Genomic DNA, 72,089 nt, shown 5'->3' with positions numbered 1-72,089 from the left:
GTGATGTGACTTTTGGTTACAAAGGAGTAGGTCAAAGTTCAGCCTGATTAATGCTTAGTTGTAACTATATTTCTCTCCATAATTCCTGTTAACCCTGTGAGGATGGCTGTAGGCTGAGCCCCTCCTTCCTCCCAGCCTCTCTCTTCCTGTTCATCCCCACCCATCCCTTTACCCTTTACCCTTCCACCCCAACCCCCAACAAAGCAGCCCTACATATATTAATTAGTTAGGAGTCAACAAAAACCACATTGGAGGAGGTTGGGCAAAGTAAGTAACCACTCATTTCCAGAATTATAAAATATTAGAACAAGAGTCTCTGAGAGCATGTTTTGAAGGCCCTCATTTTACAGAGGACTATCAGGCCCGAGGAGGTCATGGACAAGGTCGCACAGTTAATGTGTAGAAGCCAGGACTAGCTGCCCAGATTCCTGATTTTATGCTAGTCGAGTAGACTCTGACATGCCTAATAAAAAAGCTGTTTTCACCCAAAACCGAGAATCCTGACTAAAACAGAGTAAATCTTCCCTGCTCTTATTTTCATTATGGTTCCCCATTCTGAGGAGAATCAGTTAGCAAAATGCGAGAATCAGATTATTCGCTCTAATGCCAGGGCAGAATGAATTGAAATTTATCTGAGGGGTGGCCAGAGCAAGAGCAGCCCTGTGAAATCTTTGTAGTTCCATAGAAAAAAAATCCCCTGAGGGCCGAGGTAAGAATTTTAGGAAATAAGATCACCAAGGGAGACAGGGGTAACGAAGTCAGTTGCTGGGATGCGGATGGGTGGGGAATCAAGCAGGGTTGCCCGTATGAAGTGAGAGGACCCTATGAAAGGGATTGTCAGAGAAGAACAATATAAAAATTCAAATGCTAAACCATAAAGCCAACTCAAGGAGATGGGGGGGGGGGTTGTTTATTTGTTTGTTTTGTTTGTGAGACAGAGTCTTGCTCTGTTACTCAGGCTGGAGTGCAATGACACAATCTCAGCTCACTGCAACCTCTGTATCCTAGGTTCAAGTGATTCCCATGCCTCAGCCTCCCAAGTAGCTGGGATTACAGGCACCTGCCACCATGTCCAGCTAATTTTTGTATTTTTAGTAGAGATGGGATTTCGCCACGTTGCCAGGGTGATCTCAAACTCCTGACCTCAAGTGATCCATTTGCCTCAGCCTCCCAAAGTGCTGGGATTACAGGTGCGAGCCACTGTACCTGTCTCCAAGGAGTTCTTGAAATTTATTTACAGAAACAGAAATAAGAAAAGGATTCACATTAGCAAGGAGAACTAGAAGAAAGAAGAGCAGTGCTTTTGTTTCCTTTAACTGGGAGGATGAACATGAATGTGATTTAAACAGGAAAGAGTTTAGAAGTGCAGGTGTGGGCAGGGCCAAAAGGGGGCTGGGGAGCCAATGGAAATGCAGGAGAGAATGTAGAAGCTTGTCCCCAGGGTCAGACACATGAAAAAGCATGTGCCAAAAAAAAAAAAAAAAAAAAAAAAAAAAAAAAAAAAAAAAAAAAAAAAAAAAAAAAAAAAAAAAAAAAATGGAACTCTTAAAATAACCGAAGCTCAAAGTATTTTCCTTACTTTTTAATTTTTAAAATTTAACTTCACTTTTTTGTTGTCTCGGTAAGGGGGAAAAAAGGTTGCCCTGGTGGTAAATATGTTATAAAAATTGGTGAATTTCATTCACTGGCGTCATACAGAGTCGGACCTTCTAGTGAGATCACAGACCCAGACAGCATTAGTTTGGTAACATTTTTGTTTTTGAAATCTTACTTGAGAATTTTTTTAATGCCTTTCTTTTCTCATCTGCTTTCATTTTCTTCTTCATTAGGTGGAAAGAGATAGAAAGAGAATATGTGCGTGTGTTTCTGTGTGTGAGCAATTCTCTCAAGTCCAATTTCCCCTCCAGGTACTCTCTGTTAAATACCAACCACGCCATCTTGTGGCTAATAGATATTTGCGCACCTGGCTTAAAGCTCACTTTGAAAAATGAACAAGTCTGAAAAATACCAGTATCATGATTTCTCATTAGCTTCAATCATTAAATAAAATATGAATTCTGATGCTGCGCATGTTAACTATACTGCAATGTGTTAATTAACTGGATGCTTGTTGTAAAATATTTATCATGAAATGAAGGACAATTAAAAATATAATCAATACAAAAAACCCTCCCTGGAATTTTATGCATAAACACGGGCTTGAGAATTTAGAAGGGTCTATGGGATTACAGCTGTGAAAGCTTTTGTTTTCCATTCGAAATAGAGGAGGGTTCCCTCATCCTTCTCTACTTCAGCCACTCATCATTTACTTCATACTATTTGTTACAACTTCCTGTTACTTTGTACCCCCAGCCCCTAGCTTTGTGTGTAGAATGCAGTGAGTATGACAAGATTAGGGACTGCCTTTGTGTTTTTCAGCATTGCATCCCCAATGCTTAGCATTGTTCGTAGCGTGGAGTAGACTCTCGATCAATATTTGTCAAATGAATTTAATTGATTAAAAATAAATAAAATAAGCCCTTCAATAAAAATAAGCACTTATAGGACTACATATAAATTAGAGAAATCTAATAGAGTGGATAAAGAAACTGTGGTATATATACGGCAGAATACTCCCTAGCCATAAACAGGAATGAATTAATGGCATTTGCAGCAACCTGGATGGGATTGGAGGTGATTATTCTAAGTGAAGTAACTCAGGAATGGAAAACCAAACATTGCATGTTCTCACTCAAGGGGCAGCTAAGCTATGAGTATGCAGAGGGCATGAGAATGACACAATGGACTTTGGAGACTCAGTGGGAAGAGGATGAGGGATAAAAGACTACAAATTGGGTTCAGTATATATTGCTCAGGTGATGGGTGCACCAAAATCTCACAAATCACCATTAAAGAACTTACTCATGTAACCAAACACCACCTGTTCCCCAAAAAACTGTGGAAATAAAAAATTAAAATACAAAAAATAAATTAGAAAAATTCCTGTAACCTAAGTGAAATGACATTTTTTTCAAGGCATTCAGTGGCACTGGTTTAGGTATGTATCTCTGTTATTTTCAGAAGCTGCAGTGTTTCTTGCCATGCTACTGAAAGCAAAACTGGTAGGAGAATGCCTCCATTATTCAGCGATATGCCGTTAGTAATGAAAAGCCCTCTTTAGAAGGCTGGAGTCTATTAGCAGTAAACTGGTGCCTTTCAGAATCAACAGTCAATTCAGAACAGCTGGGAAATTCATATGTTTTGCCAGATTTCACCAGGTTATTAGGTGACAGTTAGATAACTGAGTTAAGCCCCACCATTGGGAGCTTCATAATTCACTCAGCTTGTGGATTTCAGTGCAAGGGAGCAAAGGGCTAAGGTTCTGCCTTCTTGGATGTGAACTTAATCATGTCACACCAAACAATCATTTTAAATTATAGCACCACATTTGTATTTTGACTTCTGACAAATGCTGAGTATGTCCTGACACATATATTTTATTTTTGTCATGGTAAGGGCCTATTTGAAAACCAGAAGAGATGGTGAAAGGTAGAAAACTGAATTGCACACCGGTTTGAATTTGACTTTGTATCAATTTTGAGTATTTTCTTGTCTTCATTCAATTCAGAGAGCAAGTTGTGGGTTCCCAAATGTTCTCCAAGGGAGACTATTTACTCCACTGAAAGTCTGAGAACCTCCCAAAATACAATAAGGTGCAGAGGTGCCCTGGCTATATTTAGGGAAGGAGAGGTGCTCTGATTGGCTCTTCTTCCTCCCCTACCATTGTGGTTGCTAGGGGTCCCAGTGAACTAAGGAGGAGAGGGTAGAAACGAGAATCTACCAGCTGAATTGTTTTTATTTTTGGCAGTGAGGGCCAAAATCACCTAGGAAGCTTGTTAAGACGTGGACTTCCAGACCCACCCCCTTGTAACTCCATATAGGAACCAGGAATCTGGTACTTCTGATATAGGAGAGCAGTAGAACACACTTTGAGAAACCTTGATCTGCTACGTTCAACCAAACAAGTGCAGGGACTCTGTTTTGTTCAGGAATGCATCCCAAGTGCCCCTAACACATGATCTGGATGCAATGAGTAACTTGTATGTGTAGACAGTGGATGGATCAGTAGATAGATATGTATATTCGGGGATTTAAAGAGAGGATGAACAAGAGTAGAAAAGAGAACTGTAAAGTTTCTAGGGTTCCGGGATTCTTTAAACTTATTCTTAAATGTTTGATAGATGTGTTGCATTTGCCCCCGATTTTGTGCGGCCTTTATGTAAATACCATCTCCCCTTGGCAACAGAGTAATTTTGTCACTTGATGTTAAAAGTGATTTGTTTGTAAAATGACACACCATCTTGATATTTCATCTACAAACCACTTAACAAATTTCTGTTCTCATCCAAACCTGCTCTTCCAAGTACAATAGAGACTTCTAATAGCAATAGTTTCACAATGTCGGGAAAATAGAAGCAGTGGTTTTATAAAACAAAATACTTCTTTGTAGAGAGAGTCCAATCAGATGTACCCCAGGAAAGGTGGAAAGAGGACTAAGCTATGTGCCAGGAGAGCTAGATGCCAAGTGTATCTCCTTTGCTAACAAGTTCAGTGACCTTGATCAAGCCATGTGCCCGAATGAACACCAGTTTCCCTATGTGTGAAGTAAGAGATTTTACAAAATGGTCCCAAGGTCCTTTGAGCACCACATATTATTTAGCATCATTTTGAGGCTTTAGGTTTCCTCATATGTTTCATTTTTTGGTGTAAAAATTAGGCTTTCCTGAAGGCCTCCCTTAATTATATCGTGGTTGGTAGAATAATGGTTCCCCCAAAGATGCCCACATTTAAATCTCCGGAACTTGTGCATATGTTACCTTACGTGGCAAGAGGGACTTTGCAGGTGCGATTAGGTTAAGAACTTTGAAATGGGGAGAGTAGCCTGGATCCTACAGGTGGGCCTAATCTATTCACAAATGCTTAAAACCTGGGTTACACAGATGGGCCCAGTGTAAGCACAGTGCCTTAAAAGCAGAGAACCTTTTCCAGCTGGGGTCAGAGAGAGAAAGTGAGCTGTGAGGATGGAAGAAGGGTCAGAGAGATGTGGTATTGCTGCTTTGAAGACTGAAAAGAAGGCCACAAACCAAGGAATGTGGGCAGCCTCTAGACACTGGAAGGGCAAGGTAAGGGTTTCTTTCTTGGAATTCCCAGAAAGGAAAGCAGCCCTGCCGACACCTTGATTATAGCCCAGTGAGATGTGAGTTGGACTTCTGTCTTACACAACTGTGAGACTTTTGTATTGTTTAAACTTCCAAGTTTGTTGTAACTTATGATAATAGCAATAGAAAACTTATACATTCTAAGGATGCAAGCAATATTCAGGAGTCTAGCACTTTGGACAAGCTGACTCACTGTGCAAACCAGGGCTTCCGCTAGAATGGTCCACAAGGATCATTTATACTCATCACAGTCCTTGAACTTAGGCTTTGACACTTGTCTCCAAACAATTCCTTTGAAAACTATGTGTGTGTATAAAAGGCATGTGTGCACACACGCCTTTGTGCATACATCTATGCATAAATACACATATATTCAGTCACATATAGTCAGTGAAATTATTTTTTCAGCATCCCTAGAAACCCGCAGAATGATCTGAGGTCATAATCGATACCTCATAACAAATGCCACTCAGTTGAAGCCAGTTGCAGTGGGTGAGCCCAGTATAAATAGTAAAAGGACACTCTGAGGCAAGCAGCCTTTATCATGCAGCTCTGCATCAGAAAGCTAATCTGACTGGGTTTGATGAACTCTGGGGCTGAAAGTAGCACCTGGATACATGTAAAATTGTAATGCAGAAGGCAACAGTGGAAATTTCCCAGGCCTCCTTCTTCATGCCACAGATTGAGACTCAGAGGGTCAAAAACTATTCCAAAAGCCCACCTGAAGTGCTCTTTCAGCTACAGTGGAAATTCTTAAAAGGAAAACAGAATTGGAAAGCAAACTGATATCACCATATCCTAGAATCTGTATCACATGAGCCTATCTTGAAAGCCATATGGTGTGTCATGTTTTGATGGCTTGCTAACCAAACAGGGAAGATGAGCGTGCTTTAAGGAGGCAGCAGGTTTTGGAAAAGGGGCAGCTAGATTATAAGAACTGATGCTCATCTAGGCAGTCAAGGCACCCTGGTTAGTGATAGGCACACACAGCTCAAAGTCATAAGCATAACCTCTACTTTAAAGTGGCCTACAATCCATATTGGCCTAAATTATGTGGATAATTTCCATATCATCAAACATTAATTGAGCACTGTCTAGAATATTAGAGCTGGAAGAAACCTTAGGAGCATCTAGTTTACCCCAGTTATACAAATGCAAACAGGCCTAGTAGGTTAAGGGTTCCTCCTAGTGGCAGAGCCAGGATTTCAGCCCCATTAATTAATTTTCAGACACTTGATCTTTCTCTTCTGCTCACTAGAACTTGAATGATCCCTTTTTATGAAGATCCTGAAAGCATCTTGAAATGAGTTTTCAGTCTCAGTTCCATGTACCAGCATTGCCTAACTGTTACTCTCAAAGTGTGTCCCCTGGAGTCAAAGTTCATGTCCTCTGGTAGAAGGGAAAATGGACTCATAACGTAATCCCAACTCTTGGTGAATAAAAGGAAACATTGCACTTCTAGGCTGAAAACACAACTTCTTTAAGGAGATTTGAATGAAAAGTACGAATTACTTGCCAGCAATCTGATATTTGAATCACCCACAGTGTTTGCAATATGACAGACTTCTCACTTTTCTTTCATCCATTAAGTAATGCTACCTTAAAAGGCTGTCTGTGATTACCCACTCAGCACAATATATTTTAACATTAGATAAGTCCATCCAGAGCCATTAGAACAAACTCGAATTTGCTGTTAAACCTAATATGAAGGTATTATTCAAATATGTCCAACCTCAGGCCTTTGCTAGGGCAGTTTGTTAGATCTTTGCTCCTGATGTTTCTCAACTCACTCCCCAAATGAAGAGACCCATTAAACATCTCCCTGTCAAGTGCTACAGTTTGGGATAATTCATTTTACTGTTAATCCTTAAGGGACAGGGAATTTCAGAGTTGAGTCATCTGCATTCTATGGGGATACTTTGTATGTGTCCCTGTGCTCATTTTAAATCTCATCATAGAAATGAAATACATAGATAAGAAAAGTTGTGTTAAATGAGCACTGTACGTGGATTATCCGTTCGCAAAGACTGATAATGCAATAAAATACTCTTAACATTGAAGATGTAAGTAATAAAATGTAATCTTTCTTTGATTCTGAATGCACTTTAAGATTGTGCAGCGCCTTGGACTCTGGACTCATAGCAGAGAATATGACTTTTTATGGATCATAGGACCATAGAACTTTGGAATTGAAAGGGACATTTTGGATAATCCACTTAAGGGCTGACTACTAGGTTTTGCCTAGTTACAAATGACAATTGATTGTTATGGCTCTGGTGTGCTGTGCTGAGAATTCTGAGGCTACATTTGAACTCAGTGGAAAAATATAATGAGATTGATTAGCAATGTCTGCCTAGGGTGGGGAGGAAGAAAAAGTGGCTGGTTTGGCACTTATCTGCTGTCCTTAATGAGTCCAGCCTCTTCATTTTAACAATGAATGCCCTGATGTCAAATATAGAAAAAGGATTTGCCAGAGTTAACCAGCTGTCAAAGTTGTGGTGAAGCAGAACTAACCACGACCATGTCTTCTACAGGATGTTCGTTCTACAGTTTCAACTGGTGACTTCTAGAAAGTAGAAAACAAACTAACAATTTCTCGGGTGTCTAAAAACTTTGGTAGAAAAAAATAACCAAGTAAGCAGAAAATATGTCTGGATGATGATATAGTTTACCTAGGAAATCGATGACAATTCATTGAATAGTTTAAAAGAACTTGAAGTCAAATTTTTTGTGAGGTACCATGTAGTTTAAGCTATAATTATGCTTTTAGAATTCATCTTTATACTCTGAAATATGTTTGTTTTCTCTCTGCAAGTTACTGTATTAGAGTTGTGAGAATAGTAATGAAATATTTTAGGAAAAAATCCCCTAGCATTTAACAGATACTGAGCACTAGCTGGATTCAGACAATGTACTCAGTCCTGGAAATTCAATACCAAGTAGAACCCCTACATTAAAGGAGTTGTCAGCCTGGTTGGCAGTATCTGGCACCGTAACCAATGGTTAAAGCAACTTTGTTTTGTGTTTTAAATCAGTAGAGAAATTCAAGAAATGAGATAGAAGTCATGTCCTGAGGAAAGCTAAAGAAGAATAAGTGATAGCTGGGTGCTTTGGATCACACCTGTAATCCCAGAACTCTGGGAGGCTGTGGCAGGTGGATCACTTGAGGTCAAGAGTTCAAGACCAGCCTGGCCAATATGGTCTCTTTAGTAGAGATGGCAAACTCCATCTCTACTAAAAATACAAAAATTAGCCAGGCATGGTGACTGGTGCCCATAATGCCAGCTACTCAGGAGACTGAGGCAGGAGAATCACTTGAATCCAGGAGGCCGAGGTTGCAGTGAGCTGAGATTACGCCACTGCACTCCAGCCTGGGCAATAGAGAGAGACTCCATCTCAAAAAAAAAAAAAAAAAAAAAAAAAAAAAAAAAAAAAAAAAAAAAAAAAAAAAAAAAAAAAAGTTGGGGGAGAAGCTGACAAGCTGACTATTTTTTCAAAATAAATGCTCAATGAAGGTTGGAAACATCAAGGTTTTAAGTATTTTAAACCTTTTTACTGAAATATAGCACATGTACAATAAATCAAAATACATAGCTGAATGAATTATCACACAATGAACAGAGTGATCACAGCCATCAAATCATCATCCAAATCAAGAAACAGAACATCACCAACTTGGAAACTCCTTTAATCCTCCTCCCAAACTTTACCCCTTACATTAGCCCAAGGGTAATTACCATCCAGACTCCTAATACCAGAATTTATTTCTCCAATTTTTGAACTTTATGTTGATGAATCACATTATATTTCTTATTTTATATCTGGCTTCTTTTGCTTAACAGTATTTTGTCAGAGGTATCCATGTTCTGCAGAGCTCTAATTTATATTTATTACTATATAATATCACACTGTATAAAAATATTTTAGTTTTTTTATCCATTCTGTTATTGGAGGATATATATCCATGTTACTTCCAGACTGGAATTACTACAGATGATGTTTCTCTTTTTTTTTAGTGGAAGCAAGTTCATTAGGAAAGTAAAGGAGTAAAGAACAGCTACTCCATAGACAGAGCAGCCTACAGTTATGTTTCCACAAGCAGTCTCGTCCATGCCTTTAAATGCATGCATTTCAACTAGTGATATAATACTTAGGATTATAATTGTTGGGTCATTGGTTTAGATATGTTAACATAAATACTTCCAGTTTTCCAAAGTGGCTCTAACCAATTTATACTCATACTTGTAACACAGGAGAGTTTGCATCGTTCTACATCTTCATTAACTTTGGATATTTTCAATATTTTTAATATTAATCAGTCTAGTAGGTATTTCATTACAGTTTAAATTTGCATTTTCCTAATTACTAAGAAAGTTGAACATATTCTCATTTGCACATTTGGAGACTCTTTTATGAAGTACATGTTAAAGCCTCTTGTTCAATTTTCTTTCAGAGGGTCTATTTTTTTAATCTGTAGACGTTTAAGAAATTGGACTATATTCAAAGTAAGAACTTCAATTCATCAAAAAACATCACAAGAATTTGCATCAGTCAGGAATAAGTCAGGATTCATAAGCCATCCCAGTTATATGAAAAGAGAAAGCTTAACACAAAGGATTGCTAACTAAATATAGAATTGTAACCAGGTAACTAAAAAGGCAAAAAGAGAACATTAAGGTAACATAGAGGTAGTAATTGCAGGACTAGAGCAACACAGGGAAAGGTTGGCATTATTTAACTCAGGAGCAAGGGGCCTATAGAGCTGAAACTCAGTCCTTTGAGAAGGTGCTGCTCAGCTACAGCCAGGGCCTCTAACAGGTAGAAAGGCTGGTTCTGCAAATGGTGGAAAAATTACATACTGGATGTGATTGCTGCTACAGGAACACACTGACATTGGAGAAGTGAGATTAGCATGACGCTCCTAGGAGCAAGAAGCAGACAGGAAGGGGTGAGTCCCTTCCTCCTCCAGCCTTGTGGTTTCCCTCTAGTACCTCATAGGGCTCACAAAGCCAAATAGCTCCCTGGTAGGTTGGAGCTAAGAGACAGTAACTCAATTACTGGCAAGAGAACAAAAAGGCAAACCAATGAGTGGAAGAAGACAGGCAATGAGAAATGGACTTGGCTGTAGATTTCAGTGATATTTAGCAGGTAATAACAGTGTAACCAAAATGTAGGTTAGTTGCTCATCACCAGCAGAGTTCAATTAACAAGAGTGAGGTCTGGTATAAAGAAAGTGATTTATTTCTAAAGCTAGCTTAGGGGAAGAAGCACAGGCATGCCACCTTTCAATGTACTGCTTCACTTTTGGAGCAGAAAGTGAGCACTTTTAAAAGGCAGGGAGAAAGTGAGCAAGAGCAGAGGTCTTCATCCTAGCTTATCTACCAGGCAGTAGAGCTGGTGGCTGCTGGCATTTTCCTGGGCAAGCTGTGGTCTCTCAGGCAACTTCCCTGGAGGGTGAGAGTTCGCTAGCATGGATGCTGTGTCTTTGTAAACTAACTGTTAAGAGTTCTGTGTTAGAGCACACAGTTACATGAACTTGCCAGGTAGGGAATGTCTGAAGAAGTAAAAGTCTGTATTTGCATTTCTAAAGGGCTAAATAGGATGTGGGGAACCAGGGGAACAATAAAAGAAGGGAGAAGAAAATAAACCACCTCTTAGAAAAATGAGGGACTCCGTTACAATTGCTAGGCTTTGAGATAGTACTTCCTACCTGCCAGCTCTGCTCTAAGGCTTCACCATGTTATTATAATTCATCTCACAAAGACCCTTTAAGATGTAAACTATCATCATTCCCACTTGCAAGATGAGGAAACAGAGGCTAGAGAGTTTAAGTAAACTGCCCAAGGTGGTACAGTCAGGAAGTGCCATTTAGAGTAACAATTCAGATAGATTTAATTCACTTTTATCTTCATACTCAAATTCAAAAGTAGGATTTACTGTTTAAAAAAAAAAGCTATAAAAGATGATAGTAAATGAGACATGAAAAATAATAGCAGGTCTCCTGACTTAAGGGAACTTTTGTAGTAATCAATAATTTCTAGTCATAAAGTTATGGCTCATAAAAATGTGGCCAATGGCATCAATATCTTTTATCTTCTGCCTTCTAGAAAACTCATATCTGCTTGTAGTTGGTCTTTCAAGAATTCTTGTCACTGTCGTGCAAACCCACAGATTTTATTGATGTGGATTGTTTAAGATTATGTTGACTGACTGGTGCTTTGGTTTCTGCACTTTGTTCTTGCAGGTGATAATTGTCTGAGTAAGAATAGTTCTTTGCCATCTCTGGAATCAAAACGTAGGCTGAAACTGCTCCCAAAGCAGTAACCCCTAGGAAAACTCTAGATTATTCATTGCTGGTGCGTGATTGTACGAATGTAACTGAACGGCCTGCAGGCACAGGAGCTTCACTTTCCTCACCTGTGGATGCTGCCTATATATGTTGATCGGTCAGGGATTTGGAGAAAATAGAATTCATTGATTTATTTATACTTGCTCTGAAGTGTAGGGTAAGCTGAAAACCTGACTTTCTTTAAAAGACAAATTAGTGTTGGCAGTCTTCTAGAATTAGAGTGGGGAACCAAGGCTTATCAGGTCCCCGCGGTGTCTCAAGTACTGTGGCAAGTAATGCCACTGCCTCTTTATTGGTGTCTCCTACTCTACCCTGTCCCGGTTCTTCTGTTCCTCCTCCTTGCAGCCAAATGCTGACTTCCAAATGCAAACCTAATCATAAGATTCTGCTTTGGGGAGGGTGAAAATTCTTAACGTGGTCCACAAGAAGTTGATTTTCTTATAATCCCACCTCAGCCACTTTCACCTTTTCTCCCTGAACTCTGGCCCCATTGAGTCTCTCCAGCCTTGGCGTTCTTGGATATGCCATTCCTGCTATGCTCCCCCTCCCTGACCCACACCCTCTTCCCTAATTACCTCTTGCTAATGTTTCAGACATTACTTCCCAAGGGAAGGTCCTGTGCCTTTCTTTCCCAGACAGGTCAGGTCCTCCAATGAGAGGCTCATAACCCCATGGACTTTATAACATTTATCATTTGTGTTTATTTAATCAATGTCTGCTTTCCCCATTAGAACTGTAGGTTCTGGGAGAGAGCAGGGCACATCTGTTTTGTTCACCATTGTCTGTCCTCAATACCTAACATTGGACTTCAATATGGCAACCATTTGAAAAGATGTGATGAGGGGTACATTAACTTACGCTACAACTTCATAATCACAGCTGGTGGGGAGCACTGAGCAGCCCATCTGTTCAAGGTCTGGTCTAAATTTTTCCATGAAGTTCCAGCGCAAATCAATATTCTGATGTCAGCTTTTCATTTATTTGTCTATCTGGAGAGGCTGTAACTGCATCACTGTTGTCACAGCAGTGCACACAGTCATGGGGGTCACTGTAAGAGCAGTTTGATAGAAAAGTTCTGAGGTAGTGCCCAGGGGTCTATCTACTTCTCCTGCTACAAGAAAAAAATGTGGGAGAAGCCCTGGCAGAACTGAAGCTGCTCCTTTGAATTTGCATTTCACTATGACAAATCACCAAATCATCTCGGGGCTGGTAAAAAGAGGTCTAACCCCTGTCTTGAGATTTACAGTCTAATGCTTACTCAGCCATTTTTCCTTCTTCTACCTATGTTTGTCAATCGCTGATTATTTTCAACTAGCCGTAAAGTTATTGGAACATTGTGCCTATTATTTTGTGCATGGGCAGGAGTAGTAGGCAAAACCCTAAGCCTCTTAATTCGAGCGGAACTAGGCCAGAACTGGGTGCCTGTGAACAGGCACTCAGATGTCCTGGGCCCACTTTGAAGAACAGTGCCCTGGTGCTCACCCTAGTCCATCCTCACCCCAAAACAAACTCTGGCTGCAGAAACATTTTCTGCACTTCAAGATCTCTGTATAGTCACATTCTGCCCTGCACTGGTTTTCTTGTGCCACTATAACATCCACAAGCTTGGTGGCTTAGTTCGAAACAAACTTATTTTTAATAGTTGTGGAGATCAGAAGTCTAAATTTAGTCTCTGTGAATTAAAATCAAGCTGTTGGCGGGGCTGCATGCCTTCTGGAAGCTCTTGGGAGAATCCCTTCCTTGCCTTTCTAAGCTTCTGGAAGTTGGTGCATTCCTTGGCACATGGTGGTCCCACATCAGCAGACCTCTGCTTCTACTGTCAAATCTGTCTCTGACCCTCCTGCATCTGTTTTTTGTTTGTTTGTTTGTTTGTTTTTTTGAGACAGGGTCTCACTCTCTCACCCAGGCTACAGTGCAGTGGTGCAATAATGGCTTACTGCAACCTCAACTTCCTGGGCTCAAGCAGTCCTCCTGCCTCAGCCTCCCAAGTAGCTGGTACTATGGCATGCCACCATACCTGGCTATTTTTTTCAATAGAGAAAGGGTCTCACTATGTTGCCTAAGCTGATCTCAAACCCCTAAACTCAAGCAATTTTTCTGCCTCAGTCTCCCGAAGTGATGGGATTGCAGGTGTGAGCCACTGTGCCCAGCCCTGCATCTTCTAATAGGGACCCCTGAGATTAGATTGAGGCCACCTGGATAATCCAGGAAAACATCTCTATCTCAAAATCCTCAATTTAACACATCTGCAAAGCTTCTTTTGCCATGTAAGGTGATGTATCCCCAGGGATGTAGATATCATCGGGGGATCATTATCCAGGTTACCCAAACCTCACCCCATCATTCATTCTTCCCTTCTATTTCTAGGGAAGAAATGCCCCTTGCATTTGCCAAGGCTTACAGCATGCTTTCCCACGTTCTGTCCTTTACCTCCTCCCACACTATCTGCTCCTCCTCTCAGCAACTGATTCCTGTCATTGTCTTCAAATGGAGTTATCAAGTTCTCTGAGTTTGCATTCCCATCTCTGCTACTTTGATGCAGTTAAGTAGTCACAGAGCTTTGATTCTCTGGTTCCCTTAAAGTTGGCTTACAGATGCCAACCTTTGGGACTATCTGGAGGAGTAACTCAAGTAATAAATGAAAATCTCTTTCCCAGAGCATGGCTGGTGGACAGCATTCCACAGATGTATGTGTTATACTGGACCGAGCATAGAAAATTAACACCAAGACAAAAGTATGCCAAATTATAGGGTCTTTATTGCTGGCGGCCACAGAGTACTCGCATCTCTCCAACCCGTGGCGTCAAAAGGAGGGTGCCAAGACTTTTTATATCCGAAAAGCCACCTTGGGAGCGGGGATGGGGATGAGAGGGCTAGTGGATTCTGTAAATCACCTCCTGGGCGGAGGTGAGGGATCTGGGTATTCCAAGGGCCAGGGGACTTTTGTCATTCCGTTTGTTACTTAAGCGGTTTACAGAAGTCAAGATACACATTTGTTTACACATTTTCTGGGTAAGGTGGAAATCACAGACCTTAGTTACTTATTACAAGTCACGGGAGCCAAGATAGCGTGGGTTAGGACTGCTTGCCTGTCACATTAGGGCCACAGAGAGCAGTTACTGATAAGCAAAGTTTAAGCAGCTTTACATAGTAGTTATTTCGCAGAGCAAACTAGCAGCTTTATTTACAGAAGCCAAGGCCAGCAGTTATTGTGAGGAGAATGGGGCAGCCATTACAACTTAATTTTGGAAAACAGCTTTGTCTTATAAAATTGCGTTGCTCAGGTTCTGGTTCTAGGTCAGCACAATATCACATATGTTATTGTATTCATTACCTTCAATATCTCCACTTTTCTCCACACCTATCCTGGGGACTGGAGGTCTATCCTAATTTTATTGATGACTGGATTCTCACTGTAAGCCATCATTCAAATCGCACATACAATGACTGTGTAGACATAAGCTGGACTTTGTCTTCTGAGTTGAATTCAGTCCGGCAATTCTTTATCAACCTCCCACTCTGTGCAGTCACTGAGCATATAGAGATGAGTGAGGCATGGTTCCTACCCTCAACCAATATTCTGCAGAGCTGTGGAACTGGGCGTGGAAAAATAAAACTTCAAAATAAAGTGTAAGTGCCTAGAAGAAGAGACCCTTGAGCTGAGTGAGACAGGAAATACTTTTGCAGGAAAAAGGGTTAAACTATAAGCATTATTGCTGTTTGTATTCATTGATTGTATCTCTGCCCGAGGCATCGGGCCAGTTTCTGTCATCAGCAAGATTCATGGTCAAGCGTTTCAGACTAATAAGTGCTTCACCACTCTGTTCTTTCCAGCCCAAACCGGGTAAAGAAAGAGCTTGTTGGAGGATCCTGGATAATCCCCGGATTCCTTGCTTTTCCAGCAACAGGCATGATATAAATTTAAAGCAGCAGTCAGTTTGCTTGATTGGAATATGGTGGCTGCCCACGGGTCATCAGCCAGCACAGTAACTCCTGCCAATAGGAACATGGCCATGTAGTGAGGCTCAAAAGATATCCAGCTGGGTTGTAAATCAGCAGCACTCTGACCCTTTAGATGCTGACTCATTACAGCAGAGCAGAAGACCTAAGCCTCCCCAACCTACGCATTCCTGCTTTCCAGAGGAAAAGACTTCTGTGAAGACCAAAAATTGGAATAGGCACAGTAACAATAAAATCTCTAAAAATGCATCAGTTAACCAACATAATAAACAACAAAAGCAAGTTCCAACACTTTTCTCAACTCTATTAATTAATACAATAAAAGCAACAATGCAAACCAACTTAAGACAGTGCTAACACTGTGTAAGTAATACAGCACCCTTCCAGAAAGTTGTGGGAATCCGCTGATCTATGCTTGTGCAGTCTCAGTAGAAGCTTTGCAATATTGTCAAAGCACTGGGTGCCTGCCAGACTTCTTGATAGAATATAAAATGAAAGTGTATAGAAACCTAATAATGCCCTAATTTTTGTTCATGAAAACCAAGTTTTAGTTACTCATATTTTAAATTTGTATTAATAAAAAAAATCTTTAGTTGCACATCAAAATGAAACTCCACAGGCGTGTCTTCAGTCCCCAAAGAAAAGACTTAACATTCAGGGATACATTTATTATCTATCCAGGAGGACCCCTTTAGAGTATAGTGACCTCATACCCTACCCGGAGAAACACTGAGACCAACATCCATTCCTTGTCTCCTAGCCCCTTTCATGTGTCATACCTGGCATCTGTCTTGGGGGAGGATGAGCAGTGTCATATAGGACTGAAAGAAGCAAGAATAGGACCACAAATCTAAAGCGAGAGGAAGAATCTGGAGGTTAACCCAGGCAATGGTGGAAAAAGGACAACATGAATAGTACAAAAGTTTGGGAACACACAGTAAGTTATGATGAGGACTGAATTCACAAAGTTGTAGAAAAGTGAAAGCTGATTGAGACCTAGAAAATCATTTATTCTGAACCCGTGTTTTCAGATGGAGAAACTGACCTGTGATCACAGAAAATAGGGATAATAGCACCAACCTCTCAAGATGGCTGTAAAGGTCAATGAAAGAACACATGCAAAGCACAGATATCGATTTCGGATCAGAGTAAGTGTTTAACAAGTGTTTGTTCATTCATGAGTGACAGAACCTGAACTACGTCTTCTAATTCAGAAGCAAGTACTCTGTCAGGCTGCCAGGAGTCCCAAGTATATAGGAGATTCATAATAAAACAGTGGTAATCTTGAGACCCTGATACTGGGCCCAAGCTCTGGTCCACTCACAGACATCCTGGTCAGATAGGAATGGGTCTCAGGTCCAGGATGGGACTCCATCCAGTAAAGTTAAAGTCATTTGCTATGTGGTATACTTTTACAACACAAGGTTCTCATAGACAGCACTTGCCATATTGGCATGTATATTATTATTTGGATATGTATGTTTTAGCTACTAGTGTGACCTCTTTGGAAGAAAACATATCTTTTAACTTTTTAATTATGAAAGTATTTATAAATTATGTTTATGTGTAATTTCTTATAATTATGACGTCTTACAAAAATAGAAAGGTTCTAGAAGCCAGTGGAGAGAAAACTCCCAGTAACCAGAAGTACCCACTGTTTCAAAATATGTATTTATTTTTGTTGTATATTATTTTGTCTGTGCATTTCTTTTTACTGATATATATGCACACACGCAAGAAGCACACAACTTGCTGAGAAAAAATAGTTTTTGTCAAAGCATGCACCTCTATGGACTAAGTTGGATCTAAGCCCCACTAACAAGCAGATGAGGAAGACGTGTACGTGTATGCATGTGTGTGTGTATCTGTCTGTCTGTATGTCAGAGTTTCCAGTAATGGACAACAGAAACTGACTCTGACTTATCAAAGCAGAGAAATAATTTATTAGAAAAATATGAGATGACTCACAAATTATTTTATCATTTAGCTCATTTCTGTCTTGCATGTTTCAAATAATGCTGATATTAACATCTTTGTGGATAAACTTTTGTCTGCTTTTTGCATTATTTCCATAGGATGGATTTCTAGAAGTAAGGATTAAAAGTTAATCCTTTTAGATCATGAGATTCCCTCTTTTGGATCCTTAATTTTGATTAATATTTTGAATGGCTAAAGTCTACAAGTAATTTTCATGAAGGAAAATGAGTGATAAATCCTTTCACTGTGTGTATATCTAAGCTACATACACTATAAAGCCTACCAACTGCTCATTGCTTCAGTTGTGGCTGTTGATACAGGTACATGCAGAGGACTGATGATATCCTTCAAATTTAGGCAGTTGGTAAAGAAGCTTCCACATGCTGCTGCTGCTGCTGCTGCTGCTGCTGCTGCTGCTGCTGCTGCTGCTGCTGCTGCTGCCACCACACTAACTAGCCTGGTGTTGGTGATGAATCCAGCAGTTTAAAGAGTGTGGCTGAAATGAACCCTCTATTTAATTGTCCTTCCCTGAGAAGGGCCCTGCACTCCTTACAGAAATGTGTCCACTCCTTCTCCAGCAACCATTTTGATTCGTACTGTTTCTTTGGAGAAAAAATACATAACAATGTGTCCTAACTTAACTAGATACCTGTTATGTTGTTTATATGTCTGTTTCTCAACCTGTACCCTCAAAATTTAATCAAATCCAGGGCAGAGGTTATATTTTAGTCATCTTTCTTTTCCGCTAACTCATTAGCCTCATTTACCCAGGAGAATGGACACTTCTGTCTGTTTTCTTTTCTGCTGTACCCCTGGTTCCTGTAAAAAAAACACCTGATGCATAGTAAACATACAGTGACTATGTTTATTAATTTGAGTTGAAGAATAGACAAGTAATTCAGCGTCTAGAGTATTAGCATGGATTTTGGTCTCTGAACACATTGAGGTTCTGTTCCCATCTTAGTCTCGCAAATCACTTTAGCCTTTTTCTTTCTTATGGTTTTTCAGTGAGCTCCTCTACTGAAACACATTATTGGATTCCTATATCCATATTTCTACTTTTTTATTAATTAAAAACCACATTACTCAGGCATGCATTAATAACCTTGTATGCAATCTCTTCCCTAGTTAATACCTAGGATCTAAACTCTTCTGTTTCCGCACATGCAAATGTCAGTTGCAGCAAAGAATATATTTAGTAGAATTTGAGGATGCAAATCCTCTTCATGGGAATGATATTTATTCAGACTATGACTTGATCTGTTTTTTGCCTCTCTTCTCAGTTTCTTTGTGAGTTAGTTAACTTTTTCATACAGTACAGGTCTTCTCAGTTACATGATTCTACTTACATCTGAATTTAGTAATTGTGCTGGTCTGTTACTTTTAAGCTAGTTTCTTTTTTTAAATTTTATTTTATTGTACTTTAGATTCTGGGCTACATGTGCATATCATGCAAGATTGTTGCATAGATGCATTCATGTCAAGGTGGTATGCTGCCTCCATCCCCCCATCACCTATACCTGACATTTCTCCCCACATTATCCCTCCCCACCCTTCCTCCCACTATTCCTCCCCTACCCCCTCAATGGACCCCAGTTGTGATGTTCCCCTCTCTGTGTCCATGTTCTAATTGTTCAACAGCCACCTATGAGTGAGAACATGTGGTGTTTGATTTTCTGTTCTTGTATCAGTTTGCCGAGAATGATGGTTTCCAGGTTCATCCATGACCCTACAAAGGACACGAACTCATCGTTGTTTATGGCTGCATAGTATTCCATGGTGTATATGTGCCACATTTTCTTTGTCCAGTCTATCATTGATGGGCATTTGGGTTGGTTCCAGGTCTTTCCTATTGTAAACAGTACTGAGATATGTCCTTATAATACAATGTGTGCATGTATCTTTATAATATAACGACTTGTAGTCCTTTGGGTATATACCTAGTAATGGGATTGCTGAGTCAAATGCAATTTCTATTTCTAGGTTCTTGAGGAATCACCACACTGTCTTCCACAATGGTTGAACTAATTTACACTCCCACCAACAGTGTAAAAGTGTTCCTATTTCTCCACATGCTCTCCAGCATCTGTTGTCTCCTGAATTTTTAATGATCGCCATTCTAACTGGCATGAGATGGTATCTCAATGTGGTTTTGATCTGCATTTCTCTAATGACCAGTGATGATGAGCATTTTTTCATATGTTTGTTGGCTTCATATGCGTCTTCTTTTGTAAAGTGTCTGTTTATATCCTTCACATGCTTTTGGATAGGTTTGTTTGTTTTTTTTCTTGTGAATCTGTTTTAGTTCTTTGTAGATTCTGGATATTAGCCCTTTGTCAGATGGGTAGATTGCAAAAATTTTTTCCCATTCTGTTGGTTGTCGGTTTACTCTAATGATTGTTTCTTTTGCTGTTCAGAAGCTCTGGAGTTTAATTAGATCCCATTTGTCTATTTTGGCTTTTGTTGTCATTGCTTTTAGTGTTTCAGTCATGAAGTCCTTGCCTATGCCTATGTCTTGAGTGGTATTGCATAGGTTTTCCTCTAGGGTTTTTATGGTGTTAGGTCTTATATTTAAGTCCTTGATCTATCTGGAGTTGATTTTAGTGTAAGGTGTCAGGAAGGGGTTCAGTTTCTGCTTTCTGCACATTGCTAGCCAATTTTCCCAATGCCATTTATTAAACAGAGGATCCTTTCCCCATTGCTTGTTTTTGTGAGGTTTGTGAAAGATCAGATGATTGTATATGTGTGGCGTTGATCTACAGGCCTCTGTTCTGTTTCATTGGTCTATGTCTCTGTTTCGATATCAGTACCATGCTGTTTTGATTACTGTTGCCTTGTAGTATAGCTTGAAGTCCAGCAGCATGATGCCACCAGCTTTATTCTTTTTGTTTAGAATTGTTTTGGCTATGCAGGTTCTTTTTTGGTTCCATATGAAATTTAAAGTGGTTATTTCCAGTTCTGTGAAGAAGGTCATTGGTAGTTTGATGGGGACAGCATTAAATCTATAAATTACTTTGGGCAGTATGGCCGTTGTCACGATATTGATTCTTCCTAACCATGAGCATGGAATGTTTTTCCATCTGTTTGTGTCATCTCTTATTTCCTTGAGCAGTGGTTTTTAGTTGTCCTTAAAGAGGTCCTTTATCTCCTTTGTTAGTTGTATTCCTAGGTATTTTATTCTCCTTATAGCAATTGTGAATGGGAGTTCACTCTTGATTTGCCTCTCTGTTTGTCTGTTATTGGTGTATGGGAATGCTTGAGATTTCTTCACATTGATTTTGTATCCTAAGACTTTGCTGAAGTTGCTTATCAGCTAGTTTCTTATGAAGTTATTCTGTTTCTGGCCACTGAATAGCATCGCAGGATTTTAGAACTATCCAGGGATTGTGAAATGTTGGTCTTCTTCAAGTATAAAACGGTGATAGGAGCCAAGAACATCATCCTTAGTAGTTCCACTTTCATCTGCTATGTTTACATTTCCATGTAAGATTTCCTCTGAGCAAAGAATTTTGAAGCTTATGTATGTGAATATATATGTGTATGCATGTATACATTTGTATGCATATATGCATATATCAACATATGTACACAAATATGAAAGTCACTAAGTTAGTACTACCCTGTGGCAGAGACTACTAATGTATCCAAATTCCATTTCTTCTACACAGAGTAGTAGACTTCTCTGTTCCCTTGAAGTTAGATTGAGCCTGGGATTCACCTTAGCCTGTAAAGTATCAGTGAAGGTGATATGTGTAACTTCTAGGCAGAAGCATTTGAGAGACAGCATTCAATTCTCCAAGCTTTTTCTTTCAGCCATGGCACTCTGCAACTGTAGAGGCACATACTGATCTGGGGGTTCCACAAGACCAAAGCAGCGTTGCCTGGTGATCTGTCAACAGGCAAGAATATGGTGCCCTGGAGAGTCACCAAGTCCAAAGAATATTTGATTTGAGCAAAAAATACACCTCCGTTAATTAAGCTGCTGAAATTTTGTTACAGTAGCAAAACCTCACATATCCTGGCCTTTGTAAACCCTTATTTGCAAGACCAAGAATACAAGTCCAGGGAGGGAGACATTGAAATAACCCAAATAAAATTACATGTAGAAACAAGGCAATGAATAGAACCAAGGTCTTCTCTTCCACTGCTTTGTGTTCATCCCTCTGCAATATTCTGTATGCCTTTGCTTCCAGTGGAAACAGCACATAGTGTCAGGACAAGCTGTTGGGTGAGTCATGAACACAGTTTTGCACACAAGTTTAAAAACCATAAATTGCCCAACATTTTACTATCTTGCAAAAATCTTCCCTACTTTACCTGTCAAGTCAGAGATGGATGTACTGGCAGGAAGTCTCAGTAAATTGCAACATTAAGCATCATCACAAATAACTTTTTTTGCAAATAATCCAACATGCCTGGGTCTTGTATAGGCTCTGGTGTACCTGAAAATATTACTGTAGCAGGGAAAGTTGCATATAAAGGAATTTTTTTCAAATCCCAAATTATTCACCATATTACTGAAATAGGAAACTGAGTCATTAATAAATTGTCAACATTTTGAAGGGGCTATGAAATAATCTTATGATGTCTGGTTTCGTGCCAGCTAACAGAGTAGGCTTCCCTGTTTTTCTTCTCTCTAGGTCTGCATAAAGCTGACAAGATCTATCTTTCATTCTCTGGTAATTCTGGGATTTACAGGATAAAATGCTGCTGTACACATTCCTCAGACATGGCTTCCAGCCCCTGAACTTGATGATAAGAAGGAGACTTAAAAAAAAAAAAAAAAAAAAAAAAAAAAGCATTCCTGAAATTTTTACTATTTTTCCTGATTTGTATGTTGCCAAAAAACTTTCAAAGATTTTTCCACTGAGACAAGTTTAGGAAATTGTTTGTAGCCTCAGAAGACTGGGAACTTGAGAATTACCCTGGTTTAATTCTAAAGACTTTTTATTTTAAGTTAGTGACAGCACAACTAGCATAGTTCAAAGAAAATTCATGAACATGATTCTCTGTGCCTGAATCAGAGAGCTACAAAGGATTTAAAGATTGATAATTATGACCCTTCATTGTCAAAGGAGGCTGAATATGAATGTGACCCTCCAGGCAGACAGTGATGTCCACATAGCCCAGTTACAGTGCTGCGAGCACCTCTGCCGCTTTATATGTAGGATAATTTATTGTCCAAACTGGCATACTTCGAAGAGTGGAATGAGGCAGGGGGTTGGGCTGCTCTGGTAGTTACGCTGATAGAACAAACACATACCAGGGCTGTCCTGGGCAAATTGCAATGTGGGGTTGCCCTATCTATTACTACATACTCATATAAGTGGTTGCATACACAAATGCAGGCCAGACCTAGGCAGGTAACACATACATACTGGCCGGTTGAGTTCTGTGACCGACAGGGGCTGCCCCATCTAAACCAGGCATTATTATTTAGTTGCAGATAATTGTTCCCATGCATGAATCTGATCTATTGTTGCCAAATCTTCCGATTTTTAAAGAGAAGCTGGAAATCAATATTGGTATCTGCACTCTTCAATTGCCAAATGCTGGCTGGCAATCGTATAATTCAAAAACTCAAAATACCACACAGGACAAGAAAGCCTCTAGCTTGGAAGGCCACCTGTTTGTGACCTCTGTCTCACAGAGTGGCAGAGGGAACTGCAGCACTGCGACAGGAGCGTGCCCATGGAGCTGCTTGGGTCTCACCCATGCTTTTGCCCCAAGGGAGAAAGCATGGGAGGATTTATGCAGTTCCAAAATTAATGAATTCATCTATTCAAAAAATGGTAACCGAATATGCCTGCAAGTTAATCTAGCTTTGCTTTTTCTAAAATCCACAATTTCCTTTAAAAAATTTTGGCTCTTTGGTCTAGGTTGGCTGGCTTTATCCATCAAACAAATATGGGTCTTAATCTTCACCCCAGCAGGAAGTGGGTAGGAATGACATCTTAGCCTTTAATCACAGCGGAAAATCTCTTCTAAAAGTCATCTTCCCCCTTTATCATTCTCGGAGGCTGCCAAGCTGACTTTCTCTAGGTGTCATCAGCCAGGACCGGGTCAGGTGATACCATCAGCCATAGAGGAGCTTGGGAAACAGAGTGGGCTCATTATTTCAGGCTTATAGCAAACACGACCCCATAGCAGAGCACATTATTGCCCCAAACAAAATCAGAGTTCTTGGCAAGGCAGGAAAGGAATTGCTGTTGAGTAGGTAGGAAATCAGCAGTGTCTGCAACAACTGTGCAATTCATCTTTCATTTAATGAACGTTTTTTTGAGCAGCTTTTAATTGCCAGAACCTGTTCTTGGGAGCAGAGATCCCCCATCCAGACCTTATATCTTTGAGGGGTAAGAAATGAGACCATTTTTAAAAGTAAGCCTCACAGTATTTTATTATTCTGTTATTATTTTGGTGACAAGGTCTCATTCTGTCATCCAGGCCTCATAGTATTTTAGAAACTGAGAAATGCTTTGAAGGCAAACGAAGCAGAGAAGAAGGTAGAGAATGGTGGGAAGTCTGGGAAGAGGGTCACAATCTGACACTAGGTGGTGTAGGAAGGACTCTCCAAGGAAGGGACATTTGACCCAAAAGATGTAAGGGAGAAAGGCATGCATCCATACAGGAGGAGAGCATTCCAGGCAAAGGAAAAGGAATTGCAAAGGCCCTGAGGTGGTCATGGGCTCATGTGGTTGTGGAAGAAGAAGGTCAGTGTTGATGGAGGGGTGGGAAAGCCCACAGAGCAGCAGCAAAGTGACATCAGGGCTGGACACAGGGGACCCAGGGTGCATTATAAGGACCATTGCAAGGGAAATGGGAAGCCAAGGAAGGGTACTGAGCTGGGGATTCACATGATCTGACTTGTGGCTTAACAGGATCACTCAGACTGCTTTGTTGAGAAAGCGCTGTAGAGCTAAGGGTAGAAGCCGAGAAACCGGTATTAATGCTATTGCGATACTCCAGGCAAGAGATAATCAACTACTTAGACCAGAATAGTAGCATTCTTTAACACGTTAAAAAACATGTGTTAAATATGAGACTAGGTATGGTGGTTCATGCCTTAATCCCTTAATTCCAGCACTTTGAGAGGTGAAGGTGGGCAGATTGCTTAAACTGAGGAGTTCTGGATCAGCCTGGGTGACATGACAAAACTCCATCTCTACAAAAAATATAAAAATTAGCTGGCTGTGGTGACTGGTTGCCTATGGTCTCAGGTACACTGGATGCTGAGGTGGGAAGATCACTTGAGCCCGGGAAGTAGAAGTTGCAGTGAGCCAAGATTGCACCACTGTACTACAGCCTAGGACAGAGCAAGACCCTGTCTTGGGGAAGAAATAGATATATATGTAGAGAGAAAATTTAAAAAAAACCAGGGAGACAGAAATGTCTTCTCGTCTTCTCTAAGCATAGGTTATCTCTTGCTGCTAATAATGTGTAGAAGCCAGATATTGAAAGAGCCATGGTCTTTTTCATTTACATTTTCTCGCATCTTATACCAGCCTCAATTCTGTGCTATTAAAGTTACTTCTTGAGCTGTAAGACAGTGATCTAAGAACCTATATATTTCTCTTCCTTCTGGTTTGTGGAGCTCCTTACCCTTCGACATTTCATGCAACCAAGAGGAAATGTCAGGAACTCAGAATGGTATCTTGTTTCAAGATAAATTTACCAAATTAAAAATCAATGGCAAATGATCATGTTTTCCTTTTGGTTTTAATAACCAGTGCTTAATCCAAGAAACCTGCTTACTTAGATATTTTTGTTCAATGGTCATCTGTTGTTATCCCTATTGAAACGTGTAGCTATGGACGACTGGGTAGACTCTGAAGGGATAAAATGAAGGAGGGAGCAGATGGTGAATGTGAAAAGAGGGGAGAAAAGGAGGAGAATGGGGAGTTAAAGATATGGAGATGGGAGCTCTGGCAATCTTGAAGCAATGCACAAAAGAAGAAAGAAAGAGCCAGTGCTTCTCCAACCACATCTGTGGACTCTACCAGGCTTGCAGCTGTGCTTTCTTGTCCAGAGAGTTCTCAATTTACCCAGGGTTCAGACAATTCCATTGTCACCTCTGGGGAGGACCAGTGGAAAGTCAGAACGTCCTTGTTTAGAAGCCAGATGCTTGTGTAAAGAAAATTCTGTTGCAGGTAAGCAGAGATTATTGAAATTCTACAAACTATAGTGAGACTGATAATGCTACAGCATCAAACACACACACCTATTACTTAGTGCATGCTCCCAGCATGCACAAGCGTTTTCTCTTTTTTACATGTGCACACACACGCTCACACACATACACCGGATATTCCCTCATCATTTCTGTGCTGGCATTCTGGCATAGAATAATCCTTCGGTTGACCAGAATGATCACCTTAACTCCATTATCTCATCACGTAATATAAGTAATTGTTGTTAACCTAATCATAAAAGGTGATGCTATGATTAATATTGCAGACACTATTAACTGGAACAAATATGCAACACTATTTGATTCGTTCCTATTTTGCAAATGGGCAAACTGAGGCGTGTGGCTGTAAGTGATTTGACCAAGGCCACGGAGTGGTTGGGAGACAGAAGGCAAAATAGGAGTGTTTCACAAGCCCCTGTCACAAGGGAGCTTTCCGCTTGTAACTTATCAGGGAGGCAGATGTTCTGAAATCATTTTCTCAAATCTCAGATCCATGACTTTTCTGTCTAGGAATGCTGTTGCTTCCTCTCACCCTCCACCCACCACCACCACCACCGTGTTTAGATGCTGTATTGCTGTATTTCATTTAAGGATTTTTCAGTTTTCCTTCCTCACTGAATATATGATGTTGAAAATACACCAAGAAAACTTTTGTCTACCCTCCAAAACAAATATCTTACCAGTCACAACTCCACCATTATAAGAGAATTATCTTCATTTTTTACATAGTCTTTATTTTTTGCCACTTAGTGACTTGTTTTTACATAGCTGAAGTCATAATGAGTAGGCTAGTTTATATTCGGACAATTTTACTTACCAATTATAGGACTTTTTTCCGTTCTATGCAATCATCATTTCAAGTATGTTTCTGATTAATACTTGATAATTTTGGAATGTGCATATATGGAAACTACTGAAGTTGTTGAAAAGAAAATCAGCAGTAATTCAACCACTCTCCGAATAACTGATGCATTTCCCCAGGCTTTATATACATGTTTCTTATTTTAAGAATTAAAACTAATGCTGCGTGAACAGGTTTCTATTTGCTTTCTGCCCCCTTCGTTTAAGAACAAGGTGGAGACTAACGGCTCTCAGCCTTAGTTTCTCCAAATGCAAAATGTGATGATTAAATAAGTCATGCTAAGGGCTGGAACAAGGTGAAGGCTCTGTTAGCGCGTACGCAGGGCACTTAGCCATGGATGGCAGGAGACAGCGTTCTGTCCTGGGCAGAGCACAGGCTTTTAATTGTCCTCCCGCCCAGGGCATCACTTCCAGGTCTGGGTTGGCGCCGCCTTTGCTCCTCTGGTGCCGCCAGGAGGCGCTGTGGCCCCGGTGCGCGGCAGCGGCGCGACGCGGACCCTCCCCCGGAGTCCCCGGCGCCGCCCTGTCCCAGCCTCCTTTGCGGGTAAACAGACATGGCCGGCGAGGGAGATCAGCAGGACGCTGCGCACAACATGGGTAACCACCTGCCGCTTCTGCCTGGTAACCGCCCGGAGCCGTTCCCTGGAGGCGGGATTGGGGCGAGGCCCGGAGCCGCTAGCGGTGCAGCTGGGCCTGGGAGGCGGGCGTCGGGGCGCGGAGACTGGCCAGCCAGCCCAGCAGGGCCGCACTGGGAAGCCGCTTCACGTCGGCCCTCGGCCAGCGATGGAGTCGCGGCGCTTTCTTTGCTGCTCTGTCGCCCCGAGCTGTGGGCTAGGTTGTTGGGGGTGGGGTGGGGGGTGGCGTTTGCTCCCAAGAACAGGGAACCTATCCTTCCATCCTCCCTGTCTCCTGAGTTTAGCTCCTAGAAAATGCTCTGAAACTAGGGGACCGGGTCAGATTCACAGCTGTTACTTTTGCTGGACTCCTTCCTTTTATTAAGAGTGAAAGCTAACATGTACTAAGCACTTACCATGTTAAGAGCCTTGCAGTTAACGCTTGGCATGCATTTCGCCTTTTAATCCTTCCCACATCAGTTTTCAGTTTCCGATTTGATAAGCGAGTAATGGATTTGCAGATCAGTTGAGTGACTTGCCCAAGGTCACACAGTTGCAGATCCAGGATTTCAGCCCGGGTGTGTCTGTCCTATCTCTAAACCACTTCTGTATTCAGTTTGTTTTTCTTACTACTGGTCTGTTTTTCTCAGGCGTGTACGAATATGCTTAATCAGAGATAGTTTTTCTTTTTCCTGTGTGTTGTGTGAAGTGTTTAGACCTTGGCCTTATGTTGAAATACTGAGCAGAAAACAAAAAGGCATGGAATATTTTATAAATTTTTGATGGAATGCTTTTCAAAAGATGCATCTAAACTTGAGACTATTACCTGCATCCCTTGGTTATTTGACAGACAGTATATTAGTTGTTTTGAGGATGAAATAAGAGCTAATACGGAATCTGATACGTGAGGTTTACTATCTAGGCAGGGCTCCTGAGAATATAACTAAACCTAAATCAGCTGCAGAGGTGGTTGATTTAGGGCCAGATAAGTGAATGCTTTTATGGTTTTTCAGAGACAGGTTGTTCGAGTGTCAGAGGAGTTGGGGAGAAGCCTTTTACGGTAAATCAGGAGACATCCAAAAGCACATATTTAGGATATAGTTGTGGGACATAAGGCCTAGGAGGTAGATTGGGTCTAAGTTGTTGACAAACTGGCATCTCTTGCGGTGGGTTGGGGTTTTTCCTGTGGGTTGCCAAGAAACAATGTTAGGTATCAGGTAATTGCCTAGGGAAATCTATGCTTGGAAGATTAATTTGTCTACTGCTAGCAGCATGTATTAAAAGAGGAAGAGATTGAGTGCATGCCCACCATATAGAAGAGAACTTTCCTATAAAAATAAGTCATAGTCAGTGATTGTTCTTGAAGCCGTCCTAGCTGAACTGGCATAAAGGTAAGTATGCCAGCCTTTGATGGAAAGCTGAGCTGTTTTTTCAGAGACATTAGCCCTACTCTCTGTGCCAAATCCAGTGTTTCAGGGAGAATGGTGAATAGAAGAGGGAGGATAGTGATGTTCTGTCAGCATTCACATGGTGTCTCTGCATGAGATGAGTCATCAGAGTTCACTCTGATAGCTCTGAACAGCATATGTGGTTTTTTTTTTTTTTTTTTTTTTTTTCCGAAAAAAATTGAGAGAGGGCCCAGAGATGATGTAGATATAGCAATAATGCCTTTCCAAATTACACAAGTTTTATTTGTAGAAAAACGTTGGATTTTCCATAATTCCATGTAGTACGAGTTGTTCTGAAGAGTAAATCCTCTAAGTTCCAACAAAAAGCCTTATATTTGAGATGTGAAGAATTTATCCTAGGCAAGTGAAAAGTTAACAGTAGGGGAAAGTGATTTTTAGCCATATTTATGAAAAAATGTTACTAAAGAAATTATTTAGAGACTGGAAGTCAGAAGAGTTAAAATGTAAATTTTTAACAATATTAATTCCAGCCTTTGAGCTGATAGTTTATCTTTTAAACTTTCTGTAGTAGAACAGTAAAATGGGTTGTGCTGCGTGCCAAGTGATAGCCATGCTGTCAGAGTTGGAAATACAAAGACTTTGATTTAGAATATTTTTCTCATTCATTTAGATTGTTCTTTATCTCTTGGTGAAACTTACATGTTCCAAGGAAAATTTGTATGAAGTGTTAAACCACTGACCACATATAAGTTGAAGTCATTCTGTTTTTGAGGGATTTTTATATCTAGGAAATTGTAGAAATAAATAGAAAGTCCAAGGTTACCATATTTAAAAACATTTGTATTTTCTGTCAGGGACCTGGTTAGAAGTGGTTTGACTTAAATAATGATATGCACAAAGGAAAAAAAGGATTATTTTCTAATGGCATTTTATCAATTTAGAAGTTTATTTGGGGCATTTAAAAATACGTGAACTGGGGAGTAAGAAATGAGATTCAGTAATCCTTTATTGTCCATCTAGGGAGGGTCTCCCAACTTCAGCATTTGACTTTTGGGCTGGAGAATTCTTTGGGTGGGATTGTCTCGTGAATTGTAAGATATTTAGCTGCATACCTGGCCTCTACCCACTAGATGCCAGTCAGACTCCCTTGGTTATGACAGCCAATATCCCCTGAGGGGCAGAATCACCTGTGGTTGAGAATCATTGATCTAGGACAGGAAATTTACTCATACTTTGTATGAAAAGGACAGACTCACAGCTAGTAGAATAGCACCTGTATTGTGTAGCTTTTTCTAATTTTCTTTGCTGTCATGTGTAACATCTGGTTTTCTAAGACATTCTTTTAAAATGTTTAATGTTTTATGCCAACTTTATTTTTAAATTTAAAATTACAAAGCAAAACGGTATGAAAATGATTGCAAAATCTTTGTCCCGCAGACTGGAGTGCAATGGTGCAATCTCAACTCACTGCAACCTATGCCTGGTTCAAGTGATTCTCCTGCCTCAGCCTCCTAAGTAGCTGGGATTACAGGCACCTGCCACCACACCCGGCTAATTTTTGATTTTTAGTAGGGACGAGGTTTCAAGATGTTGGCCAGGCTGGTCTGAAACTCCTGACCTCAAGTGATCCGCCTGCCTTGGCCTCCCAAAGCGCTGGGATAACAGGTGTCAACTACCACACCCAGCCATCATTTCATAATAATGGTGACAGTCAGGGGAATGATGTCACTAGAAAAATGCTGTAAAATTCTTCCTGGAAGATTCTTTCTCTCATTTTTAATGAACAGATCTTGCCTGCTTTACTTCTTTTCTTTCTTAGGTAGGAGCTCTTTGAAGTTGGGAGTTTGAAAGAACCTTAGAGATTGACTTGTTCAAGCCTGTCATTTTGCAGATGAGGAAACTGAAGTTTAATTGGGCTGAATGAGTTGTCTGAGGTGTTAAAATTACTGGTGAAGGAGAAGAGAAAAATCTCCCATATAGAAGAATTTTAAATAACTTATATAGGTATTTCCCTTTCAAGGGAGTGGAACGTAATTCATCACCCCTTGAGTGTAGGCTGCACCTGGTGATTTGCTGCCTAAGGCTACAATGTGAAAAGGAGGGGAAGAGTAACTTTACAGTGGAAAAACCTGACACATACTGCTTTAGCCAGATGATCAAGGTTAACATCAGCAGGGATAGTTCATAATATGTAGGGTTGATATGTAATAAAAACAGTACATTGGCGACAGACCCCATTTCTAAAAAAGAAAAGAATAACAATACTTCACTTCTGTGGTCTTCCTCCCTAAAACACGTAGCTTCAGTCTAATCATGGGAATTACATCAAACAAAACCCAGTTGAGGGATATTCTACAAAATAGCTGACCAATACTCCTCAAAACTCGGAAACAAGCAAAGTCTGAAGAATCACCCTAGCCGAGAGGAGGATAGGACACATGATAACTAAATGTAATATGGGATCCTAGAACACAAAAAGATTAGATAAAAACTAAGGAGGTCCAAAAAAAATGTGATTTTTAGTTATAATAATGTACCAAGACTGACTCCTTCGTTGTAGCAAATGTACAATGCTAATATAAATTGTTAGCTATAGGGGAAAAGTATGTGTGACATACAGGAGCACTCTGTACTATCTTTGCAACTTCTCTATAAATGTTAAACTATTCTAAAATTCAAAGTTGACTTTAAAAAAAAAAAAAAAAAAAGGATAGTAACAGAGCCCAGCATAAACCCCAGCCCTCTGGCTGCCTCTTCACAGTACTGTAGAGTTTACCAAAGGCATGTGGTTTTACAAGTACCCCTTTTCTGAAGATGAGATTATGTGTTTGAAAGGGTTTTCATTTTTTTTGTTTCTTACAATATTCTACTCTTACAGCAGAGAGTGAGGAAGAAGATGAAATGGAAGTTGAAGATCAGGATAGTAAAGAAGCCAAAAAACCAAACATCATAAATTTTGACACCAGTCTGCCAACATCACATACAGTATGTAATTTAGTAATAGAGCTAATATAATATACACTTAAATGTAGAAAAAAGTTCTTAAAAACAAGTGACAGATTTTTTTGTCTTATTGGATATCAGAAATTGTGGATGGGGACATAGGCTGTTTGCAAATAGATAAACATGTAACTAAGATTTTCTTTTTTTGAGATGGAGTCTTGCTCTGTCACCAGACTGGAGTGCAGTGGCATGATCTTCGCTTACTGCAACCTCCGCCTCCGAGGTTTTAAGTGATTCCCCTTCCTCAGCCTCTTGAGTAGCTGGGACTACGGGCATGCGCCACCATGCTTGGCTAATTTTGTATATTTTAGTAGAGACAGGGTTTCACTATGTTGGCCAGGATTGTCTTGATCTCCTGACCTCATGATTTGCCCCCCTTAGCCTCCCGAAGTGCTGGGATTACAGGCGTGAGCCACCGCACCCAGCCATAACTGTAATTTTTAAGAAGCTTGATACTATGTTGTGATGGAATTGCTTGAGGAATTGTTGCTCTTTATAATCTTTCTAGTAATTGAGCTATTAAGTACTTCTAGGTACTGAGTGTTACTGAACATGTAACATTTTATACTTGCTGTTTTTGATATTTGGACATAGAGATGTTTCTTATCTTGGTAAAAAGAAAATAGCTTGTACTAAAAAATTCCTGAATTTGTATGTTTTTGAGATTCATAAAAGATTAGAAATTCTTCTCTAAGAGTTAAAGTTAGATTAAAAATTATATTTTCACTTGGGATGCTTATATACCACATTTTTAAAGTAAATATTTATAACCCTATTTGTATTTCTTTTTTTTTCTTTTTTTTATTTGAGATGGAGTCTTGACCTGTTGCTTAGGCTGGAGTGAGTGCAGTGGCACAGTCTGGGCTCACTGCAACCTCCGCTTCCTGGGTTCAGGTGGTTCCCCTGCCTCAGCCTCTCTAGTTGCTGGGATTACAGGCATCTGCCGCCACACCTGGCTAATTTTTGTATTTTTAGTAGAGAGGGTTTCACTGTGTTGGCCAGGTTGATCTTGAACTCCTGACCTCAGGTGATCTGCCTACCTCGTCCTCCCAGAGTGCTGAGATTACAGACGTGAGTCACCATGCCCAGCCTGTATTTCTTTTAATGTGATTTGCTCTTTAGTCTGTTGAGCTTGTATTTTTATTACATATCAATCATGACACTGTACCTATATATGTTCTTAAATAGTACCTAGGCGCTGATATGGAAGAATTTCATGGCAGGACTTTGCACGATGATGACAGCTGTCAGGTGATTCCAGTTCTGCCACAGGTGATGATGATCCTGATTCCTGGACAGACATTACCTCTTCAACTTTTTCACCCTCAAGAAGTCAGTATGGTGCGGAATTTAATTCAGAAAGATAGAACCTTTGCTGTTCTTGCATACAGGTAAAATATTGGAGTCCATTTGCTTAATACATTTCCTCTCATGGGTAATTGCAGTGGTCAGTGTTAAAGCCAAAGCAGGCTGTTGTTTTGCGTGTACAGGAGAGGTTGAATAAGAATGTGAGGTGAGGAATTTGGTTAAGCAGAAATTTGATAGTGCAAGTTGGAGTATTTTTGTTCATTTCATTAACATCTAACTCAACTCTTCACTGTCATACACAATTTAACTTTCTGGTATTTGAAAAATTTTTAATTATTAATATTTCTTGAAAATCATTTTTGGAATCTTACTTTCAAAAACTGTCTTTAATAAAGAGAAATAAGGCTTTTATATTTGAATGTAAATAATTACTTTTCCAAAAGGAGTGGTCTGTTCTTTTCCTTTCTCTCTCAAAACTGATAAGCTGTACCATTTTAAATTGGAACTGAACTTTTGAGTATCCCATGGCAAATAAAGGAAATCTGCAGTAGAGGCAGGAAATACATACAGGAAGCTCCCACCCCCATACAGTACTGCCAATAAGCAGCAGAAATGGTTAAGTCATTTCACAAAGTGAAGGAATGTTTGGTTTGGTAAATGAGTTTAAACCCCTGTAAGTTCTAAATTATTTTCAGTGACTAGAAATCTTTTCTTTTCCTAAAGTTTTCTAATTGTGCTTTTTGAATCCTCCTTCTATATCCCCCATGTGCTTTAAAAATAAATAAAATGGGACATGGTGGCTCACACCTGTGATCCCTGCATTTTGGGAGGCAGAGGCGGGCAGATCACCTAAGGTCGGGAGTATGAGTCCAGCCTGACCAATATGGTGAAACTCTGTCTTTACTAAAAATACGAAAATTAGCCTGGTGTGGTGGTGTGTGCCTGTAATCCCAGATGCTCAGGAGGTGAAGGCGGGAGAATCGCTTGAATCCAGGAGGCAGAAGTTGCAGTGAGCTGAGATTGTGCCACTGCACCCTGGGCAACAGAGCAAGACTCTGTGTCAAATAAATAAATAAAATTATAATAGCTTTGTAGGAAGGGTTGGTTCTATAAATTGTTTATGTATATTGATTTTGCCAAATTTGCGTATATTTAAAATTCAAATGTTCAAATTTCTTTCTTTTCAAAATCTGCTTGGAAGCAATATACAGGAAAGGGAAGCACAGTTTGGAACAACAGCAGAGATATATGCCTATCGAGAAGAACAGGATTTTGGAATTGAGATAGTAAAAGTGAAAGCAATTGGAAGACAGAGGTTCAAAGTCCTTGAGCTAAGAACACAGTCAGATGGGTAAGAAATAACATATACCTTAAAGCTCTGTGAATGTCTTATAATGAAGTGGTTTTCTTGTACTTTTTCTATTCTGCTGACTCTTCATATTTTGTAACTTTTAACTAGTTGTTCTCTTTCCCTTCTAAGGTATAGCCCAGTGGTTTCCAACCTTGCTATGCATCAGAATCACCTGGGAAGCTTTTAAAACTATAGAAGTTTGAGTTCCAACCTCATCTCCCATCTCCAGAGAGTGATGAGGCTGCAGCATCTTTTAAAAAATGAGTTTCAGGTGATTCTAATGTCCCTCCAGGTTTGAGAACAGTAATGTAAACACAAAGGGAAGTGCTGTTTGGGGCTTGGCTTCTTTAGGATTGAAGGACTCTCAGAGGGTAAGAGGTTAGGGAGACCAGAGGCTTGTGAGCTGCCTGTGTGCTCACCAGGACAGCTGTGGTTTTTGTAGCATTGTTGTGATGTTTGAAAGCCACACTGGCTACATCTGCCAACTGCTCTGTCTGAGCTATACAAGCCATTTATATTTAGTGTCCATCTCTAGTGTGAATTTTATATCATCTAGAAAAATGCTGTTTACATAATAAGTGATCAGTAAATACCTGTACTCTATGTACTTTCTGACATTTAGAAATTCCCTTAGTGTACTGTTTTAGCAGTTACTCAGTTTGGCATAGCTCTCATGACTAGGTTTTGCACAAATTCAAGAGATACACATTAAAACAGACACAAAAAGTCTAGTTTAAAATCCTCTTTTAAAAAGCAAACAAAATAAAGCATTTGTCTTGATCATTGGATATTACCTCTTAAGGGAGTGCTTCTCAACTGTGACATGTCACCTGTGAGGTCTTACAGATACACAATCTTGGGTTCCATATAGTACTACTGAACTGGTTTTCAATTTATACTCAGAGTTGAAAATCTCATCACACCTCTGTGTTGCACAGGTAATGTCTTCTGAACACATGGAAGTTCTCAGTTTTTTTGGGGTGGGGGGTTAACAATGAAAAAAGAATATCAGCAGCATGAGGGCAGGAAGGTTTTGTCTGTTTTGTTCCACATGGTGGTCATACCTATATATGTTTGAATTGTAAAAACATTGACGTGTCAGGCAGCTCTTTGGAGTAAAGAGAGCATAAAGTAATGTGAGATGGGATTGCCAGAGCTCTTAGGCTGTTTGGTTCTCTCCTGGTACTTTCCCAGAACATTCATTGTGCAAATTCTGATAGCCTTACCACATTGCACTGTCCTTACAGGATTATATGTCTGTCTCCCTCAGTAGATAAGCTGTTTGAGAACAGTGACCAAGACTTATTTATGTTTTACATTTAGGACCATAAATTTTATAAGAATGAATGAAAGAATGATCTCCAGTAGGGTCTGCATTATGATAATTAGCACACTGTTTCGTTACTGTGGATTTTGCTAACAGTTCCATTTTTAAAGCACTTCTTATATTCATACAATTTTGAATATTTGTGAATACTATTCCAGAACCATAAAGGAAAATTGACTTGGGCTCAGACTGTCTTGACGTTAGTGACTTTTGAGTGTAGAAAAACTATTGAACACAAGATGGCAGTATATCATTAACTCTGAAAACAAGACAAGGAATGGCTGTTTGACTCTAGTAAAGATTAACATCAAACTGACAGAACTATACAAGCCTTGGGGGGGGATATCCTCTCCAGTATTCTGTGGACCCATTATTAAGGCCTCTCATAAGGGTATGTCTGTCTGCATTTAAAAGGCCTCTGGAATGAGATGTCTCTTGGCTCCACTGCTTCTCTGGCCCTGTAGCCCCCTTCACTGGAAATGGTGAAATCAAAGACATTCTTGAGGTGAACTCGTGCAGTGTATTCTTTTCTATATCAGAATGCCAAGTACTAGAGAGGTTAAGTAATTTGCCTGAACAGCTAGTAGGCGACAGACCTGTGGTTCTAGGTCCCTTGACTTCCAAACTGGTACTCTTTCCATTATACCAGAATTTATCCGTAGCACATTTGAAACTCAAGCCAATTTCCCTTTCTCCAGTAAAATATATAATATTCATTTATTTTTTTTTTGAGAAATAAGCTTATAGAAAAACATTTTAAAAAATAAAAATATCCATTTGTCTTTTACCTAAATGATACTTTATGTATTAGAAGTATGCTACAGAGGCCAGGTGTGGTCGCTCATACCTGTAATCTCAGCACTCTGGGAGACCAAGGTGTGTGGATCTCTTCAGGCCAGGAATGTGAGACCAGCCCCATCACTACTAAAAATACAAGAAATTAGGGGTGGGGTGCGCGGTGGCACATGCTTGTTAATTCCAGCTACTTGGGAGGCTGAGGCATGAGAATCATCTGAACATGGGAGGGAGAGGTTGCGGTGAGCAAAGATCATACCACTGCACTCCAGCCTGGCCAACAGATTGAGGCTCCATCTCAAAAAAAAAAAAGATACAGCAACCAGAGTCTGTGTCTGTGTGTGTGTGTGCATGCACTTCTGAACACGTGGAATTTTTTTTTAATTAATAAAAACATAGGTCTCATTGATGTAGGACTCTTCAGAAGTTGCTACTTCTTAGCATGTAGAAAGGAGGAGGGGATTGATATATCCTGTTGGCATCACAAGGGAAGACTTCTTACCTGTCATGATTGAAACCAGTAATTGTTAGTCGAAAAGTTAAGCTGGAAATCACAAAATGTTACACATACATAGCTTAAATATTTTATTTTTACTTAAAGTGTACAAATCGATTCATTTTTCATTTGGAGAGGCCAGGGTCTTTTAATTGAAGCAGGTCTGCAGATTGGAAATTACTGTAGACTTTCTGACACTTTCATCGTACATTATCCACAGTTTAGTGCTAGTTTTTCTTTAAAGAGAGATTCTAAATATCAAGGCAATGTAAGTGCAAATTTTTTCCAGATTTGTTCAGTTTTTTCCTACTATTAGAGTTGTCTGTACCTAATTTGAAAGCAGTTTTTTTATGTCTCAACTTAATGTTCCTTGAAGCAATGTTATTGTTGTACTCATATTTCACTGGTTTTTATAACATTTGTATAAATTATGTTGCCGTTATCACAAAACAACTGTGATAAACCAGTTGGAAAGAAAGAAAACTAGCTTATGTTAAAAACAAAACTCAGGTGCTGGGAGAAGAACGAGTCACTGTGTATGCAGTGGACCCTAGGCATGTTTAACCAGATGAAGGAGAGCATTCTTTAATCCTGCAAGACAATTCAGACAGCTTGTACTGCAGACTAATTATTAACTTGATCTATAAGACAGGGGATCAATAATGTTACTATTTTTATCATAATCAAATCTTATACAGTAGTTGGGTAAAGCATAATTCTTAATTTAGTTGCTTATAACTTTAAAGAAGAATCAGATTTGTAAAAATTTCTATAGGATGGTATATACTTTACCTTAATAATATAATTAAGTTATTTGTGTTCATGAATAAGGTGAAGAAAATTGAGATTTTGTTTCTAATGAGCTCTAATAATGCAAGAATACTTGACCATAGTTTGACTATAGTAAAATTTTTAACATTTTCTCAAGTCACGTAGACAGAAATTTTCTGAGTATTTCTAATGAGTTTGCAGGAAGGAAATAAAATTAGTAGAGTGAGTCTACTATTATCATTAAACCTAGATACTTTCTGACACACTCAGCTATTTTCTTTCAATAAATAAGTAAAATGTCAGAATTTCGTCCATAATATTTTGTGGTCAAACAGTGGTTATTATGAAAGACTACCTTAGAAGTCTTAGGTATAACTAGTAGTAATAAAGCAGAAACTTTTAATACATTTGACTTTGTCAGTCTAACAGTGTTTTGTAGTAGCATTTGAATATAGTTACATATTCTACATTTCAAAAGCTATACTCTAAAAGATAGAACGCCTCACGGGAAGACAGCTCATAGTTACAGCCTTCCTGTTTGCACTAGTTCATGATAAGATGTTTGCAATTATATTCTCAAGTAGCATCTTGGAAATGACTTTATTATGACATTTTTAAATAACTTTTAAGAAAAAATGTATAGTGTGATCCTTTGTGTATTCAAGGTAAACTTTTAAGAATGAAAAGGAATGCACACAGAAAGGCTGCATGTAATTCTTTGGTGTTATTTTAATTCATCTATGTAAATACATTCTTGATTTTTCTCTACATTTCTCTACTCAGATAACTTATGAGAAAGGATATATGTAAGAGTTAAGCAGCATAAGAAGTAAGGATAGAAGAGTTTGGGTATCTTAAGAATGTTTCAGAAATTAGTATCAAGCAGTAGTTGTATGTTGATTTTTTTTAAAACTTTGTTTCATTTATAGACTGTATTTATCTGAAATGTATAGATCTCCCTTTCCATTCCACAGTGACATTGAAAATCCATAGCTTAGTTTAACTTTGGTTTTAACTTTGGTATGATTTAGGAAATAAAATTATTTTCTGAAAGTTTTTATATCTTAACATCAGCATTTCATGAATATGTTAAAAGATAAAATTTTGAAAATCTTAGTGTTTAAAATTATCATCACTGTTTAGAAACTTATAGTTTGAGTTAGTTGATCTTAGAAATGAATACCATGCTTGGTTCTCTTTATTTTAGAATCCAGCAAGCTAAAGTGCAAATTCTTCCCGAATGTGTGTTGCCTTCAACCATGTCTGCAGTTCAGTTAGAATCCCTCAATAAATGCCAGATATTTCCTTCAAAACCTGTCTCATGGGAAGACCAGTGTTCATATAAATGGTGGCAGAAATACCAGAAGGTGAGAAACTAATTTTTTATGCATCTTCAAAAAATGAAGACAGGTTGGTTTTTTCCTGTTTTAAGAAAGAAACGGAAACAACTCTCATGATTCATTCCCCAGACACCTTGCGTAGCACTACTGTAGCTGCATTTGATCATGGCCAGTCACTCTGAAAATTCCCAAGCAGCTATTTTATGTAAAAGCAGTTTGCAAAAGTAATAAAATGTCACACAGCTGTAAGGTATCTTTATTATGCTTATCAGTTATATTAACAGCTTATGACTGTAAATTCCATAGGAATCACTTATTAAATGTTCAAATTAGATGTTTGGCTCTTGAGTCATAAACATCCAATATCTTGAAGGGAGGATTCATTTGGGGTAGAGTGGTAGTAGAGAAGTAGAGTCTGTTTTCCTTCTTACAGACCAGAGAGAAAAGCATTTTTTTTTTTTTTTTTGCAATGTGTTTCAATGAAATGCAGTTGACATCGCAAACACTGATGTGAAACTAGATGCTCTTGAAAAATGTTGCTCGTTTGGGCACTAATTCCTAAGTAGATCCTTTTGACTAAATCATCATAATTGTCATAGGGAAAAAAAATTGAAGGAGCCTGTTTCTACTCATTTGTGAGATGTATGGTTTTAAGTATAGGTAATATTTTTAATTTCTGCCTAAAGAAAAAATTACTGGTTTCTAAATTTAGAATAATTGGGCTTTTTGAGGTTTATGTTTTTTAAATATGGAAAGGAAATTTCCATTGCAACCTTAAAAATTCTGTATTATCCCTTTGTTGAGTGGTGAGGATTTAATATTTTAATGTAAATTAGTATAGGATCCTAATTTAACATAAATTAGTATGGATAGTTTATGAAGCAGACTCACACACTAGTCATTGTACCCAACTTTTATTGTTTTGGCAGTAAAATTCCTCCAGTTTTGAGTGAAAACTTGTGCAGAGTGGGCACTTGATGGGCATCAGGATTATAACTGGTGTCTTTAAGACTTCCTAGTCTTATCTGTTTCATAGTACAGTGTGTTTTGACTAGTGTTTCTAAGGAAGATTCTAATCAGGAAGATATAATTAGACTGCTTGAAGACTCCCATAACAACCTTGAAACTGAAAGGTTTTTAAATGTTTAATAATATTGATACTGCCTTTAGTTAACGGGCAACGTGTGTATAGCTGTGTGTATTAGTCCATTTTCACACTGCTGATAAAGACATAACCAAGACTGGGCAATTTACAAAAAAAAACAGAGGTTTATTGGACTTAAAGTTCCACCTGGTCGGGGAGGCCTCACAATCATGGCAGAAGGTGAAATCAAGGAAGAGCAAGTCACGTCTTACATAGATGTCGGCAGGCAAAAAGAGGTTGTGCAGGAAAACTCCCATTTTTAAAACCATGAGATCCGGTGAGACTCATTCACTATCACAAGAACAGCACAGGAAAGACACACCCCCATAATTCAGTCACTTCCCACCCGTTTCTTCCAACGACATGTAGGAATTGTGGGAGTTAAAATTCCAGTTGAGATTTGGGTGGGGACACAGCCAGATCATATCATTGTGCCATACTTTCTTCTCCATACCAGATACAGACACTTTAAAATATGCATTTACCCTTGTTCTTTTAACTGAAACGTGGGAACTTTTGCTCCCATAGTAATTTTAAATGTTACTGTTGAAATAAGTATGTCAATGATTGCTGTCAGTATGTGGCCTCCAAGAAGTAGATGTGGAATATATTAAGTCACTTAGTGCCTAAAAGTGTGTTTGGCACTGGTTTGCTACTGAAATATGTGGCAAGGTAACTGCATCAAGATGTTCCCAATATGTCATATTAATATACACATGGTTGTGTATTTCATACTGGATATTTTTTTGGGGGGGTACAGGCATACCATGGATATTGCAGGTTCAGTTTCAAACCACTGCAGTAAAGCGACTATGACAATAAAGTGAGTCTCACGAATTTTTTGGTTTCCCAATGCATATAAAAGTTTTATTCACACAATACTGTAGTCTATCACTTGTACAATAAGATTCTATCTAAAAACACAGTGTATATACCTTAATTAAAAAATACTTTATTGCTAAAAATGGTAGCCATTACCTGAGCTTTCAGTGAATTACAGTCTTTTTTGCTGGTGGATAGTCTTGTTTCGCTGTTGACAGCTGCTGACTGATCAGGGTGGTGGTTGCTGAAGGCTGGGGTAGCTATAGTATTTTCTTAAGACAGCAGTGAAGTTTGCCCCACAGATTGACTCTTCCTTTCACGAAAAATCCCTCTTTGGCATGCAGCACTGTTTGATAGCATTTAACCCACAATAGAACTTTCAAGATTGGAGTCCTGTCAAAACTTGCTGCTGCTTTATCAAGTAGGTTTATGTCATACCCTGGATTCCTCGTATCATTCCAGCATTCACAGCATCTTTAGCAGTAGATTTCTTCTCAAGAAACCACTTTCTTTGCTCATCCCTAAGAAGCAACTCCTTATCTATTCATGTTTGATCATGAGATTACAACAATTCAGTCCCATCGTTGGGTTTCACTTCTAATTTTAGTTCTCTTTTTATTTCTATCACGTCAGCAGTTGCTTTCTCCACGGCAGAAGGCTTGAAGCCCTCAAAATTGTCATCTATGAGGGTTGGAGTAAACTTCTTCTAAATTCCTGTTACTGTTGATATTTTGACAACCTCCCATGAATCATGATTATTTTTAATGGCACCTAGAATGGTGAATGTTTTTCAGAAGGTTTTCAATTTGCTTTTTCCAGATGCATCAGAGGAATCACTGTCTGTGACTTGTAAGGCAGCTGTAGCCTTACAAAAAAATGTATTCTCTTTTTTTTTTTGAGACGGAAATTTGCTCTGATTGCCCAGGCTGGAGTGCAGTGGCGTGATCTTGTCTCTCTGCAAACTCCGCCTCCCGGGTTCAAGCAAGTCTCATCCATCCGCCTCCAGAGTAGGTGCGATTATAGGCATGCACTACTATGTTTGGCTAATTTTGTATTTTTAGTAGAAACAGGGTTTCTCCATGTTGGTCAGGCTGGTCTCAAACTCCCGACCTCAGGTGATCCATCCACCTTGGCCTCCCAAAGTGCTGGGATTACATGTGTGAGCCACCACACCTGGCTGAAAAATTTATCTCTTAATTAGATTTGAAAGTCGGGCCGGGTGTGGTGGCTCATTCCTGTAATCCCAGCACTTTGGGAGGCTGAGGCGGGTGGATCACGAGGTCAGGACTACGAGACCAACCTGACCCATATGGTGAAACCCTGTCTTTAAAAAAATAATAAATAAAAAAGAAAGTAAAATACTCCTTGATCCATGAGTTGCAGAATGGAAGTTGTGTTACCAGCCATGAAAACACTATTTGATCTCCTTGTATGTTTCCATTGAAACGCCTGGGTGACTATACATTGTCAGTGAGCCGTAATATTTTGAAAAGAGTCTTTTTTCTGAGCAGTAGGTCCCAACAGTGGGCTTAAAATATTCAGTAAACCATGCTCTAAACAGATGTTCTGTCATCCAGACTTTGTTCTATTTAGAGAGCACAGACAGTATATTTAGCATCATTCTTAAGGGCCCTAGGATTTTTGGAATGGCCAGTGAGCACTGGCTTTAACTTAAAGTCACCAGCTGCATTAGCCCCTGAAAAGAGATTTAGGGCCTTGCTCTGGATTATGCTTTGGCTCAAGGGAATTTTGTGGCCGGTTCGATCTTCTATCCAGACCGTTAAAACTTTTTTCTGCATATCAGTAATAAGGCTTTTTGCTTTCCTGTCATTTGTGTATTCACCAGAGTAGCACTTTTAATTTCCTTCAAAAACTTTTCCTTCATATTCACAGCTTGGGTAACTATTTGCCCCAAGAGCCCTAGCCTTCGGCCTTTTTCAGCTTTAACATGGCTTCTTCACTAAGCTTTATCATTTTTAGCTTTTGATTTAAAGTTGGAGATGTGTGACTACTCTTGCTTTCACTTGAACACTCAGAAGCCATTGTGGAGTTATTAATTGGCCTACTTTCAATATTGTTGTGTCTCAGAGAAATAGGGAAGCCTGAGGAGAGGACGAGGGATGGAAGGGCTGCTCAGTGGGGCAGTTAAAAACATACTTACTATGACTAAGTTTACTGTCTTACAGTTCATCGTCCCCCAAAACAGTTACAGTAATAAGATCGGAATTCACTAATCACAAATCATCATAACAGATATAACAATTAAAAAGTTTGAAATATTGTGAGATTTACCAAAATATGACACAGACAGGTAGTGAACATATGCTGTTGGAAAAATGGCTTGATAGACTTGCTTGAAACACGGTTGCTAGAAATCTTCAATTTTTTTCTTAAGGTAGTATTTGTGAATTGCAGTATGCCTGTATTAAGTATTTGGGTATATAGAATAGTTCTTCCACACCAAGATGGGTTAAAAATTCTTAACCATTAAAAATCCTACAGTAACTCTTCTTTGCAAAGCTGTAAGTATGGGGTGAGAGCAGTGGTAGTTAATTCCTGACTTAAGTGCTCTCAGTTCTGTGGCTTGCCCATAGGATCCTGCAATCTTAAACCTGAACTTTGGCTAAGCCAATAAGACTACTTTTAAAATTTATTTTTTTATGTGAGTTACTGCTTAAATTCTTCCTGTTCTATGGTTAAAGCACCTTGTTAACATTGCATATCCAAATTTGCCCCATCATTAACAAGAACAAGAAAAGATAGAGCTGCAAAGACCAAAGAAGCACATATTTGCATGGGTTCAGATCCTCTGAGCCTTTCCTGTTATTTCTCCAAGTCATTCCAGACTCTCAACATTAGTCCTTGGTTATTTTCATTTTCAGAGTTGCCAAGGGCTAGAGAGAAGGTGCTAAGCAATGAGAAGGCCTAAAAAGTTTTAGATGATCCACATATCTCCATCCTGTGTATGTCAGGTTATCTAGGGTTCCCTTGTTTAAACGTTAATAGAGTTTCTGAGGTTCTGAAACTTGGAATCTCGATCACTAGGCCAAGAGAAACAGCTAGCTGATCTATTTTGGACTCCAAGTGACCTACAAACTGTGTTCTGCTTTAGAGAGACCACTTAGAGCTATTCTGTGTGCATCAAAAAGGAATCTAACAGGGAAAGTGGATGGCAGATACCTTTGGTAGGAACTCCATTTGTAGTGGGACCATCTGAGGGGTTTGGCCTGCTGTATCTTTAATGGGACACTGGCTTACCATGGGGCTGGATTATGTTAACAGTGCTTGTCTTTAGACAGTGAGAGGGTTCAATTCATTCCTCTCTTAATAGAGCTTGCTTGTATCTGACTAGTCCATCTCACCATAATCTGAAGCACTGCCTATGTGTGTTCTGTCTCCATGTCTTGAGTATAGTTAAAATGGTCAGAGTTGAGAGATGCTTACATAACTGTAAGCTAACTCAGGGTAATAAGGTTGTCACACACTTTTCATGCAGAAAAGGAACTTAAAGGATCCAGGATTGTAGTCTTCCTGAGATGTATCGGTTAACCTTGAAACTGTACACAGCATTTGCAATGGAAACCTAAACATCCCAAATGACATGAAATAGAATTATTTAAGCTTCTGGAAGTGTTGCTGTGTTATCTACCATTCTACAAGGAAGCATTAGAGAAGATTCAGCACATGTCTCTCCTGATTAAGGAGTTAGGCCAGTGTAATTAGGAAACACTTCCCAAACCCACTTCCATCTAGAGACCTTTATTGTTCTGGAATTCGAGCTCTGAAACTGTTTACTACTTTTCCCATCACAGTGCCTTTCTCTATTCACTGGTTTACTGTAGGATTCTCTGAAATCCCCCTACTGTAAAAATCCCCCTCAAAGAAAAGAGGAAACTTTTTAAAAACCTGTTTGGAGTATGACTTAAATGTTTCTAAGTATGTTCCTCCTTGCCCAGACCATCTGATTATTCATATATCAAGGCTTACTATGTTAATCAGAAAAGAGTTGAGTGTAAAATGTAAAGAGAAGTCAAATGGGAAACAAAGATATTGAGAAAGTCATTGGTGCTCATCTTTCTGGCCTCTGCTGAACTTAGCGATGGTTGCTCCTGTTTATGGCATAGAGCAGGGAGGAACTGAGCACGAATTTGGAAGGGCAGGAACCTCAAACATGATCTCCCAGATTAGTGTTGAAATCACCTCCTAATTCTCTTTATTAAGATACAAATGTTCTTATTTCTTATGCAGAAGGATACATATAGTGTATCTTTTAGGAGTTTCTTTTGTATTAGTTTATAGAGCATCACTCATTCTTAAAGCTGCACAGAATTCTTTTGTATGGATACACTATATATAACCAGTCCCTTACTGATGATAGATCTGTACGGTACAGCATATACCAATGGCCTTTTATATAGGTAAATATTTGATAACTTTTGAAGAGAGAGATTATTGGCTTACAGGGTAAATGCATTCATAATTCTTGACAGTTTTAAAAATAATTTTATTTTCAAAATACTTAAGGTATTTGCAGTTATTTTTATTATCATTGTTTCATCATGGCCTCACAGGCAATGTAGTATCAAACCTGATGTTTGCTGATCTAAGTGAAATGTATTACATTGAAGGTCAATCTGAATTTCTCTGAGAGCAAGTGTAAGCATTTTGTTTTAAGAGCAGTTTGTATTTCCTTTTCTATAAAGTATTTGCCCATTTTCCTACTGGCTTGTTGATTTCTTGTAAGCTTTATAATCTCTGTAATTAGTGATTTCCAGACATTTTTCCCAGTTTGTTCTTCATTGTTTTTGGTGTGCTCTGTCATAAAGAACTTTTTTTTTTCTTATGTAGTTTAATTTTTAATGCTTCTGTATTCTAAATCATAGATAAAAATGATACTCCCATGCTAAGGAATGTCCCCATGTCGTCTTTGTATACTCACTGTGGTTTCATTACTTTTCCATGGGAAGCTCTGATCTTGTGCAGTTGATCCTGGTATAAATTCCACTTGACTTTTTACCAGATGGCTCCCCATTGTCTTACTACCAGTTTTTGAAGAGTCCATATTTCCCTCCATTGATTTGAGGTACCACCTTTGTCATAGACCACATTCATATGTTTACTTTTCTTCTGCTTTTTTGGTTTATCTGCTTGTGTGCTACCGTCACTGTTGTAGATGTTGGCACTTTATACTTTGTGTAAATACAAATAGGGTTGGTAAGCCCCACATTGCTCTTCTTTTGTCAAGCTTTTCAGTGACTGCCATTGATCAACATTTCCTTGTGAACTTGAGAATCTGTTTCACCTTGTTCCAGGATAATAATAGTAAGAACAGTAACATTGTTGTCTATTTTTATATTAAGAAGAAAGGTCTTGAAGTCCTAGGCTGTGTATTAGTCAGATGCTTCCTCAGAAAGACTGGTCATTCCCCAGGCATACATCTTGTATGTGCACTTGTGTATCTGTCATTAGCATATAAGCCTCAGGAGTAGGAAAGAGCTTATCATTCCATGCCAGTTCTTAATTACCATGTAGGAATTTGGTAAATTAAAGAAGGAAACAAAAACTGGTAACTTTTCTGACTGGTAACTTTTTAATTATTTGTATAAATTATTATCATTTACATTGCCGATTATAATAGGATTTAATACAATTAAGTGACCACTTTTAGTCACTATATAAAGGAAGTCAATTATTATTTATGTTTAGCTTTTCACATTACTGTTTCAATGTTCATTGCACTCCAAAGATTCCCTTAAGTGGAGTTTCACATTTCTTGAACATTCTACATTGTTGGGAGGCAAAGCTGAAGCCCTATGAGGCTTAAAAATGGAGGAATGTGATAGATTACCTCCAGCTAACAGATTCATTTTAAGGGCTTTTATGCCCGCTTTCAGTAATATATCCTCCTCTTGCTAGAGTGACTACTACTCTGCTGGAGAATCCGTCGTTGGCCACTTTAAAGTGCCTAAAGTTTTTGGCTAGTATTAAAATTTTCTTGAGGTATAACCATTTTATGACGTTAATCATGGTGTTGATATATTTAAAGAATGTCTAGAAATTGCTAGAACTTATATATTTTACCCAGATATAAGACAGGAGCCTTTCCTATTGTGCCAGGAAGCTAAACGGGAATCTTAAATTTGAGGATGTTGAGATGTCTCAAATTTTGGCAGTTGCTCTGTAAAGCTGGCTAATCTTTACTGGTATGCATCTCTTCAGTGTGTCTAATTGACTGTGTAACACACATCACAAATAATAAGGATGTATTTTGCATCTGTCAGGATGGTCCAGACAAAGAATTTATAGAGGTCTTCTCACTCTGAAAATAAGCTACCCGAGACTCTAGCTTGCCTCACGGGCATGGTGGCAGAGTGAATGTCTGACCCAGTGCATTGCTCTCAATATGCTAGCGTGCCACATTTTATTTCCGCTTCATTTCCTTGACATGGGTGCCAAATGAAATTACACTTTTGTACTACACTTTTTTACATTTTTTTGTATTGCAAAAGTGACCGTTCTGATATGTGAAGTATATTTTAATAACTGAATGAGGAATGTGTCAGTCAGCCAAACAAACTTTCAGTTGGGTCTTTGTCATTTTGTAATTCAAAGACTATATAACAGTAAGCTTTTTCCCTCTAAAATATAAGCTCCACAGGGCAATGAATTTATTCCGTTTTTCTTGTATTCACTGGCATAGCCAAAATGTACAAAAATAATTAGCCTGACACATGTTAGGCACTGTATTAGCCTGGTTTCACGCTGGAAATAAAGACATACTCGAGACTGGGTAGTTGATAAAGAAAAGAGTTTTATTTGACTCACAGTTCAGCATTGCTAGGGAAGCATCAGGAAACTTAACATCACAGCAGAAGGGGAAGCAAACATGTTATTCAAACATGATGGCAGGAAGGGGAAGTACCAAGCAAAAGGGGAAAAGCCTAAAACCATCAGATCTCATGGGAACTCACTATCATGAGAAAAACACGGAGATAACTGTTCCCATGATTCAATTACCTCCCACCGGATCCCTCCCACAACGTGTGGGGATTTTAGGAACTAAAATTTGGGTGGGGACAAGCCAAACCATATCGGGCACTCACAGTATTTGTTGAACAAATAATGGTTAGTCAGCCTCCCTGCATACAAATCCTTGCTCCTTCCTTTTTACTGACTGTGTGACCTTGGGCTAGTTATACCATCCTTTTGTGCCTCTGTTTCCTTATCTTTAGAATGGAGATAATCTGCTCACCTTACAGTATTCTTAAAAGAAATGTGAAGTTCTTGGCATAATACTAATGGTTGCCATTGCTGTTTCTGAGTATTCAGAGCTACTTGATGTGCTGTTTGTAGGATTTTTAAAAATTCTGTAATTGGATTGTGACAATAATCTTACCATTAGATATTTGGTCTTAAAAGTGAAGGCCAACTTATTGGAGAGTACCTTAAGGGTCTCATGGTCTGTTTTCTCAGGCTTTACTACAGAGCACATAGTCGGAAGCCATCTCAGATAATCTTTGGCAGGGGTCCCCAAATCCTGGGCCACGGACCAGCACTGGTCTGTGGCCTGTTAGGTACTGGGTTGCACATCAGGAGGTGAGTGGTGAATGAGCAAGTGAAGCTGAGCTCTGCCTCTTACCAGATCGGGGTGGCACGGATTCTCATAGGATTGTGAACCCAATTGTGAACTGCGCATATTAGGGATCTAGATTGCATGCTGCTTATGAGAATATAATGATAAATATAATTCATTGGAATCATTCCAAAACCATCCTCCACCCCATCTTTTGAAAAATTGTTTTCCACAAGACTGGTCCCTGGTGCCAAAAAGGTCGTGGACTATTGATCTCTGTGTAGTCTCAAATACAAGGATTATATTAAGCCATAAATGTTTCTCATTAAGGAATTATTTGAGCTGTAGCTGATGTTTTAGAACAAGTCTGTCCTCTTCTCTGTTGCAACTCCTAAAATATTTCAAAACAAGTATGGCCACTTGAGAGACAGCTCTAAACTGAACATCCCAGGTAACAAGACATACCCTTTGATAAAGTTCCCATGTTTGAATTGAACATCATGGAATAGAATAACACTGTCTCTAAGATTCTAGTCTTCTATTAAAACCACAGTTACTTTTGCACCAAACTAACATAGCTAGAATAGGATTGGGGTGGTAGGGAAGAAGAGGGTGTGAGTAATGTAGCACATTGTACAGTTGCGTAGCACAATTCCAGCTATCGGCTCAGTCCCGAGTCCCTTTCGTGTGGGCTGTGTACCCACATTTCCTGCAGATTGTACTCCTGTACTTGCAAGATCAAATGACTAGGTATGAAACATACCTAGGGTAAGTATCACTCAACATATGAAATATACCTAGTCATTTGATCTTGCAGGTGCAGCAGTAGGGTCTTCCTCTTGTTGTGCTAAATATTACCTTGTTTTTCTTGTTCTGGTCTGTTAAATGTCCCTTTTGATCTGCCTTACTCCTTTTCTCTCTCACTTTCATATGTCATGTCATATGTCAATTAACATTTACAGTGAAATTACAAAGATTTGTACATATGCAGGTTTTGTTTTTTGAGAAAAATGTGGTGATTCTTTATATTCTGCTATACCTTGTTCTTTGATCACTTGCATTCCTTGGTATAAACATATTCTAATGTATTTCACTCTATTTCTGATTGATGTTTAGGTTGTTTCCCATTTGTTGCTATTAGCAGCACTGCTGCAGTACATCCCTTTAGCAATATTTTTGTGTCCTATAGACCATTTGCTTCTCTTTCAAAAATTTTGTGGTTATTTTTGCAGTTTTTTCCAAATGAACTTTAAATTATACTTACAAATTCCAGTCTCACTGCTATTGCACTAAATACGTAATTTGAAGACTGACATCTTAACAACATTGAGTCTCCCTCTCAAATACTGATATTCTATCGGAATCAAGTACAATTCACATTTTTAAATGGATTTAGGCATGCTTCTGTGGATTTCATTTATAGTTGAAGGTGATATGTAATGGGTTTCCCTTTCCTTGCGTTTTATTTAGTGGAGAACTTCATCATGAAGTCTCAAGTATATGAATGGTTCATCTTTCTTGGGATTCTATCACTTGTTATGTTTGCCGCTATACTGATTCAGTTGAGACTCATTTAAAGTTTTTATACAAACAGTTTGGATAATATTTTGAGGTTTTCACTTCAGATACTGGAAAAGTAATTACTAGTATGAAGTCAACTAACATAGTCATAACAGAAGTATGGTGTTTAGTTATTCTTCACATTTATCTTTTCAAAGTTGTCTTCAGCATTGAAATTTTAATATTTGACCTTTTTAAATAGGAATCAAGATTCTAGTTAAAATACGTATTTGAAGGATATAGAAGCATGATTTTGCACTTCATAGTCATGTTATGGGTTATCTAAAAAAAATTTTATCTTTTTAAAATTAGATGTTTTCCTAGGCCAGAATCATTTCTCAGATGTTGCTCATTCTACCATTGGAATCTTCTCTATAATGTGTAACCTTATAGAGAAGGGTTATTCAGTGCCTTTTTGTTTTGTTTTGTTTTCAGAGAAAGTTTCATTGTGCAAATCTAACTTCATGGCCTCGCTGGCTATATTCCTTATATGATGCTGTAAGTAACTTACCTTAAATTTACTTTGTCTGTGGTAGGCCATGTCATACTTAATGGTAATTAAAAAACAAAGGTTTTCATACTTGTTGCTATTTTATTTTCAGAACTAATGCCATTTGTACATTTAAAGTAAACAGGCAGCAGTCAGAGATACTGCTAGATAGGTTTATTTATAGAATTTTTAGTTTTTCCAGTTCCTAGTGCCTTTTAAGAACAAGATATTGTAGGGTGGCTCACACCTGTAATCCACTTTGGGAGGCCAAGGCAGATGGATTGCTTGAGGCCAGGCATTCCAGACCAGCCTGGGCAACATGGCATAACCCTGTCTCTAAAAATATGAAAATTACCCAGGCGTGGTGGCATGTGGCTATAGTCCCAGCTACTTGGGAGGCTGAGCTGCGGTAACTGATTGAGCCTGGGAGGTCGAGGCTGCAGAGAACTGAGTTTGTTGTGCCACTGTACTCCAGCCTGGACAACAGAGCAAGACTCTGTCTCAAAAAANAAAAAAAAAAAAAAAAAAGTATCCTAAGACTCTAGAGTTTTATTAAGCACTTGAAGTCTTGTTGGGTTGCGTAATACTTACTTTTAGAACATTACAGCATCCTTATATAACAGTTTTGGTTTTTCTCTAAACAAGCAGATTAACGTATCTCTTGATCAGTAGTCTATTAATTAATGCATCCATGAGGGTTTCTGCTCCTCAGAGTGTGACACTAGGCATTGCCACGTTTTGCAAATCTTAAGTAAGGAACAGTGCTGAAATAGTTTAAGAATCTAGGTTTCAGAGCAGAGACTGACCTCAGAGTCTCATTTCTGTCACTTACTCTGTGGGTCTGGAGCAAATTACTTCTCCAAGGACCTATAAAATGGATATAATGGTAGCTATTGTACTTGGTGTGCATAGTGGGCATTCAGTAAATGCTAATTATTTCCCTTAATGAATCACTGCCCACAGATCTGGAGTCCTGGGAAAACTCAACAACATGCATGACACTAAAAGAAACTGCAACTGATCTCTGCTCTTTGGCAGTTTTTAAGCCTTACAAAGACACACTGTACGAGAATGTTTTTGCATACGTTTTGCTTATGCTTGTGAAAATTATGTAGTAAATAGGTCTAAGTAAGGTATGTAGATAGTAAGTGCTAGTGCAATTTATCGGTGCCATAATCCCTATGGATTGGGTGAGGAATGGCCTAAGAGAAAGCAGAAGAGAGGCGAGTTCCAAGCGGGGGCATAGAACAGAGCAATCCACAGGCAGTTGGGAGCATATATGCCTGGGATAAGACAGTGAGAGAAGGCTGGAAGGCAGACTTAGTGCTGGGCAAAAGAGCTGGAGTTTGACCATTTCTGCCTAAGAAAATGGAGATATTGAAACTAGGACTGAGATTTTACCACAGTGATTAAACTGCTACCAATATGTTAGTTTTATTTAAATTTTAATAAGTCTGTGAACTTGACTATGGCTACCTTTATTTTAAACAAGGAAACCTTAATGGACAGAATCAAGAAACAGCTACGTGAATGGGATGAAAATCTAAAAGATGATTCTCTTCCTTCAAATCCAATAGGTATGAAAAGTTAACTTTCCTGGCTGTGGCCTGAGCACCTTGCTATAAAAAATAGCTTTCTAATGGATTAAATAATATATTTTAGTTTTTAAGACTGATTAAAAACATTTTAATTCTGAAAAGCATGATTTCCTTTGAGCAGTTGAAAAAAAATGAGTATTTCAAAATTGTAGTAAAATGCTTATATTCTGTGAGCACTCCAATTTTAGATAAGTTTTCCATAAAACATTCAAATTGCAGTAAGTGGCCGTCATCCAGAAACACTTCCTGAGTATAAGGACTCCTCTCCCTGTTGTTTAAGGTACTTTTAAAAGAAGTGACTATAGTTGCAGGACCTACCTTAATTACATATACTCTATCTGTTTATAAGGTATATTTTTCTAGTCTCTTGGCAAATAAGCAACTTCTAACATGTATTCAAGTTCATGTTTAACATAAAAGGATTGTACCCAAAAAAAGTATAGGAAAAGAATTTAAATTTAGAGCTTCTGAAAAGTATATCTTTGATAGTTGGTATATTTTAGTACTGTTTATAGTATAAAATTTGTAACTTTATAGAGAAGGGCTTATTTCAAAAGGACATTATCCAATTTCTGAGTAATCTGATGCTTATCTGACTCATAAGTTTAAAACTTGAAAAACTATGTGTTTAAGATTTTTCTTACAGAGTAGCTGCTTGTCTTCCTATTGATGATGTATTGAGAATTCAGCTCCTTAAAATTGGCAGTGCTATCCAGCGACTTCGCTGTGAATTAGACATTATGAATAAAGTGAGTAAAGTGATTATGTTTTTGATGCCCATGTTTAGTCAGGCTGGAGAACTAGGATGCTCTGTTGGGACCAATGGAGCTAAAATAGAGTCCAGTAATGTAGTCATGCAGTTTGGCTCTTACAGATAAAGTCAGATTGTTCTGTGCTGTCAACTATCAATACATTTATCAACTTCGTGAAAAATACTTGATTTCTAATACCTGAGGCTATATATCACTATTCCTTTACCCTAGAAAGTCCTTTAGTTTTATATGTAAATACCTGGCAGATCTCAGTTTCAGTGCTTTTCTTCCTACATTTTTAAAACTAAGTTTTTGAATGGTTGGAAGGAGAATGTGATACTCAGAGGCAGCAATATCTTCAGAAGTTTCTTGATGATCTATGTGATTACATGATAAAACGAATGCCAGTTTTGCCCAATAATTTTTCTCTCAAATTTTTTAGTGTACTTCCCTTTGCTGTAAACAATGTCAAGAAACAGAAATAACAACCAAAAATGAAATATTCAGGTAAGTTCTTTATTACATTTTTAGTATACTTGCCTTACCAGAATTATAATCAAGACTGTATTTCTGTTTTCCATATACTTTCCTCCAATACTTAAAAGTTACAAATGCTCAGCAAATGAAATACAGGGAATTAGCTCACCTTTGGTAAGATCGTCTTCCAGATTGGGTACTCAGAGCAACAATGTATGTCAGGGATTACTCACGGGTAATGAGCATGATAAAGTAAAACAACTGAGCAATTCTTTTTTCCCCAATTCTTGTTGACAATCTGTATATTAGAGTATCTTAGACATAGGCATATTAGTTGTCTTCTATTAAGCCCTAACGTAGATGCCTCAGAAATTACGTGTCAGTAATCAGTTGTTAAAGTAATCAGAGTCAAAGTAGGACATGATTCGGAACACTTACTGATGCTCTGATATAATGGTGTTTGAAAATCATTTTATGACAGATTCATCAGAATTATCAAGAAAGTAAGGAAACTGCTTTCTACTCAATTATCAATTGTCTCAAAATGACCACACGGGACCTTTGCATTGCATTTACACTGTCAGACTCCTTTAGAAGCATTTGAGTTTTGTCTTCTTGACAATGTCTGTCTTGTCTTGAGGAGGGTTTTAAAATGTCTTTTGAGTCATCACATAAAACGTTTAGACTGAACAAAACGGGTCTGCCAGCTGTATTCCCTACCCCATTTTTGTACTAAGATCCTGGTATTATGTAAAACTAAAAGATTAAAAACTAATTTCTTGGTGAACTTCAAGAAAATTCTAACCATTTAATAGGATTAGACTTCTCATTTTGACTTGTCCTCCATGTTCTTTCTTTTAGTTTATCCTTATGTGGGCCGATGGCAGCTTATGTGAATCCTCATGGATATGTGCATGAGACACTCACTGTGTATAAGGCTTGCAACTTGAATCTGATAGGCCGGCCTTCTACGGAACACAGCTGGTTTCCTGGGTAATAATATGCTGGTGGTTTTTTTTTTTTTTTTAACCTTAATTGGGTAGAAAAACCCAGAATCCTAAGCAGAGTTTGCTACAATCTTTTTAATAACAAGTAGACAATGAAATCAATAATTGTATTCAAAAATTAGCCAGGTGTGGTGACAGACGCCTATAATCCCAGCTACTCAGGAGGCTGAGCACAAGAATTAATTGAACCCGGGAGGCAAAGGTTGCAGCGAGCCAAGATTGTGCCACTGCACTCCAGCCTGGGTGACAGAGTGAGACAAAATTACATTTTATTTAAATGTTCTTCATTCCACAAATAGCTAGACACACCTGTTGTTATACTTTTTTTTTTTTTTGTATTTTTATATAGTATCACTGAATGAAAAGTTATTTCTATTAGTGCAGGGAAAGGTTGGCAACTGCAGTTGTCCTCAAATTAAATCCAAAACTCTTTTTTTCTGTCATGTCATCCTGAAAATCAACTGTTTTATGACCCAGTAAAACATTACATCTGGATCATATTCTGTAGTAATGTAAAACTGGAGAATGTTTATCAAGCAATGGTAGACTAAGAAGATGCAGAACATATTAAATCCTGCTTTTCTTCTAGTTTGCCTTTTTTTTTTTTTTTTTNTTTTTTTTTTTTTTTTTTTTTTTTGCTTCACCTTAATGATTTTGAAGTATGATCCTGGGAGCCTGTTCAGTTCCCTCAGCTGTACTATCTTCAGTTTTCAAAGAGGGATGCTACGTAGGGATTACTTGCTACTCTGGAGTTAGGACCATATCACTTGGATTGCCTTATCTAGCTTATTTGGCATCCTATGTGATGACTAAAACTAGAATAAATTTGTTACTATAAATAGTAGATGTGGCATAGTATACAAATGGACAAAATTAGAGCAGAAATGCCATGGTTTGTATTTCTGGTTGCATTCTGTGACAATCATTCTTATTTTAGAATAGTAATTTTCAAATATTTTATGAGACAACATGTCCTTCCTGCTCCATCCAGTTTGACTCAGACAGAAGTACATATTTCTGCAGGTGGTTGCTGTTTTCTAACTAACTGCAACAAAGGAGAAGCCAGTGCAACTTAGAATGTGATCTTGGCAACCAGCAATTTGTATAAAGATATTCCTAAGATTACTTTACTTCTGTGGAGTGGAGGAAAAATGTAAACATAGCTTAAGCGCATAAAAGTCATATATATTACAAAATAATATGTAACAGACTGATGTATTACCATAGAATGTATCCAAATTAGGTATTACGAGTTTTCAGGGAACTGTATAGATCAAATCTCAACTTAGAATGTGTCTCTAAGGTCTGTCTTCATCATAATAGGTTTTATAGGATTGGAGTAAAAGAAGTGTTTGTTTCCTTAGCTGATACTTTTCCTTAATTTTTTAGGTATGCCTGGACTGTTGCCCAATGTAAGATCTGTGCAAGCCATATTGGATGGAAGTTTACAGCCACCAAAAAAGACATGTCACCTCAAAAATTTTGGGGCTTAACGCGATCTGCTCTGTTGCCTACAATCCCAGACACAGAAGATGAAATAAGTCCAGACAAAGTAATACTTTGCTTGTAAACAGATGTGCTAGAGATAAATTTATCTAACAAATTTGTTATTCTAAAATCAGATCTGCTTTGGAAATTATTGCCTCTGATATATACTTAATATTACTTGGAGGGTTGCAGTTTTCAAGTTAAGCTGTATCTGAAACTTAAAGTATACTCTTGGAAAGGATAAGCAGCAGTCTAGAATACAAATTTAGTTTCAGAAATATCTACTTGGATAGCTTGGTGCCATTATCCTGTGGAATCTGGTATGTCTGTAGCATGTCATTGATGCAACATAAAGACATCTTTGGAAATGATGAGATTACTTCCTGTGTAGAATATCATAAACTCCTACAATGTGAAACTAATCAATCAGTTGATCCTGATGGATGGGACAGCTTATCTGTACCAATGCTCTGATTACTACATGTTCCTTTTCAAAAGAGGCAAGGCAATGTATATTATTCTAAAAGGGCTTTGTTCAATACTGATTTGTAAAATCTAATTTTAACTCTAATTTAAAAATATTAGCGTATACAGTGTTGAGCTCACAAATAGTTGTCATTTCCCTTATGTGCCCGTTAGTAAAAAATAGTATTTTCTGTGTATTTCCTCAGTATTTGAACTATAAGCCCATTTATTCTGTTCCCTACAGAAGCTATTTTTCAAACATTAATTTGAACTAGAACTACCATAGGAAAAAGATGCCAAAACATGTCCCCTTCACACAGGCTAGACATGATACTATTTTATTCAATGTAAGTTGGAGAAAATCTAAGTAAACCTTAAGGGTGAAACTAAACATGTTCTTTGTTCAAATAATGTAAAGTCCTAAAAAGACTGCTTTGCCACGGACCTCTTTGCTTATATATTCAAGGGTTTAGTGGGTCCTTTCACATTTGTGTAACAACTTTAAAGTAGCAAAGGACTATCAATAAAACCAGTCAGGTTAAATGTACAAACTATGGCAATAGTATGAGGCCAAAATTTGTTTTGCCCAAACACGCCTTGAGTGGAATCAGTTGAGTATCAAATTGCTTATTTATTTACGTAAATAGAGTAAATGAAAAGCAATTCAACAATGCTGCTGTTCAGGATATGCCCTTGCCTTATTTTTTCTAAGCTCTACTTAACTACTTTTAATATTTTGGGTTTCTATGACTTCACTGGTTTCATATAGTTCTTACACTGCACTAAAACTTACGCTAAGAGGATACCAGGAAGTTCTTTTCAGTAGCATAGTACATCTCTATAGGATGAAATCTAAACCAGTTAGAATGAGTCACCTTTTCCCCTGAAAAGGTGTACTTTCAATGTCCCACACAGTTTACTAGCAAATACAATTTTCTGAGATGTAAAAACATGCATATGACAAAACCAGACCTCCAATATAGCTAAATTTGCATACTTTCTATATAGAAATAGCATGTATTCTATGATGTTGGGTCTAAATCCGTATTTTGGCAGTACTTAAATATTCCAAAGTATTTTATAATGCATGTAATTACTGACCTGTGCGCAGTCATTTCTGAGGCTCCCTTTCTTGCATCATAGCCCCTGTTACACTTCCTCTTAGAAATACACTCTACAAAATTGTTTTATCAAGGTCCAATATTACTATTTGCTCAGAGAGTACAAAGAAGTCTTGACTGGCTACACAGGAAGGAAAATGAATTATGAAATATCAGTATAGCAGCTGAAATAATAGTTTGCATTATAAATATATTTACCAAATGAAAGCATTTAGGACACAAATCTTTAAAGAATATATAATAATGTAAGCTGTATCCTTTTAATTAGAAAAATAAGTTAACATTTAGTTTATTAACTTTTAAAAAGAGGCATATTACCCTTGTACATGGCACCAGATACTTATTGTCAGATACCACATAAACACATAATACCAATGTTTTACTAAAATAATAGGCTCAGGAGTAACCCTCAAGTTAATTACTTTACTTTCCCAAGGCTCTGCATGCATAAAGAAATCACTGTGACAGAAAAATATCAACTACATACTAAAACATAGCCTGCTAGAACAATCCTGTATGTATGAATGCCAGCAACTAGAGACACACTTAGTATTCATATTTTATGCAAACTTGTCAATTATTTCCCTTTTAAGCACAAGTTTATTTTGGAATTCAGATAAGAACTGACACATTGTAGACAGTCACTGTATAAGGTAACCCAGTTATTTCAATTGCAAACATTAATAAACATTTTTTTATTCAATATAGTTACCACCTTCTACGATTAATCTTACTACCACCCTATGCAAAACCAAATTTTTTTTAACACCCTGAACAGGTTAAAATAATAGCCAACTATGTTTTTCTCACTTGAAACTATTCCAAATCAGATCAAGAAAGGTAGATCTTAGTTTAGTTCTTGAAATAGAATTCACAGAATAAGACCCTCATTCTAAAGAGGTCCTCTAAACTGGCTTTTATTCTGGCATAGTTTCTAAAACCTCATCAAGAGGGAGGGGAGAAAAATGAGTCCTACCAAAAATGCTCTGCTTTTCTGTAGCCATCAGTTTTAGGTCTTCTTTATGTAACTCAGAAGTTCATCTTTTTCCATTTGGTAACCACTTTTTTTCCACTGTTCTCGCAACTGTTGTAATAGAGCCCCAATTTCTTTTCCTGAAGAAATGCCCACTTTTCTGATGTCATGGCCACTTACAGGAAATGGAGGAATGGACCACTGCTGCATTTCCTTGAGGAGACAGTGCTCTCCTTGGTACTTCAGTAGTTCACATACACGAGTAGTTGCATCAGGTTCCCTAGACTACATGTCAAAATCAAACATTTAGTTTCATCACACATGAACACACACACACTTACGATCTTAACCTAAAATTTAAATACTTCTCAACATAAATTTTTTCATTTAACATTCACAGAATTGTAGACCTAAGTTGCAAATATGTAAATTCTAAATTAGTGTAGACACTTTATATTTCTGACCAAGCCTAGTATATACTTACATCTATAATGCAGTCTTGATAGGGTTTCAATGGCTCTGAAGTATCTGCTGCTTTAATTAAATCTTTCCTATTTTTAACTATAAACAAGCCAAGGTTTTTCTCTTCTTTTGCAATCTTCAACCTCAAATCCAATTTTGTGACATCATCTTGTACTTTGAATAATGAGGCCAAAAGAGTCATTGGCTTTGGTGAAAAACCTTCAACATTTTTACTGACTTTGTCGAATTCTTCTAAACTTGCATTAGCAGGTAAACCTGTAGGGACAAAAGCATTTTTCACCTGTTTTTAGTTAGGTAAAAAACCACTCATATCCTAAACCTGGCCACTGTTTTAGTATACAGAAATGCCTTGTCACTAGGATAGGATACATTATATAGGTCCAGTCTGATGTTCCAACTTATAGGCAAACCACTAATACATTATCGCTATTCTCTCCCATCACCCCCAAAACCTCTAAAATGTTCGTTTCCAACAAGCTACATCAAGAGGTCCAGAGGTAGTGGTCATAGTGATATCAGACACAAGGCATACTCTTTGCAATCACAAATTCCTGACTTTCCATTGATACAACAACATCCATCTCCCATTCAATAATGTTATTGAAATTTGAAATAATATACCCATGTTTTCAGAAGTGTGAGAAACCATATAATGCCGCTGTTCTTTGTGAAAATGAATTATAACATTTACTGAAAAACTTCTATGTACAAGTCATTCTTCTAAAAGATCTTCACATATATTAACTCACTGAATCCTTTTAGCTTTTCTGTTAAGATAGATGCTATATTATTTTTAAACCCGTTTTTTAGGTTAGAAACTAACCCAGGTTGCAAAGATTAGATAAGGGACTGAGCTTCCTTCAAACCAGATCTGACTCAAGACTACAAGCACCATAGGCTGTCTTTCAGCTGTTCCCTACTCATGACAAAACTTACCTATCCCATAACCCAAACTTTGTCTTATTTTAAAATATTCCATTTCTCCAACAAGAATTCTTCAACCAAATGAATCATTTTTTCCTTATGAAATCTGAAACCAGGTATTTCATTGCCAAAAATTCAAACACTTTAAAACTTGCTCTCACCTATATAAGGAGCCACATCAAGATCATAGATAAGGTGAATCAAATGATTTACATGGTTACCAACAAGAATTTTTTTCAGTTCCACCCAAATCCTCTCTCCTGAGATTCCGGCCAAGCCTTTTGCATTTTCTGCAATTGCTTCCAAAGTTTCAGGATCATGGTCACCAGGTTTGTCTACAATTCTCCCATAAAACCTAGAAGACAAAATCTTGACAGGGTATCACCTCTATACTGGCATGTCACAAGAAAAATCTGTTTTTCATTTTTATTTGGTAATATCCCATATATATACTTAATGAAAACAACATAGAATTCGTTAGGTCTAGAAAGGACCTTAGAAAGCAACTAGTCATTTCTCCACCACCTTTTTTCTTCCAGGTAAGAAAACCCAAGACTGAATAAAATCTAAGTAGCCTTCTTAAGGTTAGGAAGAACTAGAACCTCAGGGTCTCAACCTCACCTCCAAATCACTGATTTATTGACCCGACTATTCTCAGACGTTGAGAATAGTCATCAAATGCAATTACTGAATTGGCACTTAGAGATGAAAACAGCATCCTTGTAAAGGCAGCAAATCAAAACAAGACTGCAGTGCCTTAACAGTCTTAATGCCTCAAAGCTTGCCTGTCTGTACACATTAATACTTTCAATGAAAATCTTCAAATATCACTAATCTAGTTGTACACCCTAGAGTGTATTTCATGGAATCTTAGAACTGGAAGCCCTAAAGTACATGTGTTTTACCACTCATACGCCTAAAATTCTAATGAATACCCTCTATTCATCAGTGGTCCAAAGTAATGCTAACTTTGGATTAGTGACCCAAATACAGCTAAGTCTTAATCTATGTTCTATTATTTGTAACAGAGGCTACAAATATTCGAGTTTACAGAAACTACATTTATTGATAAAATATGCGTGATCTGTTAATAGAATATTCTGAGAGCAATCCCAATCAAGTGAAAAATGAGTATTACTAGACACAAACTAGCCAATTCAGTTTTTTAAAGAGGTTAGTGTGTGGCATGTAAAAATCACTGCTACCCACAAAACTATTCATGCATTTCGTATTTACCAGGTTTATCCAAATTTTGAGTATGTCTGTACTTTGATTTTTTATTGACCATATAACAGGTATTTCTTTTCACCAAAATCATTTTGTTGGGAAGCATCAGAGATTTTCACGACCACCTAAGACCATAAGCTGTATGAAGGCAAACACTTTCATTCATTCGTTACCATGTTTAATGCACCTAGCACAGGGATTGACCTGTGGTAAGCGTTCGAACACCTGTGTAATTAATGGATCAATGGAGGAAATATCATTCATCACAAAGAAAAATGGGCATTTAAAAAAATGATATAAATCAGAATTACAGGAAAGATCACATAAAATGGAGTAAGTGTATGTACGTTCTGGGAATGAAAATAGAGTATGATGTATCTAAGTAATTTTCACTCATAAGTCATAGGTTGCTAGGTCTCCACTGGAGACAGACATTTGGGATGTCACCATTTTGTACACTGACCTGCTGTGTGTTTCATTTGACCAGTGTTAATGCTCTGGTGATGATATTAAAACTGTCATTTTTTATTTTTAAAAATTCTTACCTGAAGTATCTTAATATTCTAAGGTAATCCTCTTGTATTCTCTGTTTAGCTTGTCCAACAAATCTAACTTTCTTATTTTTTAAATCTTCATAACCATTAAAGTAGTCGAATAAAGTGCCATCAAAACCTATTCATTAAAAAAGGGAGAAAAATTACCGTTGGCGAGTAAGAATTTGAAAACACAAGAAAATCAGCTAAAAACTATCACAAACAGTAAGAATTCAGCAAGGTGAAGAGTTATTAAAACATGTAAGTATTCATATATATCAACTAGCAAATGGAAGACAATAAAAGATTGTCTTTTAGTCTGTTTAGTTGCATTTACAATTGCAACTAAAAAGATAATCCACGAATAAACTAAAACAGAAATATGCAAAACTTATATAAGGAGTAGTGGGGCCAACAAGACACCATAAAAGCTGATTTTCATAACGTGAGAAAATAATAGCCAAAATAAAATGGAAAAAATATGTAACAGGATTAACAGAAGAAAAAAGAGGAAATTATTTTATACTCTTGGAATGGGAAAGATCTTTCAAACTCTACTTAGCAAGAAAACAGAAAACAAAACACAAAACAACAGGATTTTCAAATAAATAACTGAATGACAAAAAAACCAAATATGCCTATATGGCAGAAACCACTGTCACACACAAAGTCCTAAGATAAGTGACACTTGGGGAAAAATATATCTAAGTCAATATTAAAAAATCAAATGGCTAATTTCCATAACATAAAGCTCTTATAAATAAAAAGGCCACGTAAATAGAAAAATAGGCTACATATAAAGGAAATACAGAAATCTCTTTAACAATGAAGATTTTCATCCTTAGTCATAAATTCTTTGTTTTTTTTTTTTTTTTTTTTTTTTGTTTTTTTTTTTTTTTTTTTTTTTTTTGTTGTTGTTGTTGTTGTTTGTTCCTTTGAATTAGAATCTCACTTTGTCACCCTGGTTCGAGTGCAGTGGTGCAATCTCTGCTCACTGCAGCTTCCACCTCCCAGGTTCAGATAATACTCCTGCCTCAGCCTCCCAAGTAGCTGAGATTACAGGCACCCGCCACTACACCTGACTAATTTTTGTATTTTTAGTACAGACAGGTTTTTGGCATGTTGGCCATGCTCATCTCAAACTCCTGACCTAAAGTGACAGGACCACCTCAGCCTCTCAAAGAGCTGGGATTACAGGCATGAGCCACCAAGCCTGGCCAGGAAATACAAATTTTTGAGATAGCATTTTTCAGATTGGCAATGATGCAAACATTTGATAACAGTGTTAGCAAGGGTGTGGTAAAACAGGCAGTCCTGTTCATTATACTTCAGGAAACTTCACTTTAGAGCCTTTAAAACTGAATTTTGAACCATGTTCATCTATTAGCCATTCACAAAAATGGTAACAAGCAAATGTTCTCTCATACGCTGAACTAAAAAAGTGACATAAAACTAATTTTATATACAGTATATGTACATAAAACGTTAAGTGTTAATTAGCAGAGTGACCACTTCAAACTGGTTTGCCTGAGACTTCTAGTTTTAAAGTTGAAAATCACACATCCAAGGAAGTATTTCAAGCTCAGCCAAACTAAGACAGTTGGTTACCATGGAGACTTTTAAAAAAAAAAAAGTACTTTAGAGCTGACACATAGATACCATTTAGCTAACCCCTAATGGGGAGGTCAGTGACCCCATGAGACACTTTACTTAATAGCATCACAGAAAAGCGGCATTGACAACTACTTATCAAAAATACCTCTTGTCAATTTAGTTCTGTTTGAACTTGAATGCTCTTTATCCCCAAAGCAACAATATATTGGTAGGTTCACACTTAATGCTTAACTCTTTCCAGGCTGTTATAATTTTATATGCACAGGAATTTTTAAAAGGGAACCATCTTGATGGATATGGCAAATTTTGAGGGCTTCAGATTCAAAAAGACATAAAAGAAATTGAAGATAAAAAGGAAATAAGTAAATAGACACAAATATGATCACAAAGTAGCAAATAATATAGTATATCCATCTCAGTGTTATTTCTCCCAATGAAGAGGCTTGTAACTCTCCATGGGGAACCTAAAGCAAAATCAAAATTTGGAGGAAAATATCATAGGAATATGACCAAAGCAAAAATAAGGGTTTGGGAAGCAAAGTAACCAACCATAAATGCCAGAACTATAAATGCTTGATCCAATCAAGCTTGGACAGAGCCAGGACAGAAAATTGCACAAAGCTTAGTAAGCATCATATTGGTGTGCATTTTGTTTTGCTCTGAATATCATCCTTTTAAAATACAGTAAATAAAAATATGAAATACAGTTGCGCTGCAGGCAATAATGTAGTGGTTAAGAATGTGACCTCTGGGGTCAGGCTGCCTGAGTTGGGATTCTAATCCTATAACTTACAAGCTGTGCAACTTTGGGCAAGTTACCATTGGTTAAATGGAATTATCTGCTTCATAGGGTTGTCAGGAGATTAAGATTAAATAAGGTGCTTAGAACAGTGCCTGGCACGTTATAAGGGTTTAGAAAATGGTATTATCAATAAGAATAGCTTTTATTTTATAAACTATGACACTGAAAAAGAAAATTAGTTTCTCTCTTTCAGTTTAGTATGCTTATGAGAAGCCAGTTAGACAAGATTCTCTGTATAGCACTATTTGGAGCAGTTTCCTCTATGAGTAATATGAGAAGAAATAAATACCAGGAGCTCTGACTACATAACTGAGAGACAATGCACCAGTTGGGCTCCCTATGGTCATATATTGGCTTTGGAAACAAGCCAACATCATGGTTCTCTGTAACTTTAAGTTACTTAACATCTCTGAGTCTCTATTCTATCAAGTGGGCTTCTTACTTTATAAAGTTTTTCTGACAGTTCAATGAAATAAAAAGTATATCAGATACTTAAGGTTGTAACTAGAACCCAGTAGGTACCCTGGAAATTGTATTTGTCATTGCTGTAATCAGCAAGAGATCCCGCTTTAGCTTATAAACTTCTTGCCCATCCATGCATGAAGTAAATCCTATTACTTTACCTTTTTACCACACTGTTGCTATGAACCAGGTTATGAATAGTGGATGTTTCATCCTTTCTTTTTTAATCCAAAACCTTAAACATTAAAGGGCTTGTCTTAACTTTAAAGTACAACATATCAGTAAGGTAACAAAACACTCACATAATTCATATCCACCCCCATATAATTCTCAGTGCTTTCATTAAACAAAAAAGATAAGCTAAAATAAATAGGTTTCCTCTTACATGCCAACTCTGACTGATTATTGATGATTCCTAGAATACAATGCTAAAAAAGAGAAATCTGAGATTGTACGTAGGCAGAGCAGTAAAAAAGGTGGTGAAGATATTCACCATTGTGTGTCCGGGCGGCAGAAGAGAGGAAAGAATGAATACACATTCATGAAAAATAGTGCAGAGGAAAAAGAATGATGCTGGGTGTGGGTGTGTTTGTGAAGTGTGTACATGCAGGCATGTGTGCATTTTTCTTCCCTGAAATGTTAATGTTGTTTAGATGCAGTTAAGAAGTTAGCATTCACTGAATGTGTACATGTGTCAGGCACTGTTCTAAGCATTTAGAATTATTAACTCTCTTAAACCTCACAAGAGCTGTACAAAGAAAGCCATTATTAATTAACATTTTTGTTTTATGGCTAGTGAGTGATGGAGTCAGAATTTGACCCTAGGGATTTTGGCTCCAGAGTCTATTCTTTTCAGCAATCTGCTACAACATCTCTTAAAAGAAATTAATGCAGCTTCTCAAGTTGAACAACATTTCCAGAATATAGGTTTTACTTGAAAAGAAGGCATTTTGATAAACCCATTTAAAACATGGTTATATCTACAAATATTACCTAAAAACATAGAATTTATAGTGAGATCTCTGCGTTCAGCATCTTTCTGCCAATCAGTTGTAAATTCTACCTCAGCATGTCTTCCATCCGTGGTGACATCAATCCGTAGTGTAGTAATCTCAAAATTTTCTTCATGAAGCTGCAATTAAATACGTGGGGTTTTTGTTGTTGTTTAAATTAGTTTTTCATACTACTGAATTGAAGAAAAAAAAAAAAAAAGTTTTTGTCTTTATAAAGGGATACTACTATAAGCCGTGACAGTTAGTCTTTTTAACATCAACTACCATACCTAAACATTGAAACAGAAAAATATCCACATTATTCAAAAACACATCCAAAGAATGATTTTTTAAAAAATACCCATTATTATTAAAAAAAATAGAAGTTTAACACACAAACATGTCAGCTCTGCCAGGTGATGTGGAGAAACCCTCAAAACTGTTCTTCAATTTCAAATCAAACTATTATCTGAAGTATTTTTAATAGCTCCAGTTTGCAAAGAGGCAAATGTTGCTTTATGGAATATATGTCATTGAGCAAAAGACTAATAAAGGAAAAAGTACAGCTAACAGATCCTGCAAGTCCCCTACTGGTAATCTCCAATAAAACTAAAACAAAGGCCGGGGTGGTGGCTCATGCCTGTATTCCCACCACTTTGGGAGGCCAAGGCAGGCAGATCACTTGAGCCCAAGAGTTCAAGACCAGTCTGGGTAAAATGGTAAAATCCCATCTCTCCCAAAAATACAAAAAAAAAAAAGAAAGCCAGGTGTGATGGTGCACACTTGTGGTCCTAGCTACCCAGGAGGCTGAGGTGGGAGATCGCTAGAGCCCGCGAGACAGAGGCTGCAGTAAAATGAGATCACACTGTGCACTCCAGCTGGGCAAAAGAGTGAGAACCCTGTCTCACAAAAGAAAGAAATTAAAATAAAGAGTTACCTCTATTGTAGGAAGACAGACTACCTCCCGCTGGGGAAGCTGAGTAGTTTCATGATAGGGTGGTATCTCTGCCAAGCCTTGAAAAAGCGGCAGGGTCTGTACATGCAGGTGTGATAAGAAAATTCCAAATGCAGAGAAAAGACCACAGGCACCATGGAGAAAGAGGAATATATGTAAAAGTATACCTGACAGACAGCATATTAGCATTTAGGAGTAGAGAGTATAGTATTTGATGTGCCAAGCAGAGGTTAGGAATTTAGGAAGTGACAGCCATTAATGATCACCAGCAGTCTTTTCTAGGATTTCTCTCAATTTCATAGATACTCTTCTCTAGATACAAGCTACATCTCTCTCTCACTATAGAATTCCAGAACTCAAGAATTTGAGGCACAAGTATCTCTGAAGGCAAAGAATAAAATAAGTTTTGAAATAGGAAAACTATTTGAAACTCATAATAAATAATCAGACCCACCTAGAATGACTCCCTTAGAGACAGAAAACCAGGGATTGACTCTCTTGAAAGGCTGAACCAAAAGTAATCAGAACTTGTTGCACCAGGCACAGATGTTCATGGAAATGAAGCATCAAGATGAAAACAAGATTAAAGTGAAACTTAACATCACCCTCATGCCTTTCCTACTTGGTTTCAAGATGCTAACAATCAGACTCCTTCTCTGGCATAATACTGGAATGTTCTTCTCTGATTTCTCCTAATGAAAACTCCTACTGAGACTTACATTGGGAGTCCCAATTGGATGACACGTCCCATGCAAAATTATAAAAAAGTCCTTAATTATAGAGCATCACCCAAATAAAATATAAAGGCAGAGCCAAAGAATACCCACATTTAAGGAAAGCCAACATGAAAGAAAAAGCTCGGAGGAAACAAAGACATTGTCAAAATAACTACAATAGATATCCTAAGAGAAATAAAAGATCTTGCATCTTAAACATGAATAGGAAGCTTTCCAAAGAAATACACTAAGACTTCTTGAAATTCTACAAGACCATAGAAGTTGCCAATATCATACAATAATTGGGAGATCAAGTTAAGGCACTCTCATAGAAAGTGAAAGACAGGAGAACATATAAACAAAAAAAGGCAAAAGATAAAACTAGAAGATCAGTCCCAGCAGTCCAGCATCCAAATAATAGGAGTTTCCAAAGGAGAAAACATTTAACAAAAGGGATGAAATTATGAAAGAAACATAAGAGGGCACTAAGTGCCTTGCATGGTAAGTGAAAAACCCAAAACAAGTTATATCATCTTGAAATTAAAAACATTAGGCATAAAAAGATCAGAAAGACTTCCAAAAGGAAATATGATAATCAGGTTTTAAACAAAAGAGAAATCTAAATGGAACTAGACTTAGTGGCGGTACTTGAAGCTAGAAAACAATGCCTTTAAATTCTGCACTAAAATATTCCCAGCCTAGAATTCTATAACCAAAACTATCAAACCAGTGTGGAGGTAAAACAAAAATATTTTCAGATGTGTAGGGCTTCCTCAGGTTTTGGATTATTAAAATGACGGCTTAAACCAAGAAAGAACAGCACATGGGACCCAGGAAACAGGAGGTCTAAATAAAAAGAGAGCCAAGGAAATCCCTAAAAGTATATATTGGAGCAGGAAGACAGCACCAGATAAGATGTCTCCCAAAAACCCAACTGAAACTTGATGTGCTATGTTTTAAATCTTTTGAGAGGAACTCTACAGCTCTGGCCCAGAGCACAGGAATAAATTAGTAGTACATGGAAAGCTATGTAAAAGAAAAATGCTATTAACTGCAGGAAAATTAAAAAAAATGCCAACAGAATAAATGTAATCATAATTTACTTCACAATCTGGCTGTAAACAATAGAGAGTCATAAATGTAAACCCTGAATATTGACTTAACCAAAAATTATTATATAAATATACTAGGAAGATGGGAGAAGGAGAATTTTACATGCCTGTTGTTGAGAAGGGTGTGGTAAGAAAGCTAAATCATCTTCCCTCATGGGAAGTCAATACATAACACATCTTAAAACTGGCATAGTAAAAGTAAATACTGTAGCATGCAAAGGTCTTTTTAGAAATAGAGAGGTAACATAAAAATTAAACACGGCTGCAAGAACAGAGGACTGCAGGTTTTAAGACAGGGGTAGAGAAGACTAATGTTTTTTATTAGAGTTTTTGTTATTTGCTTTTAACTAGAGAAAATTATTAAATTTTTAAAAATTACCAAAAAAGCAATGTAATTAACTGCCAAACTTTTCACTCACCCTGGCAGTAATTGTTCCGTGCTTTTCTCCTCTGTTGTTTATCATCCGAATCCCAGCCGACTGAAACATCTCCTTCATTTGAATAGGGGTAGCAGTGGTGGCAAAATCTACATCCTGAGGCTTTACTCCATTTAATAAATCCCTCACTGCTCCTCCTGCTATTCTTAATTCATGATTCTCTTTGACAAATAATTCTGAAATGAGAGAAAAAAGATCTTTATTCAAAAGATCTTTATTTCAATGTTTATTTTGAGAACCACAAAAGTACAAGGCTTTTCCATCTAGTTAGAACAGCAGAGATTCAGTTAACTGAGGTTTTTCATATGAAAAATGAGAACAAGGCCCGAAGAAGTAAAAAGACTTGCTTGCAGGAGAATGTCTCTGAGGACCACAGGAAACAAGGAACTTTTACAGAGTTTTTCTTTGCTTATTCAGAAGATAATTCAGAATTCCAAGATGCCTCAAAAGTGATCAATATAAATTTGAACTACTACTAAAGCCTAAAGCAGGCCAGGTGCAGTGGCTCACAATACTTTGGGAAGCTGAGGCGAAAGGACCACTTGAGCCCAGGAGATCAAGACCAGCCTGAGCAAACAGCGAGACCCTGTCTCTACAAAAAATAAGAAGAGCCAGGTTCAGTGGTGCACACTAGTGGCAGCAGTCCCAGCTACTTGGGAGGCTGAGGTGGGAGAATGGCTTGAGCCCAGGAGTTCAAGACTGCAGAAAGCTAAGATCGTGCCACTATACTTCCACCTGGGTGACAGAGCAAGACCTTATCTCAAAAAAAAAAAAAATATGTAAATCAAACAATTCTGCTTTTTTCCCCAGTTATGTGCATATTTTAGAAACGGCAACATGTTCTTTTATTTCTCTGTTCCCAGATAGATGCGGAGGCAGAATATTCATGCATGAAACTATGGAACTATCAGACAACATTGGTCTATCATACCACTTATGATAAATGTTTATAAATAAGAATCCTTCAAAAATTATTCTAAAATCAACTCCTATCTGTGCTCTAGGTAGAACCATTTGAACACTGGAACGACTGACTATAAGCAACTACATAGCTGGCTCCTCTACGTGTAACGGAGAAGACAAAGTCCACTATGAGTTTATCTATATGCCCAAAGGACACCATATGCAACCTAGTGAAAATGACATCCAGGAGCTGGCCTCCCACAAAATTAGATGCTGGGGTTCTGTGGAACAGAAACAATTTCACAGAAAATCAGTATCAGACAAGCCCATTCTGTGACCATGATGGATCATCAAGACAACTCTGTAATCACCTAAACATATACAATACATGAACACTGTCCATGATACACCCTACAATAGTTGATAAGAGTGATTCTGTCTTACCAATTAGTTTTAGTCTCACACTGTACTCAACTTCTAGGAAAGCATTATTAAGACACCAATCACAGAATTACTTCTGCTTTCTGAGAGCATCTAACCCACTGCAAAGCTCTACTACCTTAAACCCTCTCCAAAAGGACCCAATACAAGCCCAACTCCTGTAAGAAATCCTTTCTACAGTCCTCTTACTGAGTATACATATGCTACTCCTCACTCAGCATGTTGCTCCTCACTGCCAAGACTAACAACCCAACTTGTCTCCCTGTTGGCCTTTGGCTAGAGGACAGTGACATGAGCATTCACCTAAATTCATCATACATCAGAATTCTGACACCCCTAATCACAACTAAAAACATAATCCTCCATCCCTACCTCAACGTCTCTGTCCTGTCCACACTCCTCTTCTACCTACTCTTCCCAAATCTTTCAGTCTCACTCTCTGTAGGCTCCTTAAAATGCTTAAAAATAACAAATGCTCCCTCCCTCTACCCTCTGGCCTTAATTAAGGATATCTTTTCCACGAGCTTTCCCCAAGGCGAAGTGTTCATATTCCCTTAATGCCACATTTTCCATCAAGGCTCACTTCCAGAACCACATCACCTCCCTTAAATCCAGCCTCCACCATCCAGACTTAGGGATCTAAAACACCAGGTTAATTATGCTATGTATTAACTGCTCCTAACAACTACTCACAACACGGTACCCAAACTCCTCAGTGCTATATCCAAAGGCTTCCATAATAACATATTTGTCTCACCTCTTGCTAAACCCTGTATCACACTTTGCACCAAACTGTCCCTGTAGCTTTCCTCCATAATTATGCTTGTGTGAGTAACTTTAGTGAAACACCTCCCTAACTTACTCATCTAGTTCAGTGGCTGGCTGTGACACTTCTTGGCCCATAACCCACACTAAGACACTCACATAGCAGTCACTGAAACTTGTATGGCTACCATGCAATCTATTCTATTCTCTCGTCTCTTTTTTTTAAATACTGGTCATAACCACTAAATTGACTTTATGGCCCACTAAGGGGTAACTACCCAGTTGGAAAACACTGATCTAGCTCACTCTTACTTATCTGCTGTGATTCACTTTAATAAGCCTCTCCTGAAGGTGAGGTTAAGTGAATTTCTTCTAAGCTACTAGTATAGCACATCTTTATACATACCAATTATGTTAAAATTACCTGTTTTATGTCTTTGTCTCCCCACTTGTCAAGGGGAGACTATCTTATTCATCATTATACCAATTTGGCTCATAATTAAACTGAATTGTGATATTCTAGCTATAAAAAAAAAAAAAGACTAGACTGGAAAGTATTGGGTTTTTTTCTTTTTTTAGGTTTTCTTCCTTCAAATTAAAATAGTATCAAGTAGCTGTTCTGAAATTCAAGCAAATAAAGGGCAAGTTTTATGTTCATTTGAACCCACTTAAAATAGGATGAAGAAGGTCAAGGCTGAATTTATATAGATAACTACTGTTTTAAGATTCTACTGCTGTCTTTACTAAAATAAAATGCTAAGTTCAATGTTACTTGGTAACTTAATTACATTACAAAGAGATCCAGAACTCCAAGTAATATATTCACCATTTTGATTAGCCTTATTTTATTAAACCACTCTGAAAAACTTACCATTCAGGATTTTTAAAATAACATTTCATACACCTGAGAAAGACATATCAAGGCATATTTATCTGTCTCTATGAAAGAGTAGTCATAAAAACTATAAGAAAAGCAAAATTTCACATTGGCCTAAAACAGCAGGTACTATGAAGCTAAAAGATTTCTTTATTCCTCTGTTACTGTTATCTTCAATCTTACAGAAATAGGAATGCAGTCAACATTTCAAAAGACTATGCAAGATACATTCATTGAAATAATTCAGTGAAAATAACACCTAAGGCAACTAAATTTAACTGTAAACTCAAGCCTAAAAGTCAAGAAATGCAGAATCTCATCATTCCCAAACTGTTTATTTGCTCCAAAAGCCACATCTGATAGTAATTGTTATTCTTCTCAACAATTCAAAAGACCATATATTGATGTGTCAGAAAACTTTTATAATTG

General features: G+C 38.0%; 2 protein-coding genes across 4 annotated transcripts; one reads left to right on the top strand and one right to left on the bottom strand.

The window, feature by feature from the left end:
* The first annotated feature begins 27,045 nt into the window (after positions 1-27,045).
* Positions 27,046-56,714, top strand: CRBN (cereblon). 3 transcript variants are annotated; one of them, XM_037734814.1, is made up of 12 exons: positions 27,065-27,154; positions 27,635-27,725; positions 31,435-31,541; positions 32,748-32,950; positions 34,069-34,218; positions 38,815-38,974; positions 50,482-50,544; positions 52,029-52,113; positions 52,768-52,883; positions 53,329-53,393; positions 54,225-54,356; positions 55,760-56,714. In XM_037734814.1, the coding sequence occupies exons 3-12, from the start codon at positions 31,458-31,460 to the stop codon at positions 55,938-55,940; spliced, it is 1,239 nt and encodes a 412-aa protein (XP_037590742.1). In that variant the 5' UTR covers positions 27,065-27,154; positions 27,635-27,725; positions 31,435-31,457; the 3' UTR covers positions 55,941-56,714. The 3 variants fall into 3 exon arrangements, with proteins under 3 accessions (XP_017373754.1, XP_037590741.1, XP_037590742.1); XM_017518265.2 differs by lacking the exon at positions 27,635-27,725 and having other exon boundaries at positions 27,046-27,154; XM_037734813.1 differs by lacking the exon at positions 27,635-27,725 and having other exon boundaries at positions 27,058-27,154; positions 31,438-31,541.
* A 994-nt stretch (positions 56,715-57,708) lies between these two features.
* TRNT1 (tRNA nucleotidyl transferase 1) lies at positions 57,709-70,833 on the bottom strand. The gene is made up of 7 exons (XM_017518264.2): positions 70,776-70,833; positions 68,657-68,886; positions 65,456-65,594; positions 61,597-61,723; positions 59,986-60,179; positions 58,902-59,155; positions 57,709-58,702 (listed from the first exon to the last, which is right to left on the bottom strand). The coding sequence occupies exons 1-7, from the start codon at positions 70,831-70,833 to the stop codon at positions 58,454-58,456; spliced, it is 1,251 nt and encodes a 416-aa protein (XP_017373753.1). The 3' UTR covers positions 57,709-58,453.
* Positions 70,834-72,089: the final 1,256 nt, after the last annotated feature.

Source organism: Cebus imitator, unplaced genomic scaffold (assembly GCF_001604975.1).
Source record: "Cebus imitator isolate Cc_AM_T3 unplaced genomic scaffold, Cebus_imitator-1.0 Scaffold667, whole genome shotgun sequence".
In the NCBI taxonomy this organism is placed as follows: domain Eukaryota; kingdom Metazoa; phylum Chordata; class Mammalia; order Primates; family Cebidae; genus Cebus; species Cebus imitator.
This window is presented reverse-complemented; position numbering and strand designations above follow the sequence as displayed.

Bases quoted from the DNA above. Each gene is read 5' to 3' on its own strand.
- TRNT1 (XM_017518264.2), bottom strand. From the start codon at position 70,833: ATGGAGGAAAGCTACAGGGACAGTTTGGTGCAAAGTGTGATACAGGGT. The intron at 68,887-70,775 runs GTGAGACAAATA...ATTGAAATAAAG, and splicing joins GATACAGGGTTTAGCAAGAG to ATCTTTTGAATAAAGATCTT. The intron at 65,595-68,656 runs GTGAGTGAAAAG...ATTTAATTGCAG, and splicing joins ACGGAACAATTACTGCCAGG to CTTCATGAAGAAAATTTTGA.
- CRBN (XM_017518265.2), top strand. From the start codon at position 27,088: ATGGCCGGCGAGGGAGATCAGCAGGACGCTGCGCACAACATGGGTAAC. The intron at 50,545-52,028 runs GTAAGTAACTTA...ATTTTAAACAAG, and splicing joins TATATTCCTTATATGATGCT to GAAACCTTAATGGACAGAAT. The intron at 53,394-54,224 runs GTAAGTTCTTTA...TCTTTCTTTTAG, and splicing joins ACCAAAAATGAAATATTCAG to TTTATCCTTATGTGGGCCGA.